At 38.1% G+C, this 72,089-nt stretch overlaps 2 protein-coding genes and 1 long non-coding RNA gene across 11 annotated transcripts; 1 reads left to right on the forward strand and 2 right to left on the reverse strand.

The window, feature by feature from the left end:
* Positions 1-3,670: 3,670 nt before the first annotated feature.
* On the reverse strand, positions 3,671-13,466 carry LOC142176405 (uncharacterized). The gene is made up of 2 exons (XR_012704978.1): positions 4,434-13,466; positions 3,671-4,335 (listed from the first exon to the last, which is right to left on the reverse strand). It is a non-coding gene; the product is annotated as an uncharacterized LOC142176405 (long non-coding RNA).
* Positions 13,467-31,431: 17,965 nt separating this feature from the next.
* Positions 31,432-50,065, forward strand: LOC107774246 (pentatricopeptide repeat-containing protein At5g56310-like). 8 transcript variants are annotated; one of them, XM_075243728.1, is made up of 5 exons: positions 31,432-33,548; positions 47,386-47,521; positions 47,973-48,144; positions 48,429-48,492; positions 49,932-50,065. In XM_075243728.1, the coding sequence occupies exon 1, from the start codon at positions 32,228-32,230 to the stop codon at positions 33,287-33,289; it is 1,062 nt and encodes a 353-aa protein (XP_075099829.1). In that variant the 5' UTR covers positions 31,432-32,227; the 3' UTR covers positions 33,290-33,548; positions 47,386-47,521; positions 47,973-48,144; positions 48,429-48,492; positions 49,932-50,065. The 8 variants fall into 8 exon arrangements, with proteins under 8 accessions (XP_075099829.1, XP_016449226.1, XP_075099828.1 ...); XM_016593740.2 differs by having other exon boundaries at positions 47,386-48,144; XM_075243727.1 differs by lacking the exon at positions 49,932-50,065 and having other exon boundaries at positions 48,429-48,617.
* Positions 36,630-57,814, reverse strand: LOC107774245 (kinesin-like protein KIN-14T). 2 transcript variants are annotated; one of them, XM_016593735.2, is made up of 11 exons: positions 57,156-57,814; positions 56,718-56,801; positions 56,453-56,608; positions 51,027-51,133; positions 50,022-50,206; positions 49,425-49,586; positions 48,833-49,048; positions 48,631-48,668; positions 40,040-40,167; positions 37,372-38,746; positions 36,630-37,179 (listed from the first exon to the last, which is right to left on the reverse strand). In XM_016593735.2, exons 1-11 carry the CDS (start codon positions 57,433-57,435, stop codon positions 37,064-37,066), a joined length of 2,847 nt encoding a protein of 948 aa, XP_016449221.1. In that variant the 5' UTR covers positions 57,436-57,814; the 3' UTR covers positions 36,630-37,063. The 2 variants fall into 2 exon arrangements, with proteins under 2 accessions (XP_016449221.1, XP_016449222.1); XM_016593736.2 differs by lacking the exon at positions 56,718-56,801.
* Between the last annotated feature and the right edge of the window lie 14,275 nt (positions 57,815-72,089).

Here is a 72,089-nt window from a genome sequence, read left to right on the forward strand (position 1 = left end):
CAACTCCAACACCGGTGGCTCCTCAATAGATGGCTTGGTGGGTGGAGTTTTGCGGTTTTCAAGATCAAGATATAACTTTCTCGGTTCATAAGAATACGAGCCCATGCCATGTAATGCGTTCACACACTCCACCTTTCTAGCATCATCATCAACATCCATGTTCAATAGCACGGCCTCAAGTGGGTCCTCAACATTTGCCATTGCGCTTGTGTCATCCACTATCACCGCCGTGACAATGTCAACAAACGAGCACACCTCGGTGCTATTTGGTTGCCTCATTGATTTGCATACGTGGAACACCATTTTTTCATCACCAATACAAAAGGTCAATTCTCCCGCTTCCACATCAACCAAGGCCTTCCCCGTAGCTAAGAAGGGCCTTCCAAGAATGATAGGCACCTCGAAATCCACTTCGCAATCCAAGATCACGAAATCGGCCGACAATATGAACTTATCAACACGAACAAGGACATCATCAATAATTCCCAAAGGCCGCTTCATTGACCGATCTGCCATTTGAAGCCTCATAGAAGTTGGACGAGGTTGTCCGATTCCCAAGGTCTTGAAGACCGAATATGGCATTAAATTGATACTTGCCCCCAAGTCATAAAGGGCTTTTGCAAAGTCGGCACTTCCAATGGTACATGGGATAGTGAATGCACCGGGATCCTCAAGTTTCGGAGCCATAGAATGCACAATTGCGCTCACTTGATGGGTCATCTTGATTGTCTCACACTCCATTGATCTTTTTTGTAACTAAATCTTTCATGAACTTTGCGTATCCCGGCATTTGCTCGAGTGCCTCCACCAAAGGCACGTTGATAGTCAAACTCTTCATCATTTCAATGAATTTCTTAAATTGGTTGTCACCCTTTTGCTTGGCCAACCGTTGAGGATAGGGCGGAGGAGGTCTAGGCAATGGTGCCTTGGCTTTTGGCACCACTGGTTCGGGCATATCAATGATGTGTTCCCTAGACGGGTTCATGGCCTCTTGAGTCTCATCCTCACCCTCATCAATTTCAATTCTCACATCATCACTTGCACTTTGTTCAACAACATCCTCAACTACCAACGGGATCTCATCATTTCGTAAATCATCTTCATCTACCGCAACTTGGTTTCCTCTTGAGGCATGGACATCACCGCCCCTTCCACTTCGTGTTGTCACTGCCATCACATGATTATTGTGCCCACCCTTGGGGTTTACTACCGTATCAGTTGGTAGAGCACCCTTTGGGCGAGTATTTAAAGACTGAGAGATTTGGCCTAATTGCACTTCCAAGTTCCGGATAGATGTGTTATGCGAAGCTAATTAGGCCTCGGAATCTTGGTTCTTTTTCATCATTTGCTCGAACATGCTTTCAATTCTCCCCATCTCGCTTCCGGACGAACTCGGACCTTGAGAAGGAAAGGGAGGCGGGTTATTGGGTTGTTGATACATTGGGGGCCTTTGAAAGCCTTGCCCCTATTACCTTGTCCACCATTGTTGTTCCAACCACCTTGACCACCATTGTTGTTGTTCCCGTTCCAATTACCTTGATTCCCCGAATTATTGTTCCCCCAATTGCCTCCTTGATTGTTGTTGTAATTCCAATTGCCACCTTGTTGATTGCCCCAATTACCTTGGGGTATACATTGTTGATTCCGTTGATTACCTCTATTCCCTTGATAGTTTTTGACATATTGGACTTCCTCACTTTGGTCATCAAAACCTTCATTTGAATATCCACTACCATCATTGTTGTTGTCAAATTATTCACAATTACCTTGAGGTCGTTGTCCTCTTTGCCTTCTTTTCAACATAGAAACACCTTCCATTGCGTTGACTTGGCGTGGGTTTTGGACTTGTTGCAATTGTGCCTTTGCCAATTGATTCATAGTTGTTGTAAGCTCGGCTATGCTTGGCCATATAGTGCAATTTCTTGTGCAAATGGATGACCGTGGGGTCACCTTGGGGCATGTTTGCTCGACTTTGCCATGCCGAAGAGGTGTCGGCCATTTCATCAAGTACATCACATGCCTCTTGGTAAGAAAGTTTCATAAAGTTCCCTTCGGCAATTGGTTCACAATGCATTGATTTTTGGTGTTGATGCCCCGATAAAAGGTTTGTTGAATCATAGCTTCGGTCATGTCGTTATTAGGGCACTCTTTCACCATTGTTCTATATCTTTCCCAAATCTCATGCAAAGATTCCGTTAGCTCTTGCTTGAAAGCTAGAATTTCATCCCGAAGAGCTGCCATATGACTTGGAGAGAAAAACTTGGCAATAAATTTGTCCGCCAATTCATCCCATGTTGTAATAGAATGATTGGGGAGCCTTTCTAACCAATCCAATGCTTTACCCCGAAGAGAAAACGGGAAAAGCCTCAATCTCAACGCATCCTCAGACACGTTTGTCTGCTTGCTACCCCAACATGTATCCACGAACCCCTTCAAGTGCTTGTAGGCATTTTGATTGGAGGCACCCGTGAAATAACCTCTTTGCTCGAGCAAGGTCAGCATAACATTTGTGATTTGAAAGTTCCCCACCCGGATTCGGGGAGGAACAATAGCACTGGCGTATCCTTGATTTGGTAGAACTATGCGAACCACTCTCGGCGGTGCCGGAGGAGGGTCTGGAATGTTGTTGTTCTCATTTGCATTTATATTGACATGTCAGCCTCTCCGTGGGAGTTGAGGTAAGACCTCATCTTGTTCTAGATCCTCTACCTCCTCCCCCGATATCACATTGCCGAGAGGATCATTTGCATTAAGAGTCATTGTACCTGATTGATCGACACAAACAAAGTCAGTAAATAAGAAGGAAAGAGAAGCAAAACACAATAATAGCTACACAAATAGTCAACACCGTAAAGCTCCCCAGCAACGGCGCCAAAAAGTGATCGCAGCGGACTCAACCTAAGGAAGAGTGGGCGCTAATACTTTTACCCAATAGCGGTATCGGGGTCAATTTTCCACAGGGAGCTTCAATTTGGAGTTGAGTGTTTGTATGGTCTAGGACTATGTTTTAGCTCCTAATTGATCTTCTAACATTTTTGGTTTTCTTTTGATTATCAACTACAATATAGCAACTACAAATTTAAAGCTAAGTTAGGCTAAGATATTGATTCTAAGTTGTATGCAATATAGAGAAAGGCACTAGGGTCGTGGCATGCATCTAGGTGGTCAACTAACGGGTAGAGATTCCTAATGCAAGAATGATGAATATGGGACTTATGATATAACCGTTGCACTTTTGTACCTACTCTCACACCTCTCGGTAGAGAGAGTGATTTTGCTCAATTGACACTCTCGAGACCAATTGGGTATGCCAATTTGCCCAAGCAACTTATGGTTCAAGTTGGGTAATTACTCTCTCAAGGTTTAACCCGTTAATTGGGACTACCATTCTCATGGGTCCATCCCAATTCCTTGTTGGAATTAATCTTGGGGTCATAGACTCTCTTTCTCAAGAAGAGTCACGACTCACTAAACTAGACTTAGTGTTTGCAACCACCAAATCTTAATGAAAATATAAGATTAATCCAAATAACAAATACCCAACATCATTCATGCACTAAACAATCACACCCATTAATTACCCACACTAGGGTTGAGCTAGCCATAATAGAAACAGAAATTGAAGAAATAGTAGATGAAATTGACATAATAATTAAATACAATGTTAATCTACTCAATTCCACGTTAATACTAGAAGAAATTGCCCAAAATAGGCTAAAACCATGAAATCTCGAGTTCAGCTACTATCTGATACGAAACCAAAACTCCAAAAAAACTGATCCTAAAAAGTAAAATGTTCTATTTATACTACACAGGAAAAACCGGACAAAAATACACCTGAGGGTCTGGCGCGGACCGCGCACAAATGACGCGCGGCCGCATAGGGTTTTGGGTCTTCATATCTTGCTTCTGGCACTGGGGACGCGGACCACACAAATGTGACGCGCGGCCGCGTGAACTTCATCACGCGGACCGCACTGATTAGGTGTGCGGCCGCATGGGCTTTTGCCTTGAATGATTGGGTCTCTGACACTCTTAGGCGCGGACCGTGTAAAAAGGGGCGCGGACCACGTGAAAAGGGGGGGAACCGCGCATCTTGACTTAAAAATGGCATGGCCTCTGAACTTTCCTGCGCGGCCGCGTGGCAAAACAGTGTGGACCGCGCAGGTTGACCTTGAAAATGCCCAGCCTCTGAACTCTCTTGTGCGGCCGCGTGACAAAACAGTGCGGACCGCACAGGTCATTTTGTTCCCCCTTTCAGTTGTCTTTTGACACTTGGCAAATTTCACTCCTTTTTGAGCCGATATTTGGTATTTGTCATCTTGTCGTTCAAACCTGCAATCAAGCGCAACTTGTAAGCATTTTGGGACAAATTTATAGCAGTTAATGCACAAAGCTTAGGTAAGAATGGATATAAAACATGTAAAAATCACAGTTATCAACGGAGTATGCCGAGGTGGAGAGCCGGTCGAGGTGTCGTTCTGTCGAGGTTCCGGTCTGCGGTCCTGTTATTACATCAAAAATCAAAAAAATGAAAAAGACTAACTAAGCCTGTCAACTATGAGTTACAAGATTCCTATCTATAAGTCTTCTGAAACTTGATCTGGAGTCTTGAATGGTTCATCATGCAAACTTTAGATTTGAACCTCGACGTTTGTTAGCTGCAGGTGCTAGCTCGTTCTTCTTTAGCTTTTTGGATCAAGATCAAACATACAGTGTTTGTGACCTCAGTCATGTCTTGAGCAATCCGCCTCTTGTTTCAGCTTCTACACTTTGGATTCACTCCCTTTTTCCCCTTTTTTTCTTTTCTTATTATTTTTTTTTGTTTTTTTTTTAATTCTGGACTGAGATTACTTCCATTGATCATCTCATCTATTGACTCGCCTTCTGGCCACGAGCTTCTGCTACTTCTAACTTGAACTGTTTTCCTTTGAGACTTGAACTGCTTTCCCTTGAAACTCAAATTATTTTCTCTTGTTCTGCAGGTAGGTGCCTGATTGCTGAAACTTGAATTGTCTTCCTTTGAAACTTACACTACTTTTTCTCGAAACTTGAACTATTTTCCTTCGAAACTGCTTTTCCTTGAAACTTGAGTTGTCTTCCTTCGAAACTGCTTTCCTTTGAAACTTGAGTTGTCTTCCCTTGTTCTCCAGGTGGGCGCCTGATTACAACAAAACAAACAAAACAAAAGAAATTTTCCTGTCCCAGTTTGATATTGGGAACATCTGTGAGTATTAACAAAACTATAAATCACCTGCACTGCTGATGAAGGATGCAATGATGAGAGTAAAATTAATGACTCGACTAAGATGTGCGTCTTCTAAACGTGATTGAGCTTGCGGAAAACTATAAACTAAGCTTGACTAAAGTAAAAACTGACCCTATTCTCCAGGCGGGGCCCCCTGATTTCAGGAAAATTAAACATTGATAATCTTAAGAAAACTAAAAAAATAACCCCCTTTTTTTCAAATTCAGACTTCTTTTTTTTTAATTATTATCCTAGGAGAAAATTCATCGGACTAGGTTTTCTATCTAATGAGAAAGATTTATCAGACTAAGATTTCTATCCTAGGAGAAAGTTCATCAAACTAGGTCTTCTATCTTATGAGAAAGATTCATCAGACTAAGATTTTGATCCTAGGAGAAAATTCATCAGACTAGGACTCTTTTCTTATCTTAGGAGAAAGATTCATCAGACTAAGATTTTGATCCTAGGAGAAATTTCATCAGACTAGGTCTTCTATCTTAAAAGAAAGATTCATCATACTAAGATTTTGATCATAGGAGAAAGTTCATCAGACTAGGTCTTCTATCTTAGGAGAAAAATTCATCAGACTAAGATTTTGATCCTAGGAGAAAAGTCATCAGACTAGGTCTTCTAATTTGTTATCTTAGAAGAAAGATTCGTCAGACTAAGATTTATATCCTAGGAGAAAATTCATCAGACTAGGTTTTCTATCTTAGGAGAAAGATTCATCAAACTAAGATTTATATTTGGAGGAAAATCCATCAGACTAGGACTTTTTATCCTAGGAGGAAAAATGTGAAGATCAATGGCAAGATTTTATGCACAATAGCAGGACAAATAAAGGCAAAGATTTGAGAAACTTCCCTTTGTCGGCTCTTCTTGTCTTTTCTTTTTCTTCTCTTTTTTGTTGTTATTTTTCATTTTTTTTCTTTTTGAATCACTTTCCTTGCACCGCTTTGTTCCTATTTCATACAAAGAAAAATTTGTCAGTTATGAAAATGGTGGTCGATTTGTGGCCTTGAGTCTTGGGCAGCCTGGCTTCTGCTCAATCAGCTTGAGTCGGTCTCAAAAGACTTTTTGTTCTGCACCAACTCTGATTGTTTCACACCAATACCATTTGTATTTGCAGCTCAAACAGCCTTATCCCAATTGGAGATCTTTGTTTATGTGACCTTTTCCGATATCTTGAATGATTTCCTGCTTTTGAGCAATTTGTCTGTCGGAGAGAATCACCAGTTATCTTTGCTTGTGCCAAGTAGGCTGACAAGAGTCTTTAGGGGGAGCCTTTGCATGAATCCTTAAGGCATGTTGACAGTAACAACTGAGTGTGCTGGCCAAATTCACTTTGTGCAACTAAAAAGCTGGTAGCAGTTTTGAAATCTTTTCTTGCTTGTTTTGACAAGGACTGACTCAGAGTGGAGGACACAATGGTGCAAAGAAACAAGTATTAACAAGAAATGCCCCTGTCAGAAGGACAGAAAGAAGAATTTTATTTTCTTTTTTTTCAATAACTAGCATTAATGATCATGACATGCATTTTGGACTTAACAGTCGATCTATCAGACTGACCAAATCCTCCCTTTCACCATTCTTATGATCTTTGAAGTCGGGCCTATCCGTGTCAATCCTTTACATCAGCTTCACGACTCACTTTCGACTAATGGTGCCCCGAGGAATTTTCACCAACAAGTCTCACTCATTTATTCATCTCTACTTACCGTCGTCTTACTGTGCCCGTGAGGGTTTTCACTAATAAGACTCTCTCATTTTTCCTTTTCTTTTTCTTTCCCTCTTTTTGTGAGCAACTTGACGATGTTCTACGTCGTGTGACAATTGTTGCTCATTGCATGCGTCTCTTGGCATTCTTGAAGGCATATTGGGAGGTTTTTATTTGGAAGGTTTTTGGATAGGGTTGGAAAGAAAGGTCGGCATGAAGGCTCAAAATAAACTCAAAATGAGGGGTTGTAGACTTACAACTCTTGGAATCGACTCTTTCAAAAATGAAATAAAATCTTTGCCCCAGTTTTAGATGCTGGGGATTTTTTTGGGTTTTTTCTTCTTTTTTTTGAATTCTTATTTGGTTGGACCGAACCGTGAGACTGCCTACGTATCCCTATTTTTTAAGGAATCAGGTCGAACGTAGTTCAAACATCTGACCTAACTAATTTTTTTCATTTTTCTTTCTGTTGTTTTTCTTTTCTTTCTTTCTTTTTCTTTTGTTTTCAAAACGAGTTGCCCCAGCTCCTATTTTTTAGGGCATGGACCTTTGACAATTTTTTTTTTTTTTTGAACTTTTTAAGAATTGCCCCAGTTTGTACTCTTGGGACATGGATTTTTTTTTTCTTTTTGTTCTTTGTTTTTTTTACTCTTGATTCCAAAAGAAGGTGGTCAAAGAAAATAACACAGGTTCAAAAGGGGTAACAAAGGATATAAAGTGTTTGGGTAGCAGAAAAAGGGCCTCCCAACCTCGAAAAAAAAAATTTCGCGATCACAGCATTGACGAACATGTCTGTCTTCTAGGTGTGCCGTGGTCACAAGACATTTTTCATCCCTTGGTGACAAACTTTCCAACAAACTTCAATTGATTAAACATCCTCAAGCCCGATCTTCACAATAATTTGAAAGTGAATTTTACTCGACCTTAGTTCCAAAGTACTCCATCTCTTTATTCATCCTCAAATGTATTTTTTATGATTTTTTTAGTTATCCAATTCCAGATTAAATCAGTTCCTAAGATCTGGCCAAAATTTCCGCATGCATGTCATGTCATTAGAACTAGCGACAAAAAAAATAGGAACAGAATGACACAAAAGGACAAACTGTATTTTATTGAGTAAAGGATGAAAGAGTTTTACAACTAAACAAGCAACCCAAAATACGAGTTACAACCTTAAAATAACCCGAATAATGAAAGTAGCAACAGAACAGACAGACAAGACTCACACAAACAGAATGAAGGGATAGAAGAGTTTGACTCAATAAAACAAATAAAATCTGGATCACAACCCTGAAATAACCCAGATAATAGAAAAAACATCAAAATAAGCTACCAATATTCCTTCCTAGTGAGGAGGGAATGATTTTTCAATTGTTAGGCTTGACATTTAGCCACAAATTTGCTCATCAGAATCAACAGAGCCTTCTCCAATTTCACCATCATTAACTTCAGTTAGCAAGTTCCCGAGAGGATTCTCATACTTCATGTCACCAGGCATCATCCTCACAAAGTGTGCATCGTGATGGGCAGGTAAAGGATTCTGCGCAATATTCTGGGTGTCACTGTCTTAGATCACAATCAGGTTTTCCTAGATCATCCTTTCTATTTCTCTTTCAAATCCCGACAACTTTCAACATTGTGCCCCTGAGCATTGGAATGGTATTCACACATTTGAGAAGGGTCAAAGCTTCTTGCACGTGGGTCCACGTGATTTGGAGGAATAGGTGCAATAATGTCATAATGCTTTAATTTCTCAAACAAGCTTGCATAGGACTCTCCTATTGGTGTAAAATTATCTTTCAGCCTTTGTTCCCCTCTATACCTCTGGCTTGGATGTGGGTTATAGGGCATTTGAAAATTTTGTGGAGGCTGGTGGAGATTTTGCGATGCTGGTGCTCGCCTTCTAGGGTGTCTTGGTGGCCGAGCGACATACTGATGTGCATCAACAGAGTATTGAGGGTTCTGAAGTGGATAATAGTATTCAGGGGAATCATGGGAAACTTGATGAGGTTGCTCAAACCTTCGAGATGCTCTCCTAGGACCTCTTCTCGACCCTGATGTCATCATGATTTCTTCGTGCTTCTCATTCGTGTCACTAAAATTATTAGATTCAATCGGGACAGCCTGAGTTGCGGCTTTGAGAATTGCTTGACTTATAATTTTTCCTGTCTTAAGACCATTCTCGATCATTTCCCCCATTTTGATTGCTTCCGAGAAGGATTTACCCACTGCGGACATCATGTTTTGAAAATAATCTGGTTCTTGAGCCTGAAGGAAGACAACGATTAACTCGTGCTCATCTATGGGTGGCTTAACTCTGGCCGCTTGCTCTATCTATTTAATGGCATATTTCCTGAAACTTTCAGTTGGTTTCTTCTTCAAGTTTGAAAGGGAATTGCGGTTTGGGGCAATGTCAATGTTGTATTGGAACTGTTTGACAAAGGCTTGTGTCATGTCATCCCAGACATACCAGCGAGACATGTCTTGATCCATAAACCATTCGGAGGCTACTCCTGTAAGACTTTCCCCAAAATAAGCCATCAACAATTCTTCATTTCTTCCCGCACCTCTCAGTTGATTGCAATACCTTTTCAGGTGGGCTATGTGATCTCCATGTCCATCATACTTTTCAAATTTGGGAGTCTTGAAACCAGGCGGCAAGTGGACATCAGGGAATATACATAGATCTTTGAAGACAACACTCTTTTGACCTGCCAACCCTTGCATATTTTTCAACCGTTGTTCTAAGATTTTCACTCTTTGGGTCATTTCTTCCTCTACCATCTTTCGGGCAGGCTTCTCAATGTTTGTAGGAAGATCAAACGAGTACGAGTGGTACTCAGGAGAGTGGTACTGCTCTTGCTGTGTAGCAAATTGTGACTCATGACGAGGCTGTCCTGGACCACTGGCCCATGCTTGACACATTTTGGTCATTTGCTGTTTCAGTATTCTATTTTTCTCAAACACAGTAAACTATTGTTGAACCCTCTAACCCTGAGTCTCTTGAGCACTTGTAATAGCTTCGATGTCAATTATCATTTTTCCTTGGATCTTGTGTTTCCAGCTTACCACAAACCAACCACCTCAACTTTCTTCACAATTCAAAACAAAACATGTTAGAATGGACTAAGTCGGTCCTTATTATTATCAATATTTTTTCATTTCTTTATTTTTTTTCATTTCTTTTTAATGGTGATCGAACCTGATGTGGGTTGCCTACGTATCATGTGGGAACATGAATCAGATCTTGCGTAGTTCGAGAAGATCATGAATAAAGTAAATAAACTAACCTTTTTTTTGAATATTTTATTTTATTTTTTTGAAAGAAAGACTTATAAAGAAGAAATGGAATATTTTTGGATTTTGATTTTTCTTCAACATTTTTGCAAAGAAAGACTTCTAAAGAAGAAAGAAAATATTTTTGGAATTTTATTTTGAATTTATGAAAGAAATGATTATAAAAAAAAGAAAATATTTTTGAATTTTCTTTTCAATTTTGAAAGAAGAATGAAAATATTTTTGGATTTTTGGAAGAAATTAAAAGAAAATATTTTTGTATATATATATATATATTTTTTTAAAAACAATTAGGGCCTAAAAGAAAGGCTTTCTAAAGAAGCAAGTAATGCAAAATATTTTTGGATTTTTGAAAATTGGGTCTAAAAAGACTTTTCTAGAGAGGAAGTAAAGGAAAATATTTTTGGATTTTTTTAAAAATTATGGGCTGGAACCGATGAGGTTTGCCTACATATCTCATATCCGGTGAGAATCAGACCCGCATAGTTCGCCAAATTTTGACGGAACAGAAAAAACATGACTTATTTTGAAATGACTTTTTTTTCAAAAATTTGGCAGAGTTTCAGGATGTTGCAAATACTTACCTCTCACTCTAGATTTTTTCTTTTTTTTCGATTTTGATTTTTTTTTTCTCTTTTTTTTTCATTTTCTTTCCTTATTCTAGAAGCCAGTCAACATGCAAGCCGAAACAGAAAGATACATAAGTAGCACGTAAGATGCATCAGGATGGTTTTTTAATTCGGGTACACTTATCCTAGGCGGACCCAACCCCTGTGTTGAGTCCCTAAAGTCAAATGCACGTGATGCAAACGAGCGTTCCTACTAGGATCCGGCAAGAGGCTATGTTATTCTAGGTTTAAGACTTGGGTGTATTATTCACCTGGCTTACCCGAGCGGATAGCTTGAGCCGAGGGGGGCAGCGTACCGGGAATACAGAAGCTTCACCGGCTTTGCAACTTGTCCAAACCTCGTTCTAAAATTGGGATATGACTCTAACAGAAAAGAAGTCACACGATATGCACACTTCCCAAATGATTTAGAAGACTCAGAGAGAAGAGGGTTTCGTAACAATTTATATACAGCCCAAATAATATCAAAGCGGTAACAGGCGGCATTTAGCACATTAGGCTCAAACATGTAAAAATCATATAACAAATAAAAGTCAATCATAACAGCTATTCTAATCTCGAATTCTGAACCCTGAACCAGAGATTCTAGGTTCGATCCCCAGCAGAGTCGACAGAGCTGTCACACCTCCTTTTTACATACATCCCCATAAGGGTATAAGGGAGTTTTTCCAATTAAAGGACAATCGGAACAAGATTTATATTATTAAAAGATTTAGAGTCGCCACCTGAGATAATTACGGTGTCCCAAGTCACCGGTTCAAATCCCGAATCGAGGAAAGATTGACTCTGTATTACAGTCCACGAACCAGAAATCCGGGTAAGAAATTCTATTAACCCGGGAGAAGGTATTAGGCATTCCCGAGTTTCGTGGTTCTAGCACGGTCGCTCAACTATTATAATTAGCCTATTATCTGATTTTAAAACATTTTGAACCTACGTGTATTTTAACTTAAAATCGTTTTTATTTATTTTAAAGAAAATTTAACGTCGTCTAAAACATGTCTTTGGACCGCGTCACATGAAATGCACCCGCAATCCGAAACACATTTTATTCAACGCTATCACGATTTGGATTTGAGTCACATGAAATGCACACCCGAGTTTAGAAAATTAATATTATTAAAATAATGCGCCTAAAGCAACTATACGTTTTTAACTTTGCGAGGGCCATGGAAATTTGCTAAATGGCGCGCCTCAATTTCTAAGGATAAAACAAAATTAATTACACGAGTGCCATGCAATTGCCATTTTTGTTTGGCACGACGCACCTCGAATTATTCCAAAGCATTGCACATATCTATGTCACAAAATGAAACCTTACTTATTTTTTTTTCAAATCATTTAAGAATTCTTAAAATAATAAGAGAACTTAACAACTAAAATCATCAATTTTTAAATCAAATTAACCCAAGAACATGCCAAATATTAAGCCAAAGAATTAGAACTCTTCCAAACCCTTTTAAGTAAAAAAATAAACAAAAACCAAATGAGCATTAAGCATTCTAACAATGTTTATGAATTGGCCGTTTCCAAGCAAAGGATTAATAAATCGATACTTTCAAACTTCAGTTGCGATCATCTTTTTACTCCTTTTCTAAAGTCAGATTCCACATTTTGTAAAGAAAAAAACTAAAAGTCTTTCCCTGTCAAAATCTCACATATAACAATCTCTTGCAAATTGTTTCTAAAAATCAGAATAACATCTTTCCGGCAACAAAACCAAACTGAACTTTCACAATACCCAATAAGCTTTTAAATAACATGTACGTGTGTATATTAGAAATATTTTTACGCTCAGGCTGCATATTCAAGTTTCAAACAAAGCCAATTCTCAGCCATCACATATTTGAATTCGAATGACCAAACAAAAATTAATTTAGTCCACGTAAATCCAAAATTATGCGGATTCCATAACAGAGGACAAAAATTTACTAATTTAGATTGCAATATAACCTGCAATTAAAGCATGATACTCACTTAACACACATTAGCCTCGCAGCGGCAATACAAAATGTCGAAATAATAGAGTAGCGATTTCACAAGATAACAAACTTCCGAAAACATACTCGTCGACAAACGGAGAAAATTAATGAAAGCTCAAATAAATTCCCCTATCTTAAAATGGTTCTTCCAATGCTTACATTCATCATAAATTACAATAACAAAGATAGAAAAGGGAAGGAATGAACCTGGGAAAGAGTGAATCTCTCAATGTTAGGAAATCGGCAGCTCACAGATTAGACTCTGAAATTCTATCAAGAACAGCAATAGTGGACTCAAACCGCGAATAAACCTCGACCGGCAACCTCAATTCAACAGCATTTCAAAACAAATCCATGTTTCAAACAAAAAATTGAAATCCAGAGAAGAAGAGGGATTCAAACTTATTTTTGTTTTTTTTTCATTTTTTTTAGTATATTACCTACTCTTGTGCGCGTTGGTTTTTGAGAGATGGGTCATAGCCTATTCTTGTTCCTTTTTTGTATATATGTGTGTCTAGTGAAGAGGGTTTTTGATAGTAGGGAAAGAAGAAAGGATTTGGTGAAGGCAGCCCTCTCTTTTTATGCTCTGCGGCTGATTTTTTTTTTTTGCCCTAGAGTCTAGGTCTATTTTATTTGTATTTTTAGCTTATTGCTCTTAGGTCCTTCAAGTATTTTTATTTATTATTTGTCCCAAAGAAGAGTCTAGAAGGGTCCCTAGAGTTAGCTTAATGAGTATTGGATATTAGACTTAATGGGCTAATCCGAATTGAGCCAAGAATTGAGTTCTAAAACTCTTAAAATTGTGATCCAACACCTTAATTAACTTTTTTAAAAATAAGATAAAAAATACTACACAATGCAAAATTTAATCCTAATTAATTAAACTAAACTATATTAAAACATTAAACTATTATATATATTTTTTGTATTTTCAAAATTATATAAAGATAAAAATAAAGTACTATTTTTTGTAATTTTTTTTAAATTTATGAAAGATACATAAACTAAAATATTTTTTGTAATTTTCATTTTTCTTGTAATAAAATAAAGTAAAAGAGTCAAAATTAGTTGAAATAACGATATTAGGCCTAAACTAAATATTTACATGCTAAAATATAAAAAATCTTGGGGAGGGTAAAAAATCACATGTCTACAGTTCTTTCTAATAAGATGGTGTTTAGTTATACATACTAGTACTATTCCATGGTACTAGCATCCCTTTTGCCGGGGCGCTACGTTTTTTGAATTGATGTATGTGGTTCCATAGCAGACACTGCCGCTCGCAGGTAGCGAAGCATCCTCCTCTCAGAAATCTTGGTGGGTCCCTTTTCTTCCGGGGGTTATGCTGTACATATTTTGTTATAAATTACCACTTTTGAAGTATAGTCGGGGCCTTGTTGCCAACATTATCATAACTATCTTTTGTATCCTTAGAGGCTCCGTAGATGTTTTGTGTAGGTTTTGTACGGGTATTGGATGGGTCACTAGACTATGTTCTAATTCTAAACTCTTGTTTCCTCTAAACTGTAATTGTATGAAATTTTGGAAAATTAATTATGGTTTGAGGATTCTAATATAAAATGAACTAGCAATGTTTCATGTACGATTTTTCCTACTGTCTAATTTAAATGAAAGCATGGTTTCTTGATCATAGTGAATTGGGTAGAAGGTGTCTAAAAGACTTGCTCAGTTGGGTTCACTCGATTGAGCGCCGGTCGCGCTTCCCGAGGTTGGGGTGTGATAAACTTGGTATCAAAACCTAAGGTTTTAAAGCGTCCTAGGATGTCTCAGAGCCGTGTCTAGTAGAGACCTTCTTATCGGTGTATTGTCGACCACATTTATAAGTAGGGGGCTACTTGGACATTTAGGAATAATACCCTTCATTATTGGTCTATATCGTGCGTTAGAGCGGGATGCGAGGTTGCTTTCCTCTAACTCGTGCATTGTTCTATCTTTCAGTAAATGGCACCTAAGAGAAAAGCGAGAATTGGCCATGATGCCAATGCCACCTCAGAAGTGGATGATGCTTCCCTACTTGATACTGCGGGTGAGGGTAGTTTCCCTGTTATCACCCTGCCTGATTCTTCTATTCCAGAGCAGACTACCCCAGTTCCTACACCTACGGAGGGTACCACCATCCCTTCCGCTGATATTCCTATCCCGTCTCCAGCCCCAACTTCCGGTTTCCGTATTTCTGATGGGGATCTTAGGGGAGCTATCCAGATGCTGACTCAGCTAGTGGCCTCTCAGGCCTAGATGTCAAATGTTGCACCTAGTTCATCTAGCCAGCAAGGGGATTCCACCAGTTCCAGGGAGAACAGATTTCTTCAACTAGACCCTCCAGTGTTTACGGGTGCAAATCCAGAAGAAGACCCCCAGGATTTTATTGATGAGATGCACAAGACCCTCAGGGTTATGCGTGCAACTGAGAAAGAGGGAGTAGAGCTGGCTGCCTACCATCTGAAAGGGATGGTCTATTCATGGTTTGAGTTGTGGGAAGATTCCCGTGAGGACGGGAGCCTTCCGGCAAGGTGGAGCGAGTTTGCCGACGCCTTCGTAGATCATTTCCTACCTGTTGAGACAAGGGCAGCCCGTGCAGAAGAATTTGAGAATCTAAAGCAAGGTAGTAGGAGTGTGTGGGAGTACCACATGGAGTTTTCCCGCCTGTCCAATTATGCTATTCACATGTTGCCCACAATGGAGGCCAGGGTATGCCGGTTTATTCAGGGCCTTAATCTTTTGACTATTAATGAGGCTTCTACAGCTACCTTGAATTCTAACATGAATTATGGGAATATGGTGGCATTTTCTCAGGCTACATAACGCCGTAAACTGAAGAACAAGATGGAGAGAGAGGGTAACAACAAGGCCTGGTCTACGGGCAACATGGGAGAGTCACAAGGTGGGGGAAAATCAGCTTTTGGGGGAGGATCATCAGGGTCGTCCCAGTTTCTTGCACAATCTTCAGCTAGTGCACCGCCATCAGGGCCCAACCAGCAGCAGTAATGAAGTCGTTTCAGGCCCAGTCAAGGTAGCAGGGGGGCTCACCAACAAGGTCGGTCAGGAGGAAGGTCCCAGCAGCAGCAGAGGTCCCTGTGCCCCAGGTGCGGGAAGATGGACTCAGGGATTTGTTACACGGAGTTACCCATATGCTATGGATGTGGGATGAGGATTGTCGTGTATCCCACCAGGGTGCGGGTAGGGGCACAGCACAGCCGTCCAGTCCAGCAGCTGCTACATCTTTAGCACCTCTCCAACTCGAGTTGCTCCAGCACCCATGGGGCGTGGTGCAGCTAGGGGTGGTGCGCAGAGTTTGGGAGGACCCAGTCAGTTCTATGCTATGAGTGGTCTCCAGACTGCAGAGGCTTCCCCAGATGTTGTTATAGGTATTCTGACTGTCCAATCTCATGATGTGTATGCACTTATTGACCCCGGTTCCACCTTGTCCTATGTTACCCCTTTTGTTGCTTTAGAATTTGGGATAGAACCAGAACAACTTCATCAGTCATTCTTGGTGTCTACTTCGGTTGGTGAGTCTATTTCGGCTGCTCGAGTTTATAGAGGTTGTGTTGTATGGTAGAGATACCATGGCTGATCTTATTGAATTGGGGATGGTCGATTTTGATGTAATAATGGGAATGGATTGGCTTTATTCATGTTTTGGCAAACTTGATTGTCAGACTAGAACTATGAGGCTTGAATTTCCTAATGAGTCCATTGTTGAATGGAATGGAGATAATGTAGTGCAAAAAAGGTCGATTTATTTCTTACCTTAAGGCCGCAAAAATGATCAAGAAGGGGTGTATCTATCATTTAGTTCAGGTTACGAACACCGATGCCGAGGCACCTAACCTTGAGTCTGTGCCAGTTGTGAATGAATTTCCAGATGAGCTCCCTGGGATCCCACCAAACAGGGAGATTGATTTTGGGATCGACGTGATGCCAGGCACGCAGCCTATATCAATTCCACCTTACATAATGGCACCGACAGAATTGAAGGAACTAAAGGAACAATTGAAGGATTTGTTAGAAAAGGGTTTTATTCGGCCGAGTGTGTCATCGTGGGGCACACCAGTTTTGTTTGTAAGGAAGAAAGATGGGCCGCTACGGATGTGTATTGACTACCGGCAACTCAACACAGTCACCATAAAAAATAAATACCCTCTACCAAGGATAGATGATTTGTTTGAACAATTGCAAGGTGCTAAGTGTTTCTCAAAAATTGACTTACGGTCCGGGTATCATCAATTGAAGATAAGAGAGCAGGATATTCCAAAAACCGCTTTCAAGACCTGGTATGGGCACTTTGAATTTCTGTTGATGTCCTTCGGGCTAACAAATGCCCCGATAGCTTTCATAGATCTTATGAATCGAGTCTTCAAGCCTTTTCTAGACTCCTTTGTGATAGTGTTCATTGACGATATTTTTGTGTATTCCCGAAGTCGGGAGTACCATGCTGGCCATCTCAGGGCAGTTCTGTAGACTCTTCAGCAGCACCAACTGTATGCAAAATTTTCGAAATGTGAATTTTGGCCTGAATCTGTCACGTTCTTGGGTCATGTCATCTCCAAAGAAGGAATTATGGTTGATTCTCAAAAGATTGCAGTAGTAAAGAATTGGCCTAGACCTACCACTCCAACAGAGATTCATAGTTTCTTGGGTTTGGCTGGGTACTACAGAAAATTTGTGGAGGGATTTTCTACTCTTGCCTCTCCATTGACTAAATTGATGCAGAAAGCAGTTAAGTTCCAGTGTTCCGATGCTTGTGAAAGGAGCTTCCAGGAATCGAAATCAAGATTGACTATAGCACCGATATTGACCCTGCTAGAGGGTATAGAGGGATTTGTGGTGTACTACGATGCTTCAAGGATCGAGCTTGGGTATGTGTTAGTGCAACACGGCAAGGTTATAGCTTCCGCTTCTAGATAACTTAAGAATCATGAAAAGAACTATCCAACCCACTACTTAGAGTTTGCGGCAGTGGTGTTTGCACTAAAGATTTGGCAACATTATTTGTATGGGGTCCATGTGGATGTATTTACGAACCACAAGAGACTTTAATATATTTTCAAACAAAAAGAGTTGAATCTGAGACAGAGAAGATGGCTAGAGTTACTCAAGGACTATGATATCGATATTCTCTATCACCCGGGAAAGGCCAATATTGTGGCAGATGCTCTTAACCAGAAATCTATGGGAAGTTTGGCTCATTTGAAGGCATATCAAAGGTCGTTGGCCCGGGAGGTTCACCAGTTGGCTAGTTTAGGAGTTCGCCTTATGGACTCTAATGAAGGAGGAGTAACTGTGCAGAATAAGGTTGAATCATCGCTCGTGGCGGATGTGAAAGAGAAGCAATTCAATGATCCATTGTTGGAACAACTGAAGGGGGATTCATAAACACAAGACCACAACTTTTTTCTTTTGGCATGGAAGATGGTACCTTGCAGTATCAAGGGCGCCTATGTGTTCCAGATGTCGACGGTCTTCGAGAAAGGATCATGGCCGAAGCTCACACTTCCAGGTATTCCATACACCCAGGTTCTACAAAAAATGTATCATGATCTCAAGGAAGTTTATTGATGGAACAACATGAAAAGGGATTTGGCGGACTTTGTGGCAAAATGTTCAAACTGTCAGCAAGTGAAGGCCGAACATCAAAGGCCCGGTGGATTGGCTCAAAGCATTAGAAATTCCAATGTGGAAATGGGAAATGATCAATATGGATTTTGTGGTAGGGTTACCGCACACTCCACGCAAGTTCGATTAAATTTGGGTGATCGTGGATCGACTCACGAAATCCGCGCACTTCTTACCAGTTAAATCTACTGGCACAACAGAACAATATGCTTAGTTGTATATCAAAGAAATAGTCAGGCTGCATGGCACTCCAGTTTCAATCATTTCAGATCGAGGGGCTCAGTTCACGGCAAACTTTTGGAAGAAATTTCAGCAAGGTTTGGGTACGCAGGCAAATCTTAGTACAACTTTCCACCCTCAGACCGACGGGCAAACGGAGCGGACTATTCAGACGTTTGAGGACATGTTGCGTTCTTGTGTTCTTGATTTCAAAAGTAGTTGGGATGATCATTTTCCACTCATAGAGTTTGCTTGTAACAACACCTTCCATGCTAGTATCCAGATGGCACCATTTGAAGCATTGTATGGTAGGAGATGTAGGTCTCCCATTGTGTGGTTTGAAGTTGGAGAAGCTGAATTGATAAGGCCGAACCTTGTGCATCAGGCTATGGAGAAAGTCAAGATTATTAAGGAGAGGTTGAAAACTGCTCAGAGTCACCAAAAGTCTTATTTGGACATTCGTTGCAGAGATTTAGAGTTCAAAGAAGATGATTGGATATTTTTTAAGGTTTCCCCTATGAAGGGTATCATGCGGTTTGAAGAAAGGAAAATTGAGTCCAAGGTATATCGGATCATATAGAATCATTCAGAGGATCAGACAGGTGGCATACAAGCTTGAGCTACCACCCGAGATATCATTGGTACACCCAGCCTTCCATGTGTCTATGTTGAAGAAGGTAGTGGGAGGTCCGTCCACTATTTGTTGGTTGAGACTATTGAAGTTAATGAAGAATTGTCATATGAGGAAATTCCAGTTGCCATTCTTGACAGGCAAGTCCGGAAGTTGAGAAATAAAGAAATTGCCTCCGTAAAAGTGTTATGGCGAAACCAATAGGTTGAAGAAGCCACTTGGGAACCGATGAAGAAATGAAAAAGAAGTACCCACATCTGTTTGCATAGCCATGTAATAGCTTCTATGAATTTGGTCCCTATGAACTTTGTTTCACTTGATTAGTCTATGAAAACTATTTCGTTTTGATTATATATTGCATGTGGGTAGTGGTTAGCGTGGTTATGAGTTATATCATGTTAATAGATTGTCTATATGCAGTTCGGATATGTTTATGGGGCTCTTTGACAGGTGGATAGGCCTAGATACAAAGGAAACTCTAGCAAAATTTCTGGAAATTTAGAGCGTTAGCCAAATTTGGGGGCTGTTGGTATGTGGTGTGAAACTGAAATTGCATAAGTTGCTGATAAGTGAACCTTGTTCCTCATTCGAGGATGAATGATCTTAAGTGGGGGAGGATGTAAGGCTCTGTGAAATTTTTACTCAAAAACCCAAAATCTCATAGTGTCAAGTTAAGAATATGTGTCAGAAATTAATAAAATTCTTTGGAACTTTTGGACTAATCTGTGCATTAAAAAGTTAAGAAAAATGTTTTTCAGAAGAACGCATTTCTGCATCCCATTATTCGACCACATAACAACAATGTGGGACGCATATCTGCCACAGAATGAGTCAGAATGTTGGCCAATTTTGAGGTCAAATGTGCGGCCAATTATGCGATTTGCATAATCGATATGCGGGCCGCATAGTCATCGCATAACCTCCTTGTGATTTGTTTGAAGGGCAGTTCTGCGGTGCATTATATAATCGTAGAACAGGTATGCGGATCGCATATTGGTCGCATACCCAGGCAGTATATTCAAATCTTGAGGGCCACTTTTGCGGGCCGCATGTCAGTTATGCGATCGCATATGCGACCGTAGACTGAGTCGGGGATCCTATTTTCTAAGTTTTAAAATTCGACCCCATTTCGTTAAAAACACCTCATTAGACCATTTTGTGCTATTTTCTACTACATCTAAGGTGAGAGAAAGTGTTCTCGAGGGAGAGAGTGATCCTCACCAAGTCCCCACTCAATCCTTTCCCATACCTTTGAAGATTATCAAGTAAATATGCTAGGCCTTCACCCCAAGAGGTAAGAACTTGGTCCCTTATCTTTGATTTCGAAATTTCTACTAGAATAAGTAATTAACAAGTGGGTTCATGGGCATAAGAATGGATTTTCTTGTATGCATGTATGATAAAAAAGGGTAAGGGGAGACTATGAGCTAAAAATGTAACAATGGGGCATAGGATGATAGAATATCTCACAAAAAGGTCTAAAAATCATAGCACACACTTAGTGCTTGATAATGTGCCCTAATGAGCTAGAATCTTGATTATCCCTCTAATTCTTGATTCAACTTGTAATTCTCATAAAATATATCGAAGTTGCTAGGAGTTTCAGAATTATTCTTATTGCAAGAATTTAAGGAAAGCTCTATTGAGGTATGTATGGATAAAACCCCCTCTTCTTAGAAATTGAGCTCCCATGGTGTCCATACAAATATTGTAAGTCCGGGATTTGATTGATGTAGTATTTGTTATTTCAAAGAAATTGGTGTTGCAAGAATATATGTGAAAGGTGTGTCTCAATGTGTTCAATATGATATTCTTGGTAAATTGAGGATATGTGAAGAATGTGAACTATATGCTAAATTGCCTAGATTTCAAGTCAAGTTTAAATTGTGATTATTATGTCGAACAATGTGAATTCCTCTCTATGCTTACAACTTGAATTGCTCTTGTATCTGCCCATTATCTTAAATTGCAAGTTTGATATTGAAAGTGAAAGTGATGTGGAATGTGAGTTATGGAATGTGGCCTAGTGTCAAGAATGATATGATAATTGTAGCCCCAAGTGCTGAGAACTGATATATGTGAGATAAAGATTAAAATGAGATGATTGATGGAAAAGGAAAAATGTCTTGGTAAGACGGCCTAGCCGATCAGGCCGTGATCGGACGCCATGTCCCATGCATGGTGGTATTGTGTTGATATTGAAACCACAAGTGAGAACAAAATTGTGATTGAGGTACATGTCTCAAATGAGGAAACCTAGCCGATCGGGTCGTGGTCAAACTCCGCGCAAGAAAGCGGTGGTATTGTGAATGATGATGCAACTGTATGAAATGTCCCAATCTAAAGCTATGAAAATTATGTGAAGGCTACGTGATTCCTTTTACTTGATGATGTGGTGACTGTTTAAAGCTCGTGTTAGTCCTTATTATTTTTTTGTTCTTGTACGGTTGTTCTTTCTAATAAGATGGTGTTTAATTATACATACTAGTACTATTCCATGGTACTAACGTCTCTTTTGCCGGGGGCGCTACATCTTTTGAGTGGATGTAGGTGGTTCCATAGCAGACAGTGCCGATCGTAGGTAGCGGAGCATCCTCCTCTCAGAAATCTTGGTGAGCCCCTTTTTCCAGGGGTTATGATGTACATCTTTTGTTATAAATTATCACTTTTGAGGTATAGCCGGGGCCTTGTTGCCGGCATTATCATAGATGTCTTTTGTATCCTTAGAGGCTTCGTAGATGTTTTGTGTGGGTTTTGTATGGGTATTGGATGGGTCACTAGACTATGTTGTAATTCTAAACTCTTGTTTCCTCTAAACTGTAACTGTATGAAATTTTGGAAACTTAACTATGGTTTGAGGATTGTAATATAAAATGAATTAGCAATGTTTCATGTACGATCTTTCCTACTGTCTAATTTAAATGAAAGCACAGTTTCTTGATCATAGTGAGTTGGATAGAAGATGTCTAAAAGACTTGCTCAGTTGGGTTCACTTGATTGAGCGCCGCTTACGCTTCCCGAAGTTGGGGCGTGACATATAGATCACAACTCACCTCATGCTCTCGTAATTCGAGCTCTAGTGGCAGTATAGTGTCTCAACTCTTATAATCACCTATCATAGAATAACGGGTAAGTATATAGTCATATAACATGGCTAAAGAAAACATATACTCAAATCATTCAAGGACCTTCGGCCTGAAAGAAATGAGGATACTTGGATCTCATTTCTTTCTTAGTTTCCCACGTCATTTTCTCAACATTCTTTCTCCTCTATAAGAATTTTATGGAAGCTACTTCTTTGGTCCTCAACTTTCGGATCTGTTGATATAGAATAGCAGTTGGGACTAAGACAAGTCCTCCAAAATTTGAACATCATCAATGGGCATGACCCAATAAGGGTCTCCGATACACTTTCACAACATAGATACGTGGAAGACTGGATGAATAGACTCTAACTCTGAAGGTAATTCTAACTCATAGGCCACTTGGCCTATCATTCAAAAGATTCTGTGTGGCCAATGTATCTTGGGTTAAGTTTAACTTTCATGCCGAATCTTATAACACCTTTTATAGGTGATACCTTCAAGAAAACCCAATTGTCAAATTAGAACTCCAAGTCTCGTCGTCGTATATCTTAATATGATTTATGACAACTATGAGTTGTCAATAATCACTCCTTAATAAGCTTTACTTTCTCTATATTTTGATGAACTAGATCACGTCCAAGCAACTTTGATTTTCCCAATTCAAACCAACATATAGAAGATCTACACTTATGTCTTATAGAGCCTCATAAGGTGCCATTCTAATGCTCAAATGATAGTTTTTATTATATACAAACTCAATGAGAGGCAAGTAGCCGTCCCGACTTCCTCTAAGATCTAGCACGTAGGCTCGTAATATATCCTTGAGTGTCTGAATTGTATGCTCTGCCTGGCCGTCTGTTTGTGAGTGAAAAGTTGTACTAAGATTTACCTATTTTCCCAAACCTTTCTGGAAGGACCTCCAAAAGTTCTCTATAAACTGGGCTCCTATGTCTAATATAATAGATACTAGGACACAATGAAGTCGTACTATTTCATTAATACATAACTTTGCGTAATCCTCGGCCGTATAAGTCGTTCTGACCAGTGAGAAATGAAATGACTTTGTGAGCCTGTCAACAATCACCCATATAGAATCAAACTTGGGATAGGAGCGTGGCAAACCTATGACAAAATTCATGTTAATCATCTCCCACTTATACATCAAAATCTCTATGTTCTGGACTATCCCTATGGGCTCTTAGCACTCTATATTCACCTACTGATAGTTGGGACACTATGCAACAAACTTGGATATACTCTTTTCAGATCATTCCACAAGTAGACATCTTTGATGTCGAGGTATATCTTCTTCGACCCTGAATAAATAAAGTACCGAGAATAGTGTACTTATGCCACTATATGACCCAGTAGTCCCGCTATATCTGGAACTCACAATAAACCTTGGTATCTTAAGATTTCATCTTCCCTGATCTCAAATGGTGTTTTTTCATTCTACTGGGCTTTTTCTCTATACTACAATAGCATGGGATTTTCATACTACCACTCTTTTACCTTTGCTACTAAAGATGATGTCCGTGTTCTGAATGACAACTCCACCATCATTTGAGTCTAATTACCGGACTCTCAAGCTCGCTAACTGCTGCAGTTCTCTGGCTAATTCTCTCTTCTCGGCCCCCAAATATGCTAACTTCCCATAAATCTGTGACTAAGGGCATCAACTACAACATTAGCCTTACCTGGATGGTATAAGATATCAATATCATAGTATTTTAGCAATTCAAGCCATCGCCTCTGCCGCAAGTTCAAACTTTTCTATATAAGATATACTAGAGGCTCTTATGATCTGTAAAGATGTCAACGTGGATATCATAAGAAAATGCCACTAAATCTTAAGCGCGTGCACAACTACTTCTAACTCTAGATCATAGGTCAGATAATTTTTCTCGTGCTTCCTCAACTATCTTGAAGCATAAGCGATTACTTTTTCATGTTGCATTAAAACACATCCTAACCCGACACCTGAGGCATCACAATAAACTACATAGCCCTCTGAACCTTCAGAAAGTGTCAGAACTGGTGCTGACATCAATCTATTCTTCAACTCTTGGAAACTATGCTCGCAAGCATATGTCCATTGAAAATTAGCTGCTTTTTGAGTCAGCTTTATCAAGAGTGCTGAAAGAGTAGAGAAACCCATTATGAATTTCCTATAATAGCCTGCTAACCCCAAGAAACTATGGACCTCTGTCGGTGTTGTAGGTCTACTCTTCATAGCCTCTTTCTTTTGTGTATCAACTCTTATGCCCTCATCAGAGGCGATTTGACCTAAGAATGCTATTGAATTCACCCAAAATTCACATTTAGAGAACTTCGTGTAAAGCTTATGATCCTGAAGTGTCTGAAACACCACTGATAAGTGATTTTCATGTTCTACTTCTGAACGTGAATAGACTAGAATGTCATCAATGAATACTATTATGAACATATCTAAGAATGGCCTAAATACACTTTTCTTCAAGTCTATAAATACTGATGTTGTATTCGTTAACCCGAAGGACATAACCAGAAACTCAAAATGAACGCATCTGGTCCTGAAGGCCATCTTTAGAATATCTTTCTCTTGAACTCTAACCTGATGGTACCCAAATCTCAAATCAATCTTCGAAAAGCATTTAGAACCCTGCAACTGATCAAATAATCATCAATTCACGGGAGAGGAAACTTGTTCTTTATAGTGACTTTATTCAGCTGCCGATAGTCGATACACATTCTGAGCGAGTCGTCTTTCTTTCGCACACACAACATTGGCGCGCCCCAAGGTGATGTACTAGGTAGGATGAACCCCTTCTCTATTAAATCTCTTAGCCGCTCTTTAAATTCATTTAACTCGGTAGAATCCATTCTATAAGGAGGGATGGATATCAACTAAGTGTTTGGAAGCACATCCCTACTTAGGAGGAATACGTGGAATCTCCTCTAGAAATATACTTGAATATTCATTCACAACTGGAATACACTGAAGGATTGGTGATTCCGCATATGCATCTCTTACCCGAACCAACTTGTAGAGATCATCTTTCATGCCTTGAGATAGGAAATAAATCTACTAAAGAATAAGCATCATGGGAATAAATGGTCAAAGTACCTATCATGACATCTTGTGAAGACTCTAGGTCCTATCGACCTGCCAAAGAATATATGTTGTTCTGGTTATTGCCTGAGCTTGAAGCTCCACCTCTACCTCGACCTCTACTAGCTGAAAATAGTGACCTATGCCATGAGGGACACACTGAAGTTGATGACCCTGGTGTTTAGCTAGTCGGTTGGGCCATACCACCTTGTTTTTTAGTTAGACGTCTCTCATCATGTGACCCTTACAAATAACAAGCGATCAAACCCAACCTACATCTCATATAATGCCCCTACCGCAAGTATCACATCATGGTGGTGCTGATCTTGTTTGCCCTAAACTCCTTTGCTATTGGAACCCTGATGCTCTAAGCTCTCACTTGATCTTGACGAACTATAACGATCAAATCTATAACCCTGGAATTGAGGTGGTGGAGGCATAGGTGGCCGTCTCGAAAATCGTTACCTGAAACTGCCCTATGACTTTCTTGATAAGTTATGGCCCTCACTCTACTCTCTCTATCATCTCATTAACCCACTGCCAATGTTTTTTCTCCTCTAGATTCTGAGCAAAAGCCTGGATTTGAGAAATGCCCATATCACCATGCAGTGATGTTGTAGTACAAGCCCTGATCAACCGTATATCTAGACCATCCACAAACTAGTGTACTCTGGACCACATTGTATCTACAATTGATGGGTTATATCTCGCCAAAGAATTGAATCAAAGACTGTACTCTTTAACATTCATGTTGCCATATTGAAGGGTCAAAAAATGGTCGACCCTGGCCTCCCCAATCTCTAAGAAGATACCAGTCTAAGAAAGACTTTGAGAAGTCCTTCCATACTGCTGAAGGTGCCTCATCTCCTCTAGATCGCTCCCATGATTCGTACCAGAGTACGACTATATCATTTAAAGGCTGCCAACTCTAGTGCTTCTGTCTCAGAAGGATCAAATCGATAAATTCTCTGACCCTCAAACTTTTTGGCCTCTCAGAGGGCCCAACACATGCCCGTGCTCTCAACTTTCGCGTTGTCATCACTATCTCTATCAATAAGTGTATAACACTTATCATGTCTTGATCAGATGGAATAAGATGAAGCACCAGAGCTGTTGTACTCTCGAGATCTTCTCAGGTGGGAAGGAGTCGAAGATGGCTGGGAGGGTGTCTCACCTTGTGCCTCAGACTGGGCCGCATTATCGAGTAGTACTATACTGGCACCCTCTCTTGCCTCTGCATTAGCCATTTGGCTAGTTGTAGCTTTCCTGGTTACAAACATCTCTGTACATATATCGAAAGCATACGTTAAACTCGAATTTTCATAGCTTGGCTATAACACAATCTCGAGTAAGAAAGAAATGTAACCATTCCATAAATCTTGTAGCTTCCTTTTTATGAATGTGGTGCACAACACAACATAAATAAGACTCAACTGGATACGATTTGTAGACTCCCTAGGATAATACTATGATACCAAGTTTGTTACACCTTAAATTCGGGGAGGCGAGATCGGCACCCGGTGTCTTACTTAACCGAGCGTACCAAGTGAAACTTATATTATGTGAATATATATGACTGCTTAGGAAGACAAGGCCAACTAAATACGATTCTGTATTTTAGGCCGACAAGGCCATAACTTATGAAAATCTGAGGAATGAACAACTAATCTCAACTGAACGGGAAGCAACCTAAAATAAATATGTACATATATGAGCTGACAAGACCACTATGAGTAATGTCAACCTATACAATCAAAAGAGAATATATACATGGGTCGACAAGGCCACCATGCTGACATTTATAGATGCAGGACATGCCTACAAGCTTCTACAAAATACAATTGTATTATGGTTGGGACAAGGCCTCGACCTACCCATAATGTCTGAATATACAACAATAACTCTACACCTAGTAACTTTGGATTATGCCGAGCTTACCAATCAAGCTGTATATAGGCTCGCCTACTGCTAAGGCTTATCTCATCTGACTATCAGGACATGCAAGCATGAAATGCAGCACCCCCCGCAAAAGGAGCGTCAGTATGACATAATGTACCGAGCATGTAAGGCAACTGAATAACTGAAACAGAAACTAAATTGATATACATGATATATTGAATGTAATCTAAGGAGTCAATGATAATTTGAAAACATAATTACCTATGTTTGATTGATATCATATAAGTAATGCCAAAATGAACTATCTGACCTCATATAGGGCTCAGTGTGTAGATGTATTTCCCCGTTGGCAACTGTATATCCCCATATGCAAATGTATAGCCTCAAAGGCATCTATCTAGCTCCGAAGGCATGACGCGCATCTGTCTAGCTCCGTAAGCGTATAGTAATACAGTAAATGACACATATATGCTCTCTATTCATCAACTAGACATGGAACAATGTTAAACTAAATAGGAATTCCCAACAAGGATTAGCTATGTCATGAGAAAGATGGAATAACACAATATGGGATCTTTAAGAATGACTTTTCTTGGGTATACTATGTTTGGAACTTACTTAACTATGGATTCATGCCATCTAAAAAAGAGAAATAGCATTTACATACCTTTCGTCAATTTCTCAACAACTCAATAGCGTAACTTGAGCAACACCTCAATCTACAATCAATGATAATGGCGCTATCGTCAAGCTACAAATGATACAACTATCATATATCGAACAACAAGTTTATTATATAACAAATTGGGCAGAATCTCCCATATTTCTTTTACAATCATCATGTTCCCAATAACAACAACAATCACAACAACCAAAAACTACACATTTAGCTCTTCAACCAACACAAACGATATGCTGAGTGACAAGCTCGGGTTACAACTAGTTAAGCTACACCTTAAACCCTTCTTTCTTTCAAGGTACATAGCAACAACAAATAAATTATGCTCAAGTCTTAAATTCATCATTTCTACCCATAAGACAACATATAAGCAACTCCAAAATAGTTCAGCATATACAGCAAGCTATGTACTTCGATAGCCGATTCCGCAAGTTCTTACTTCAACAACTTAAACAAGACGTAGATATGCTCAAATACATGTAGGAGAAGGATATTCTTACCTTACACAACAAGAAAAACCCCTAAATTGAGTTTACTTCAACTTGAAGGAATCTAAAAATCAACTACAACAAGAAAAGAACAAGCTTATATGAGTACTACGATCTTTTTAAAGGAAAAATTACCTCAAAACCTTAGTGGTATTTGCTTGAATGATAGGGAGATGCTTTGGGAGCATTTAGGGAGCTTAAGGTTTTGTTTTGGATGAAAAATAAGGTGGGGAAAGGGATTCCCCGCTTTATAACATCAAAAATAATCTCTACCGCCAATGTTGGTCCCAATGGGCTGCCTGTGCAGTCCGGCTAAAATGTGTATATTTCCCTATGCCGAAGTCGTATTTGACAAACGATTTAATAAATTAGAAACTAGACTCGTAGACCTTCAATTTGGTAGATTGACCACTCTATAACTCCAAGTGTATTGGGAGAAAATTTTAGTGACACCACACCTAAATTTCAGTAAACTTATGGAAATAATTTGCTATAACTTTTGCCGACTTTTATTTTACCACTTACTTGAATTTAACACTTAATATACGACTATTAAACTATTCAAATACTTCATAACACAAATTTCTTAGCATGTTAAGCACTCCTAGTATTACTCCAAAAGTACATTTTATAACATTGACCTGTACCTCCAATGTACAGTTCGTAAGTCACTCCATAAGTTAGAAATTTCGCAGAAATTTACTCGCTTCGATTCATTTTACCTTTGAACCTTTTGACTCTTAATAAACATATTCATAATTACTAATAAACTTAGGAATAGCCTAGCTATCCAAGCTTACGACGACTAACTCACGATGTAGCTTAACGTATGAAAAATATGGGGTGTAATATGTTTCTAATATTTTTGAAATGTTTGGATCATCTAGGAGATATTTGAAACATTCTTTGATAGATGTTTGAAGCATAAACATCCTGAAAGATGTTTCAAACATCCCGAAACATCTCTAGGGTTGTTTATAGAATTCTCACTTCATCAAATCCCACCATTGTTTTTTTTCCGCTCATTCAAATAACTAGAAAATAATTAAGAAAACAACATCTATGAAGATGTTGCAAGCATCCCAAGAGATGTTTCAAACATCTCTCGGGATGAATGTAAAATATCACTTCTTCAAATTCCAACTATTTTTTTCTCTTTTTTTCTCATTGTCAAACTACAAGAAAAAAGAGGAAAAAGTAGAAAGGAAGAGGAAGACGAATAAAATAAAAGGAAGAGAGGGAAGGAAGAAGACGAAGAATCAACAACAATAGTCGAACGAGAAGGAGAGAAGGAAAAAGAATAATAGGAGGAGGAGGGGATGAGGAAGAAGAAAATGAAAAATTTGAATGAAGTTCTTGTTTAACCTAAATTTGGATTGTAAAGTTTAAACAATTGAATTTATATAAAAGGCCTCATGCAATTGATTCAGTTCACCCGAGTTGATCTTTATTAATACCAGATAGACAAAAGAATCTAATAATCGCATATATGAACAATATAGACAAAAGAAATATGAAAGCAATTAAACAAAAAGGAAAAGTTTCTTATTGATGATTCTTGGTAGATTAGTGTCTTGTCATAGCTGAATGAGAATAATAATTTTTTGGTACAACAAGGGTAATACAATGTTCAATCAGGTCCTATACAAATGAGGGATGAGGGTTAGTTATATTCTTATCATTGCATAACCATTTTCCTAATTTTCCGCCTAGCCGTTACTGACATTATCTGCATTTAACGTGAATCTTACTTGTTACATTTATATAAGGCATAACTGGTTGGTGCAATCATAAACGAATCTTGCATATCTCGGAGTCTAGTATCGTCAGGTGAATATTTATCTGGATTCTTGAAGTTTTTCAGTATGTCAACTCCATGCTTTTCTTCATTCAGAGCATGTTGCGTCATTCCTGATATGATATCCATGTCTCAGGTCTTCATCTCTATGGACCAGTGGCAGATCCATGAATTTAGTGTCGCAGGTGCTCACTCAAAAAAAGATCTAAAAGAAGAGAAAGAAAGAGTTTAATTGTGTTGTAGGAGAAAAGGGTGCTTGTCTGTTTTAGGGAAGTAAAAAAATCGACAAAGGAAACAGAATGCCATTTTGGAAAGAGGTGCTTGGAAGTGCGAAAGAGAGTCGAAAGAAAATGGGAAAAAAAGTTAAATGAAAAGCTCATAAAGAAAAATGAAAAGGAAAACACAACCATATGCTGGGAAATAAGAACTTTTGAGAGGTCTCAATCCCCGGCGTTATGGTCGAGCATCCGTTAACTACTTCCAAGACCAACTGAGCCATTTGACTTTTCCGTTGATGGGTGCTCACCTTTCTTTTTATATTATTTTTCGGAGTAACCTATAGGTATAGATAACTTCCAAATCGAGAGTAATGGGTGCTCGAGCACCCATAAGACACAATGTAGATCCGCCCCTTCTAGGACTAAAGATAATCAGAGATCCAACTTAGAAATACTAGCTAGCCACGTTTGTAGTTTTATTTTACCAAACAGTAGTGGGTATTTGACAATTTTAGAAATTTTAATATCTATCATAAGTTTTTAATATTATAATCTAACCCCAAGTCAACTAATTAAGTGCAATTATCATTGACTTAGATCAATGTCCCCTCATTCGAAGTGTCTTTTCGCACGTAATAGTGACGGGAGAGTGATTTTATGGTGTGCCTCACATAACTGATATTAATTGTGTGAGACTTGTATAAAATTTTGGAACCATAAAGTTGTGATATAAAAAAAAGATCTCATACAATCAGTATTAATTGGGTAAGACACAAAATAAAGTTTTTCGTGTCGGGATACCTCCATTCATGCACTTAAACAAGTCACAATTTCCCTTTTTAGGGGACATTTTTTTCCCTCACATCAATAAAGAGTGTGCTTGTGGCTTTAATTATTTGAACTTTGGCACAAAATTGCAAGAAATGGAGTGAAGGCGCTAAACCAAACAAGCCAATGCTGTGCTCATTTTCCCGAGCATCCTCTAAAATTCTTCACCCTCTGCTAAAACCCAACTCCAATAACTTCCATTGCAACTACCACAACTTCCCTCTCCAAAAATCCCCATTCGACATAGAAGACTCATTTTTAGCTTTGCTCAAAAAATGTTCGCACAAAAATCACATTTATCAAACCCATGGATTCATGCTACATCGTGCTTTAGATCAAGACAACTTCCTTTTAAGCCAATTCCTACATACATGTTCCTCCCTGGGCTTTGTCAATTATGCTTGTTCAGTTTTCACTTCGAACCCCAACCCAAACATTTATCTTTACAACACTATGATCAGTGTTTTCTCTAAACAACAATATTTATTAAAAGATGCAATTTTCCTTTATAAACAAGCTCGAGCCATTGGCTTATATCATGATACTTACTCTATCCCTTTTGTGTTGAATGCTGTAACTTGTCTTAGCACCGGCAGTCAAATTCACTGTGAGGCTATTATAACCGGATTGAATAATGACATACACGTGGCAAGCGCGGTTGTACGGATGTATTCTTCTTTTGGGTGCGTCTCGGATGCTCGTAAGGTGTTTGATGAAATGTGAAACAGAGATGTGGGATTGTGGAATGCCATTATAACGGCTTATGTTAGGGCTCGAGATATGGATACTGCGAAGTACTTGTTTGATAATATACCGGAGAAGAATGTTATTTCTTGGACTACCATAATTGCGGGGTATGCTCAGGTGAATCAATTTTCTCAAGCTATTGGTGTTTTCCGTGAAATGATGAGTGCAGAAGTTGGTGTCAAGCCTGATGAGGTAACAATGCTAGCTGTGCTTTCTGCTTGTGCCCACTTGGGTGAGCTTGAGTTGGGCGAATGGATCCATAGTTATATTATAAAACACAGGTTATGCAGAACTGTGCCTCTTAACAATGCCCTTATTGATATGTATGCAAAATCGGGGAATGTGAAGAAGGGAGTAAAATTGTTTGAGAGCATGGAAACAAGGAGTGTTGTTTCTTGGTCAACAATGATTTCTGCATTGGCTGTCAATGGGTATGGACGAGAAGCGCTTAACATGTTTTCTCGAATGGAAATGGTTGGAATTAGGCCGAACAGTATCACCTTAATAGCAGTACTATCTGCATGTAGCCATGCAGGTCTTGTGGAGGAGGGCAGATTGTATTTTAAGATAATGGAAGAAAAATATGGTATTAGTCCTGACATCAGACACTATGGTTGCATGGTCGATCTTTTAGGGCGTGCAGATTACCTCGACGAGGCTGTAAACCTGATTAAAACGATGCCCTTTGAAGCAAATGCAGTGATTTGGGGATCACTTCTTGCTGCAGCCAAGAAGCAAAGTCATGTTGAACTTGGGGAGCAAGCACTGCAGCATCTAACTGAAGTGGAACCACGTAACAGTGGGAATTATTCCCTTGTGTCCAATACATATGCTGCTCTTGGTAGGTGGAGTGAAGCTAGGGTAGCAAGAAAGATCATGAGGGACACAGGTGTCAAAAAGTTGCCAGGCGGTAGCTTCATCAAGGTGAAAAACAGAGTTTATTACTTCTATTCAGGAGACAGATCACATTCTCAATGCGAGAGGATATACAGAATTCTATCGCAGTTGAATAAGGTATCAAAGACGGTATTGAATGAGGATTGGGGATATGAAGAGCTGCTTGATGCTGATAACCTTTACGAGGATCACTTGTAAGCTAAGTTGCTTGGACTCTTCACTTTTGGTGCTGCACCCATTTCGACACGGTGTGGGTGTGGGTGTGAGATCCGTATTCGGATCTGATAAGCCGATTTTGGATAATTTGACCAAAATCGACGGAGAAATTCAGGAAAGATACCATGATTTTTTAAATCAAAACAAAAGCTAGGGTGAAATTGAAGAAATTGGAATACCTTGTAAATCTCCTCCTCGGATTCTCCTCTTGATCAATGTTTTCTGCTTCTCGGAATACCTTGTAAGTTTTTCACATAATATCTCATAATTTAGACATACTTTTATAACTCTATTTTTAGATATTTGAATTATTTTTAGCCGAATCCCGTTACCCATATCCGTATCCCCGAATCTTAAAATTTAGACCGTGAAAGATTATGGAGGATATTCATCAATTTGAGGAGAATATTGTGGGTTATGCCAAGAAGAATACCTGAAGTTTTAACATGTTGGAACAGAGAAGGCAACCTATCCAGTCATAACGATAGATAGAAGTTTGTCCCAGCTTGCATCTTGTGGACAATCCAAGAAAAAAGAAATCAAAGATGCTTTGAAGATAGATACAGTAACATTCAAAAGATGAAAATGAAATGTTTAGTTCTTTCTTATTTTTGGTGTAAAGGAGAATATTTAGAAGATCATGAATCTATTTTTGATGTTTTAGAATCCTTATGAGAAGACAAAGGATTAGGAGTGTCTTTTCTTTTTAGGCCTCCTTGTAATTATAGGTGACTTCACAGCTTTTGTATAGTCTTTTATTTATATATAATATGTTACCTTTTCAAAAAAGAAAAATAATGGTCCGATCTCTAGATACCCACTCGTATCGGACAACCATACCCGAGTCCGAGCAACTTAGCTTATATAAGACAAGGGGTAGAATTTTGTATTAACTAGACAGACTGTTTCAAGGACCATTGGCTTCAGAAGATCAACTTATGTGTAGCAGCTTTAAGTGCACCTAAATGCTAAGTTGCTCGGACATGGGTGCGGGTGTCCGACACGGGTGCAGATCTAGAGGTCGGATCCTTCGAGATGTAAATTTTAAGATTCGGGGAGATAAGAAATGAAGATATTCAGGACAAGGTGAGAGCGGCCCACATGGAGGACAAAATGTGGGAAGCGAGACTAAGATGGTTTGGGCGTGTGTAGAAGAGAAGCACAGATACCCCAGTAAGGAGGTGTGAGAGGTTAGCTTTGGTGGGTCAAAGGAGAGGTAGAAGTAGGCCAAAGATATATTGGGGAGAGGTGATTAGGCAGGACATGACGTTGCTTTAGCTTGCAGAGGACATGACCCTCGATAGGAGGGTGAGGAGGTCTAGAATTAGGGTAGAAGCTTACTACGTAGTCGAGCATTTTTCTTTTCCATACCAGTTGCTACATAGTGTTAGTCTTGTATTTTCTTATTCTTAAATTTCTGTTATCACTTTTTGTTTCGTTCACTTCAGTTTTCTGGTTGGTCTGCTGGTGTTACTACTTGTTGTTACTCATTTCTTCTTATCTTTCCTGAGCCGAAGGTCAAACTGCCTGTCTACCTTCTCAAGGTAGGGGTAAGGTCTGCGCACACACTACCTCCCCAGATCCCACATGTGGATTACACTTGGTTTGGTGTTGTTGCTGTTGTTGTTGTATGCAGATGTGATTAATACCAATATATTTTCCTGTTCGGTTCCAACCCCCACTTTGAATCTTGTGTTGGTGACTGGTACCCGATTGACCAAGAGATGATATATCATGCTTAAAGGATAACAAATTAGCTTTTTTTTTTTTTTTTTTTGAATTATGTTTCAGCTAGTTGTTGAATTTTTTTGTTTAGTGTGGCAGTAAGTCCTGCTAGATGCCTTTTATGAGCTCTTAAAGTGAATTTTCCCTCTAAATCCTGTGAAGCTGTTGTCCATGGGAGCTCCCTTTTCTGTTTCCATACTATTACTGCTGTGGAATTTATACTTTATGATTTAAATGATCTATAAACGATCTTGCATTTTCTTTCTGGAAAACTGGAAAAGGTTCAAATTTGCTGCTAAATATCGACTTACAGTTAACTTTGCTCTCCATTAGAAGTTGGCAACAAAAATACCCTCGCTGTTACCCTATCGTTTTGTATTTGCCCCTTTTCTCCCGCATAGCAAAGCCCTCATTGATTCACCATTGTCCATGTCAGGCGTCAGCTGATTCATGGATAATACACGTAATTTAAGAGCCAGTTCAGTGGATACATGGAAAAATAGGAAATGAAAAGTAACTTGTAGCACTTTTTGAGAGTGAATAATGGATTTTCTCCCATCTCTGCTTTTGCTTACAATCCTCCATTGAAGAATCTCCCATAAATAAAGCTTTCTTTTGGGAAATACTCTAGTACAGCTCAAAGAACCCCAAGAATATCAAACTAAATCATTTTGCTCCTATCCCTCTTTACCACCTTTAATTGGTACTCTGCAGATTTAGTAACCCATCCATCTGAAATGACCCACATACCATGCTGAGGAGCAGACGATAAAGATTAGAGAGCCCGAGACAAGTGATACCTTCACTGGAGAATGGGTTCAAAATGTCGATGCTCCATATGCCAACACGACCTGTTTGCGGTCCACGAGCACCAAAATTGTGCGAAGCACACAAGACCTGATTGACTACTTGAAGTGGAGGTGGAAGCTTAATGGTTGTAAGCTGCCCATTTTCAACTTTTTCAGTTTTTGGATATGGTCAGGAACAAGTAATTGGCACTTCTCGATGAATCAGTTAGAAGAAACCAGATGCAGTCCTTGATATGTCTCTTCAGTTCTTGTTAATTTTGCTTATAGTTTTTCGTTTTCTTTTGGATGCACACAACCTGCTGATATATGTTAATTACTGCTTCTGCAATGTTATAGTGTACCTAAGTTTCATACTTATTAAAAAATAATTTACCTTAGTTTCGTGAAGCTCTAGTTTGGATTAGCTAGTTGGATGCACTTAGCTTGTTTCTGAATGCATAATTAAGGGTTAATAGAAGATTTTGTCTACCTCAGGCTACGCTTATTCAAGTTTAAGGTGAAATTTCATGTAAGACAGCATTGATGGGTCAACATGTATTTTTCCATGTCCTCGCACGTGGCAATAATACAGCTCCAGCATAGATCAAACTGGACAGCTAAAGCTATGTTACAGAATAGGGGTGTATTGGGTAACGGCAAGGGGTTTTTGTTGCCAACTTCTAATAGATGATATAATTTAAAAAAAGTCAATAGTTGAGGGGAAAACTTGGACTTTTCCTTTTCTTTAGTGTATTTGATACTTAAGAGTACTAACACAAACTAGTAAGGTGCATCTTGGACAACATCTAGGTGTTCCAAAGAGTTGAATTTACTATTAAACATCTTGGGATCAAATATTTGGTACATGTACATATTGACCTTTCACCCTGATTTGGAGAATCATGAGAATTGAGATGGCACTTAAAAGAACCACCACACATACAGACATGTTATTTCTTGTTCCCTTCCATATTGAATTCCTGCATTATCAACAGTTTGAGTTGGGGAATGAGATTCTAACCTCACAGTTGCCTCGCCGCCAGCCCGCCAATGGGCATCTCTTTTTTCCCCCTTACTTTTTTATAACCGAGAAATCTCTGAGTGCCAGTGTTGCACTACTGTAGCCTCAAAGTTGCCTAGCAGCCGATGGGCATCTCTCTGGCTCTTCATTAACTACATCACAGAGTTTTTGAACGGCGAACTCACACGTGCATCAGGTCTTGGCATGTGATAAGCAGGTTGATTAGAGAGCCAGAGCATAGAAGAAGTCATGCCCAAGACCTAGGCTTGCAAAACCCAATGCGACAAGAATGCTGCTAAATAAGATTTGTACTTTTGGTTTCAAAAGGTTAACGAACCCTGTTGCAGATGCAATTTAAGAAAATCATAAGACAAAAAGAAAAACAAAGAAGAAAATCATAAGACTGAACATAAACTTAGTTTACGCTGAAGATAAAAACACAAGAAGGCAATGGTCTCCTCCTCTTGTTTATTGCAAAAAGACTCATACTAACTGGATGAACAAGTAAAGATGGGATCTCAAAGTCTTACCTCTGGTTCTGGTGTTGTTAAGTAATTTGGGATCAAGGTAATAATCTATTTGATTTGCTTTGCAAATGGACAAAGCACTAGGAGATCTGAGCCCATAGTGGCAGGGCTTTATTCCTCCTGTAAAGCATCCTGAGACATGCATCTTCTCGAAGTTACTTTCTTCTTCCATTTTAAGAATTTGTTCATAGTTTGGTTTCTTCTTTGAACTAGAGGGACTCTCTATCAGGCCTATGCTAAGGCTGTTGACTGTAGATGCTGACATATTATATCTTTCTTGATATGCAATGTCTGGCATAGTCAGTTTAAGATCATTAAAATTGTCAGGTGCACTAAAATTGCTGCATTCACTGACCTCAGTTGTTGAATCAAATACTTGACCTTGTGTTCCATTCATGGTTATTTCATCAATATTGCAGGCTGGAGGTGCAGGATATGACTTCTCATAATTCATAAAGTGCTTCGAAATTGCATGAGACTCATTAGCTTCTGCTTCTAACTCGGAGCTCAAATCCATATGATTCTCCATATCAGCTGATTTTGCATCTTGATGGTTCACGATTCTTTTTCTCAAACCCTTACCTGGGACCTGTTCATCATGTAAATCCTGTGCCACCCTGCCTCTGGCCCTTGCTTTCTTCTCTGGAATTGGTATCGCAAGAATTCTTTTGTTCTTATGAGTGCACCTATTTGTATTTGATGCATACTTGTGAAGTTGAAGCCAATTATCAACCTTTGAGTGGTTTTGGGTCGATACTCTTTCCGTTGTATTTGCATGGTTCTCCCTGCTGGGTCTCAGATTAAACTTTTTATGCTTTGAATCTCTTTCTGGTAAATCTTGTTTTGTAAAAACTGCCACCTTTATGTCACTATCAGATGTGTCATGGCTGAATTCTGTCTCATTATCTGCACTGAATTTCGTATTTGGACCGACAAGGCAGCTAATTCTGGAAATACTGCTCTCTGAATAACATTCTGATGTTCCTTCTATGGGAAAAGCCACAGACTTGGCACAGTGGGAGGATCTTTTTCCTTTTCTAGGAGGAAGCAATGCTCTACTTTTTAAGGCTTGGATTTCTACTCCAGCATTTCCTGATTTACTTCGGCTACAAACAGTAGGCCTCATAAATCTGGGAAAGTCTGCTAAATGGTTAGCTGTGACTCTATCTTTTAGAAATCTCATGTTAGAGCCTAGCCCCTCAATGCATACATCTGAGAGATCCGCTAGTTCAGTTGAAGAGGCTGATATCACTATAAGCTTTCCTAGTTTCTCGTTCAGCTTTTTGATTTGTTGTGTTACATCATTGCGGTTGTTCTCAATTTGCTTCATCTTCTGCAGCAGATTATTTATTGCAAGTTCCTTTTCTTCCTTCACTTCCTGTAATTCCAAATGTCACATTTGCTTATAAATATGGAGAAGCACTGATGGGAGAGCAGGAGGTAAAAAGCCAAATTCTTATCTTTTGGACAAACAGGCCTAACTTATGCCTTTGTCATGGCATGTCATGTATAAAGATTATACTAGGTATACCAGGAAATTCCTCTTGCGCTCATGTCATGAGCGTATATATTCTTCTAGTTTCCTTCTTGAAGCATTAAACATTATTGTAGTAATACATAAAAAAAACATCAAAATATCTTTAACTGAGATTATATAATCACTAACTTTGCTGAGAAGTTGTTAAATGGTTTCTAGTTTTGTTCTGAATTCTGATTAGCTTCTTTTACTCCATATCATTCACCATTGTTTCCCTGTTTCTCCACAACTTAACTCGCAAGGAATATTTACAGGCCTAGTGCCTTTTCCTCTTATGTTTATGCAACACTTTCGAATAATGCAGGTCCATCCGATCTAAAAGCTCAAGCTATTAGTGACTTTGCAACTTTACTTTCTTATAATGCCAAGTGAAAGTGCTTATAGTTCAACTATAACTTGGTGTTGCTCATCTCGACCAACATTACCCCCTAACATCTGTACCTAGCAACCTGTTCCATTTCTGTCAAATTTTTCATTACACCTTACCTAAAAGTTCCATTGATCTTAGGATAGAAGAGAACTTAGCCCAGATAAAAGGGGGTATATTGGACACATATTATGAGCAAATAAGCATCTCCCCTCTCCAGCAGTTTAAGTATTAGTTAAGTGATTTCATCCTATCTGTCCAAGCGTTGATGGACAAAGTTACCTGGTACCTATGTTGGTGGGAGATAGCAGGTACTCGGTTGAATTAATCGAGGTGCACACAATCTGTCTAGGACACCACGGTTATAAAAGAAAAGTATAAGACCAAGTGGAGCCAAATGTACTGACAGTAAGCATATGGATCATGAAGATTTTGGTCTATGCTCTTCCGTGTTGGAACTTTAAATCATTAAACAATCTTATTTATATTGATGCCATTAATGATGGGTCATCAATGGCCTAGATTTCGCATTCCTAATAAGGCTGTTTGTGTGTGTGATATTTCAGCAAGTATATTTTGTGTTGAAGCAGATGTTCACCATTTCAACATTTCCATTGTTTTTTGTCAGTCAGGACGTTATTTTGAACTAGTCATAAACAATCAATTACATGACAGGAGATGAAAAGAGATATGTTGTATGTAATAATAATGTGAAGAAGTTGCGTTGATTCCAATATTAGGCTCAGTTGATTGTTTCAGTGACTTACTGATGATTCTTCATTTCTTAGTTGAATCCTTTTAACTCGTGTTGCAAAATTTAATGTACACAATGTCTCGCACAAATCTTCATCTTGGGGACTGACATGAACAAGCATTAGTGTTTTCGAATCATCACCTGGATATTAAGAAAACACATTACTTTGGCATAATTGATGTGATATATATCATAAAAAAGAGTGAAGACGTGAAATCTGCAGTTGTCTAGATTTTGCATGCTTGGTAATTAAATGGAAATTGTCCATGAGAATGTGACGAACAAGTAAAGAGGAATTTGGATTTCTCTCTCTACTTTCAAGCTCTCAGGCACTCCCCGAGGAGCCTGGGAACAATGAATCTTAGGTTTCCATGAACACCATTAGAAAGCCCTCAAAATTCCGACCACTCCACTGAAATTTTTCCGACGAAGAAGCTGCCCCGCCCCGCCACGCGCGGCACTTTCCGGCGACCCAGTTGCCACGCGCCGGTCGCGTGAGCCCTTTCAAAAAATTTTTTTTGGACAGCTTCCTCTACTGATAATTCCGACCAGATCTGTACAATTTTTTCATATTTCCGACGATTTTTATTTTTTCCGGGGAGCGGGGAACCTTTGTTTAGTCCAGATTTCAGTTTCAGTTTCTTTTACCTCAACAGCTCAACTGTAATAACCATCAAACACTCCTTATAATTTCCATAACCTGAGCAGCTGGGTTGTACAATATGGGAGACAACCGAATTTATTTCAATGCAAGATTCAAATCTTTTGACATCACCAGATGGAATTCCAACAAAGATGTATGGTTCGAATGGGTGGAGAGAAGCCGCAGCATGATGAGACGTTCATCCATGGGCAGAAAGGCAATGGAATGGATTTGTTTTGTACTTAAAGAAGCGTCGACAGATCAAATGAATTTAATAAAGCGATGGAAGTACAAGGAACATATGACAAAACATTTCTGTACCAGGAAATTCAACGTTCATGGAAGATATATGAGCATTCTGACACTGAAGGGAGAAGGGAGGTCTGTTATTATAATTCCAGAGTTAGCTTTGAATGCAGGTTGGAAAGACATAGCAACTAAGATAGAAAGATTCATACATCAGACCCCCAAAATGAATCCCACAGTCCCACCTAGAATCACTGTGGACAACTATCCTTATGTCAAAGCAATCAAGGAGAGTAAATGACAATCCAATACCTTTCGAGAGGCAAAGGTCAGCATAAACAATAGAGATATCTCTGTTGTGGAACCGACAGGTAGCGAGGATTCTGGTTTACTAAAAAGATGCATTGTCGGCTTTTTGGGAAAGAAATCAATGAGAGACCCACTTTAGCAGACATAAGGCGATGGGCTAGTGCTTCATGGAACAAAGCATATGGAGTAAACATGTATGAAATGACAGGCAACATGTTTCTTTTTGAATTTCCAAACAGATTCATAGCAGAGCAGATTTTGCAAGGAGACTGGAGATGGAAAAAGTTCAAGCTTCATCTGGAATGGTGAAATCATACTGTTGGATGCATTCCAAACTCACAAATTGCGGAAACATGCTGGATTAGAGCCATGAGGATTCCTTTACATCTATGGTCACAAAAGATCTTCAAAGAAATAGGAGATCTCTGTGGGGGATGAATAGCTACTGAAGAAGAAACTGATCTCAAAAATCATCTTAAGTGGGCAAGAATTAAAATTGTTGGTGATGGCAGAAAGATTCCCAATGAGGTTGGGATTGAAAGAGACGGTATCAAATTTTTCATCCCAATCTGGGTTGAAAGACAGGCAAGATTTGAGCTGAAGATGCAAGAAAACGAACAATGCTTTGAAGCAGAGAGATATTTGAACAATCAAGTGGGATGCACCATATTGCAAAACACTGATAAAGGAAAGGCAAGTGTGCAACTTACACATGGTTTGAGTTCGATAAATCGGAGCAGTAAAGTGACAAACAACGAGTTGAAATCCTATGACTCCGATTTGGCTGCACAAGTCATTTTTAATGATCTCTCGTGTGAGTTTTCTGATGATATTAGGCTGAAGCCTTCAGGGGATCCAATCTCCAATGCAAACCTTGAAAGTATGCCAAGGCAACACTTAACAGTTGCAGTCAGCCAGAAGGTGGAGCAGAGATAGCAAGACTGGAATAGAAGGCAGGGGAGCAGATCATAAACACAAATATGGGGGAAGATCAAGCTGGAAGTGCTTTGGAACAACTAAAACACTTTAGCTCTATCCAAGATTGGGAAATCGAGGAGGTGACTCCTATAGCAGTTCAGCAACACAACCCATTAATGGATAAAGACATGGATGCAACACTATGGGTCCATCAAAATATGATCAAATTGGGTAAAATGTTTGGAGTAGATTTTCAAGGACATGAAGAAGAAACATTGGAGTTGTTAATGCAAATTGACATTTGCAGACAAGTTAGAAGGGTGGAGACAGAGTTGGAGGTGAAGAAACAAAGGTTCAAAGGTTCAAAGGAATTAAAAGGATTAACTTCGTTTGATGTCAAATTCAAGAGTGACAGGTAAAAGAGTAGGGGAAGAGATTTATCAATCATTTCAATATGAAGATCAAAGTAATTTCCTGGAATGTAAGGGGATTAAACGACAAGAAGAAAAGGGAGATCATAAAAAGTCAAGTGCAGAACTGGAGGGCAGACATTATATGCATGCAAGAGACAAAAGTGGAGGGGGATATCAAGGAAATAGTCAATCAAATATGGGGTGGTAGATGGGTGAGGTATGCAAGTTTAGAAGCTAGCAGCACGAGGAGGGGATTTTGTTATTATGGGATTGCAGAGTATGGAAAGGGGAGGTGTTACAGACTGGTGCATACACTTTGACTTGCAAGTTCGAGGCTCTTTTACAGAATTTTCAATGTCACATAACAGGAGTGTATGCCCCAAATTGTAGAATAGAAAGGAAAATAGTATGGAGAGAAATTGGTGCAGTGAGGGGATTGATGGAAAGTCCTTGGGCGGTTTGTGGTGATTTTAACGTTACAAGGTACCCTTCTGAAAAACGGGAATGTTCAAGGAGGTCCAGAGCGATGGTGGAATTCTCGGATTTTATAGAAGATATGGAGTTGATAGATCTTCGACTTGAAGGAGGCTACTATACTTGGTTCAAAGGGGACAATCATACAACCGCTTCAAGAATTGATAGATTTCTCATTTCAGAAGAATGAGATGAAAGCTTCAGAAACATCAAGCAAACTATCCAACAAAGGCTGATTTCTGACCATTCACCTGTGGCTCTATACTGTGGTGCTTGGGAACAAGCTAAATCATACTTTAAGTTTGAAAATTGGTGGCTGAATGTGGATGGTTTTGATGACAGAATTAGAGACTTGGTGGACATCTTTTGAATTCTTTGGAAGACCAGATTACATTTTAGCTTGCAAGTTAAAAGCTCTCAAGGGCAAGCTAAAAGAATGGGGCAGAAGTTGTAAAGGTAATTTGGGATTGCAAAAATCAAAATTGCTGAGTCAACTCGCAGGTTTTGAGGCAACACAACAACTAAGAGCGTTGACAGAGTAGGAATCAATGAGGAAAGCAGCTACTCTAATGGAGATTGAGGAACAACTCAAGAATGAAGAAAGTGCATGGAGACAGAAATCAAGAGCTCTTAGTAAGGTAAGGTTCAACCCGGTTAGTGTTGCCTTGGTTCTATGCCTTTGGAAAAATATCCACACGGCTATGAGATTATATACCCTCATGAGACTTTGTCGGCAGCTACACCATGAATCCGTTACACGAGGCTGCCATCATAAGGCAATGTGCGGCGCAGAGGAGTGATTATATAGCCAAGGCATATGGGTAACAATACCGGTGCTATTGTCCCCCTTATTTGTATTTTTCCTAATTGTTGTATTTTCCTTTTCTTTTTATTAATAAAATCTAGCCCTAGGCGCTTGCCTAGCGGATTGACTAAAAAAAAAAGAGCTCTGTGGCTCAAAGAAGGGGACAGGAATACAAAATTTTTCCATCGTACTGCCAATGCACACAAGAGAAACAACAACATTGATCAACTATCGATTCGACATGAAGTAGTCGAGGATCCAGACAGAATAGAGAACGAGATCATTGAATTCTACAAGGGGTTATACACAGAACCTGAAGAGTGGAGACCAACGGTCAATTTCGAAAATAGCCCAAGAATTTCTGAATCAGAGAGGGAATCTTTACAGAGTATCTTTGAGGAACAAGACGTTTTGAGCTGTCTGAAGATTTGTGCAAGTGACAAGGCCCCAGGTCCGGATGGATACACAATGGGTTTTTTCATAAAGTGTTGGGACATTTTGAAGGAAGACATCATGGAGGCCTTCAACAACTTCCATTCTCAGGAGATGTTTGAGAAAAGCTTCAATGCAACATATATAGCTTTGATTCCAAAGAAGACAGGTGCGAAAGAATTGAGAGATTTCAGACCGATCAGTCTGATAGGGAGCTTCTACAAACTGCTCTCAAAAGTCTTGACTGAAAGACTTAAGAGGGTGGTAGGGAAAATTGTCGATGCTCAACAAATGACTTTCATCAAAGGAAGACAAATAATAGATGCAGTGTTGATTGCCAACGAAGCTGTGGATTCAAGAATAAAAAAGAAAGAACCTGGAATCTTATGCAAATTAGATATTGAGAAGGCCTATGATCATGTAAATTGGAACTTCCTACTCAGAATGTTAGAACTAATGGGTTTTGGGCAGAAATGGAATAGATGGATGAAATTTTGCATATCTACTGTAACATTCTCCATTCTCATAAATGGATCTCCTAAAGGTTTTTTCCATTCACACAGAGGTCTAAGACAAGGTGATCCTTTATCTCCCTTTCTAATCATTATAGCCATGGAAGGATTGAACAACATGATCAAAACGGCTAAAGTCAGTGGATGGGTTAAAGGTTTTGAGGTAAACAGGAGTGGGACAAACAATCTAGAGATCACACATCTCCAATATGCTGATGATACTCTAGTCTTCTGTGACGCTGAAAAGGAACAACTTAGATTCCTAAGGATCATTTTGGTCTTATTTGAGGGAGTCTCAGGATTACACATCAACTGGAGAAAGAGCAATATTTTCCCCATTAATGAAGTTAATAACATGGAGCAACTGACACAGATATTGGGAGGAGAAGTTGGGTCCCTACCAACTGTTTACCTTGGGATGCCTCTTGGTGCAAGATCCAAACCAAAAGAGATCTGGAATTCAGTCATAGAAAAGTGTGAGAAGAAGTTGTCAAAATGGAAATCGCAATACCTATCATTGGGGGCAGGCTAGTTCTAATCAACTCAGTATTAGACTCACTTCCTACTTATATGATGTCTTTGTTCCCAATTCCAGCCGGCATTTTACAGAGATTGGACAAACTACGAAGATCATTCCTTTGGCAAGGTAATAAGGAGAAAAAGGTCTTCCATTTAGTTAAATGGAAGACACTCACAATGGCTAAAAAACAAGGTGGTTTAGGAATAAGGAATTTGAAGAATCAAAGCAAGGCGCTTAGAATGAAATGGTTATGGAAGTACTCTCAAGAACCCCAATCTTTATGGGGCAAAGTGATCAAAGCTAAGTATGGTGAGGAAAATAACTGGGTGTCAAAAAAAGTCAGAACATCATATGGAGTAAGTGTGTGGAAATCCATCAAAAAACTTTGGCCTATAATGAAGAACCACTCCTCCATAAGAGTGAACAACTGAAGGAACACATCATTCTGGAATGATAATTGGTTAGGACACGGAAGCTTAAAGGAAAGATACCCCGATATGTTTGGTTTAGCACAAAACCAGCATAGGACAGTAGCTGATATGAGGAGTCATCAAGGATGGGAAATCGCTCTCAAGACAGTTGAATGACTGAGAGATAACAAGATTAGCTGACCTTTACAAAAAGCTGGAAACATTTAAAGGATTACAGGAAAGGTTTGATTCACTTTGCTGGCAGAGGCACAACAGAGGGGTTTACCGGGTGAAGGATGCATATAAGATTCTGAATCATAATAATCAACAGGTAGACCCATGGCCTTGGAAACATATATGGAAAACAAAAATTCCATACAAGGTAGCATGCTTCACTTGGCTACTAGCAAAGGAGGCGGTATTAACCCAGGATTATCTCATAAAAAGGGGAATTTCTCTATGTTCAAGATGTTTTCTATGTGGGGAAAATGCTGAAACTGTCACCCATTTATTTCTACATTGCAAGATTACAGACCAACTATGGAAAATCTTTATTAGTCTTAGGGTTATTTCATGGTCAATGCCATACAGGCTTAAAGATGTTCTTTATAGCTGGGAAGAAGCTGGAGCTGAAGCAACTAGTAGAGATAGATGGAGGATTGTACCGGCTTGTATATGGTGGACAGTTTGGAGGGAAAGGAACGCTAGATGTTTTGAAGATAGAAGCAATCCAGTGCAGAAGATCAAACTCAATTGTATTCTTCTTTTTTGTTTTTCGTGTAGACAGATTTACACAGAAGATACATTGACAATCGTAGACATACTAGGATCTTGCTAGGTCTCAAATCAGAACATCTACTAATCCTCTTCATGTAAATTTGGTTTTCAGTGCAACCTATGTACTGTTGTTTTTAATATATACAATAGTTACCAATTCAAAAAAAAGAATGTGACGAACAAGCATAACTTCTAAATGCTGGTACGGAAAGTATTTGTTGACAGTTCCAATAAGTATGAAAAATATTCAACAGGAAAAATTTTCTAAAATCTTATTCAGTTCAACTTACTAGAATAGCCAGGAACTTCAAAGAAATTGGAGTGTTTTGTTTCCACATGTTATACATCTCCCAATGGTGCTTTAACACTGATTGGTGCTGGTCCAGAGGTCTCCCTTATTTGGTTCATGTTATTGGTTGCTGCTTCTGATATGAAATAGAAGACTAACAAGAAAATATATAATATGTATGTACAAGCATCTCAATCCCTTCATCCTCTAATATTGAAAGTTGAGTATCCTGATAAAAGACTTTCCCTTAAGTTTCCTTACTCCCTTTCCATCTTACAAGCTGTACTTACAGCTTGATTTGACTGAGAAAAAGGTGTGGTTTACAGATTTTTTGATTTATTTGTTTATGTAGGTGAGGAGTGGTGTCACATTCCAAGCCTTTGCTTAACCCTATTGTTTTAATCCACATTGTGAAATTCTTTAAGCTAACTAAATGTCTAAAACAGCTGGCAAAATCGCATATCACTGAAAATATCAGTTATCACTTCTTCTTTATTTCATTTCTAATTCATCTCTCTCTCTCTCTCTGTTTCTGGAATCTGCTTTTCCTTGTAGTGTTTACCTCATCTATTCAGAATGAAAGCCTCCACTTACCCTTTTGTCTTTTGCAGGTTAAGACAATAAAATTTATTACTGGACACTCAAATGGTTTAGCTATGCAGATTTCGAATAGATGTGTCTGACTCACCACTTATGAGAATGATGTCCACAAGAAAGGCCAGTAGATTGATTAAACACTCCCATAAAGTAAGTCTTCCTCATGCTTCCTATGTGACTGTATACTAGTAAGAAGCCAATTGTGAACATCTGCATACTCTTCAATGTGCTTTACTTCAGAGGAGACTACATGATGTCGTTCTTGTTTTAGTCCATGAATGCAGGAAATTTTTGGGGTCGAATTAAAGTAGGTCTCCTGTTTCAGTTTGACACTCATTAAACAGCTTAATAATGCAAATCTAGTTACATCCCGCTCCTTGAATAACATAATCTAACCCACTTCATTTGAATTCTTAGCGTTCCTTCACTTTAGTGTACCACCTACTCTATCAAAGTTCACAGACTGTAGGTAAGCTGTGGACAATATACGAATGCTTTACCACAGCATAATGGTTATTTTTATTTATATATCTGTTTATTTTGGTCTGGAACAGTTATCTATCCATGTTCCATTTCTTATTCATCTAATTATCGTTAACAGGAAGGAGAAAGTGCTTAGGCAGAGGGCCCCCTGACTTATATGCATTGTCTGGGAGCAGTTCAAGGCTAAACATATGGGTTTGGACCTATTAATGTGATGAGCCCTCAATCGATCAATAGTTGTTCCTCCTTCATCACCCAAATCTCCTATTTATGCATGAACATTAGCAAAGGTATATCACTGGAATTTTAGCATTTAACCTTACCACAACAGAACAGTTTTACCCTCACTTGTTTAAACAGCCTAACCGACAAACCATGCAGCCTTTATAGTAGCAACCAGTAAAAATTTGCATCAGGACTTGCCGGAGAGGCCATTGGCACCTGCTTATTACTTATTAACCTCTCCCTCTGTTTACCATTAGAGTGTTTTTTGGGTTATTTCATCCTAAGTTGCTACTATAAGCATAACCAGATATGCAGCGCAGTAATTCTTGTTCTGTTTTTGCTGATGAAGAACTCAAACGAGAATTTTATATTCAGCCTTCAAGATCCGCTACTTGAAGAAACCAATGTGTAAGGTAGTGTACATCCATTTCAGTTTCATCTATAATGCCAATTTGCAGATCACATGATAATGAACATGCAGAATAACTTAGGGCTCTTAGCATAAGTCAAGCAGTCTGTCAAATGAACATTCAGTTAAGACACATACTTACCTAGGGAATCTTTAAGAACTTGTGTCAGCTTGCTATTCCTGTAAACAGTGAACACTCGGATCAGGATTAGTTTTGAGTTAATGATGAAACTTCTATGATTAAGCGCCACCTTCAGCAATTACTGAATCTATCAGCTTGGATTCTCATTCAATTGATTCCTTGAGTCAGGAATAGGTATCTAATACCATGTTTGTTGACTTACCTGTAAGGAATGTGGCGCCTTTTACTTTGGAGAGCGTGGATGACATCTCCGAGGGAAGAAAGTGAAAGATTAATTGCTTTTCCTTCTTCAAATCTTCTCCCCAGTGCTTTTGTTTTTAGGACACGTTCACTTCCTCCAAGGTCGATCATCCACAGTTTGTTTGTTAACCTTCTCCGTTCGCTGGCACTTAAACTGGAAACTGATATGCGAATCATGCTGTATGGAGCGGACAGAGAATCTATTTAGATTTTTTTGTAATTGATGTAATTTGTTCATTGATGGCATCAAGAAGATGCAGTAGTACAAAAGATAATACAACAAAAAAATTGAGTCAGCTCTAATACAACAAAAGGCTAATCTAAGACCAAGGTGCTGACAATGTTCAAGAAGTTAAGAATCTATTTAGAGTTTAGAAACCTTTGCGATTTGCAATCTAGATTTTTTAGAGTTATCTTCCAACACCTGGAGCAAATTCAAGATAGCCACATAGACATATCTTTATCAGGTTCATTTTATCAGTCATTTAGCTGGCCTTAAAACGAATTAAATACCTTTCTACTTAACATTTTTGTATCAAAATGAATTGATTTACCAGTGAGATCTGCTTGATGTTCGGTTGGAATTTGTTGAAGCAGTGGATCTGAAACCACATCCTAACTTGTACAGTCTCATGGCTTGGTTGAAGTCATTTACTTGGATGGTCACAAGGTTTTCAATCTCGATTTCTCCATTGGGATGTGTTTGAATTGAGAGACTGCATGTAGAAAAGTTGCTTTAAATGAGAAAGCTCTAACCTCTCCTCGAAAGTAGGAAGTGGATGAAAATTTAAGTATTGATCATCAATTAACCTGATCGTTCATAGTAAATGTGTATCTGATCATCTGAGGTTTCGATATATGAACATGGTCTGGAACATTTTCTTAGTGAGCATTTATGAAAACCTGCCATTCTGAATGGCTTAACTTCATGTTTTAATAGTATCAGATTAGGTAACTGAAACATTTTCTAAGATGTCTATGCATGTGGATTCATTCAAGTTATCAATAAATAAGCATAAGATCATTCTGGAGTTCTTATTGTATCATTACTTGCTGAACAGGACCAGGCCATCAAAATAGATAGTTCAATCAGAAAAGCATGCAAGCTGTGCAACCTTACAGCAGATTACCAGGTTAGTTCTGTGACTTACCATGGTGGTAAAGGGAACATTGACTTTGTTGTCTGACTATGAGGAATGAGGAGATCTTTTAGATATCCCATGTATATTTCCAGCATACTGAAGCTGAAGAGGAATGCATGGTTACTGTCTGCTGCATGCTTAAAGAGTGCCTCAATCGCACGGGGCACAACCCCTGGAAGCTCCTCCGTGCCTTCCTGGCAGGTATAGTTACCAAAATCATCATACTTAGAAAATGCAACAGTATGCTTTCTGAAATTTTATACTGGACTCTCGAGATATCACTTGTTAATTTTCCTCTCCGTTTCTCATTTAACTTTGTGCTAGAAGTTGAGTAAAATCCTAAGGGGTTTTCCGTGTATGGTTTGGTTATACAGAGATTATAATGCATGGATTGTTTATGTGTGGAAAATAATTTAGACATTCTTATCTGATGAATAACAGTCCAGGGATTGCTATATGTTGAATACTAGTACATAGCTTGTGACATAGGGATTGCCTAGTTTATAAGGGTATTTTTGTTTTCAGATACTTTTATCCATGTATTCTAATTCTACCTTCTATCTATATATAAATTAATATATAGATTCCCGTATAAGTTATATCATAGTTTCTAATACGACATATGGTTTCCGAGATTAAGCTCCACATAGCTTTGCAGAGTTCACTACCGAAACCAAACGCTCTATTAGTCATACAGAGATTGTATCAGTTATGTAGGAGTATATACAGAGAAACAAACGCAGTAGAAGTAATACATAATTTTATGTGGAGATTACTTTTCTTATACTTCATACTTATATAATTTTATGTGGAGATTAACTTTTCTTATACTTCTAAATGGCCTCGGTGTTTAATAATTCTAGCAGATAAACTGCACTCCGAATAATGAGCATGCAATAATTTTTGTATATCATGAGTGCCATTTTATGGCAGAATGCTTTTTCATATCGGCTGAAATGATCTGCTTTGCATGCTAAATCAGAAGTCAATCAAAGCATAGGTAGTTGAACATACCATCGTGAATGTTTTCCCTGTTCCCGTCTGCCCATAAGCAAATATGCATGCGTTATAGCCATCCAGAGCAGACTTAATTATTGGTTCAATTTCTGAAAAGACCTCACCTGCCGTAGCAAAGAAACAATCAGGTTTGTATTTCTCCAGTTAGTCGTTGAACCAGAAAAGTTATCGACGTAATATATAAAAATTTAAGAATCAATTCCTTTTTTTTTTTAAATCTGATTGTGTTAAATTCCATATCTTCAAAGTTTCGTTATTCTTAAAATCAAGAAATGTAGTCTGTTCCTGGATTAATGCATGAAAACGAAAACAATATTTGCTCATTCTTTTAAAAATAGAAATGAGTAATAGCTTACTAAGTTAGCTTTTTGAATCCAATAGGAATATAAGAAAAAAGTTTTTTTTTTCAAAGATCATCCTTTATACCGAGATTAACATTAATCAGTCGATCTTTGTCATCAAAATTGGGTGTATCCTTCCTAGCTAGGGAGTTAAATTCTCCGTCAGTCGCTAAGGTACTTGACTATTTTTGTTAATTCTCTTGCCTCCTATTTGTTGTGGGAGAGAATTCTTGAATCCACATCTTGACTCTACCCAGGACTTATATTATCCGAATACATCATTATCTTATGAATAAGGTCGCGTTTCTGCCTAATACTGGATTCTAACCAATGAGGGCTAAAGTAACATAAGGTTGTGGCTTCTTCTTGAGAATGTGCGTGAACTGTGATTGAGGGTATAACACTTCCTCCAAAATATGCCTATCAGTAGGAAATGGATTTTTGGTGGCTGAAACTATCTCTGTTTCATCTCCCTATCAGAAAAATTGCACTTGATTGAGGGTTGATGGCACACAATGGTTAAAATGTAATGGGCGGGCTTACCATCCACTATGAAGAGCAATATGCTTGTGGCTTTGGATCCTAAAATAATGCTGTCCGCGGGACTCCCTTTGTTGGTGAAGCCTCCCAAACCAAGTCGACCATATTGCAAATGGTAAAGATGTGATCAAAGTTGTTCCCTTAGTTTCTTAAGAGTGTTCATAGAGGTGAGAGTTAGGATTGCTTCTTTGGCCAGATGACATGGCTAAGTGAATTCTCGTTGAAATGTGCTTTGGCATATAACGGTTTCAAGTGTCCGATCATTTTAAAGATTACTTCTCAAAATTGATGGATTTTGGTCCTTTATGCCCTCGACCAGGTGTACCTATTCTACTCATTGGTACATGCATCTACTAAAAATCATCAAATTTAACCATAATTTCATGAGGAGTATCTCACAAGTTCGATAGAGGCCCCATACCCCATCCTACCCCTGCTATTCTTGATAGTGATAATAGTTTATTATAATTTATTGAAAGTCAATTTTTGCATAATGTTGGAGTTGGTGAACAATTAAACCATGAATATATGAATGCTCTTTATGGTAATGGTAATCCAACTATTGATGAAAATGATGATGAAGAAATAGATTTTGATGAAACACAACCGGATGATGATACACCTACTAGTCCTGCTCCTGAAGTTAACCCAACTGATGATAATCTAAATGATGCCCCGTTTGACCCTCATGTTACTACTCATGTTTTTTTAGACAACATTCTAAACGGACAGAAACATCTGTTGTTTGGCCACTTTTTACTCAATTAAGAGAAAAAAATAAGGCTAGGTATAAAACTTGTGGCAAAGAGTTAGCTTTTAAATATGTTGGAGGTCGGGGGATTGGGGGGGGGGGCGAGAAGTTTGAGGAGATACATAATGCTACACACTCAAGATAAAGTTAAATATCTTCGTAAGAAAGCTTTGGCCGAGGGGACAAGTGTACCTAGTCAGGCTGACCTTAGTACCGGGTCAAATCAATTTCAACCGGGAATTAACACTGTTACCAGTGATATTTTATATTATGATCCCAAAAAAAAAATCGGAAAGAATTGGCAAAAATGGTTAATGTTATAGTTTTCCTTCTAACCCTCACTTTGTCCATTATATTAGAAAATTTTAGAATCCTACTTATAAAAGTTTTCCTCGCACAACCGTAAAGAGAGATATTTATAAATATAAACATGAATATGAACAATATTTGCGCTATTTATTTACTCATATAAATTGCCGTGTTGCTATTACAACTGATATTGGTAGAAGTGGTAACGACTGTGATTATGTTACTGTTACCAGTCATTGGATTGATGAGGATTGGATAATGCAAAAGCGCATTATTTCTTATAGAATAATTAATTTATGTGCTTACCCTATAGTTTTCCTTCTAACCCTCACTTTGTCCATTATATTAGAAAATTTTAGAATCCTACTTATAAAGATTTTCCTCGCACAACCGTAAAGAGAGATATTTATAAATATAAACATGAATATGAACAATATTTGCGCTATTTATTTACTCATATAAATTGTCGTGTTGCTATTATAACTGATATTGGTAGAAGTGGTAATGACTGTGATTACCTTACTGTTACCAGTCATTGGATTGATGAGGAAGGGATAATGCAAAAGCACATTATTGCTTATAGAATAATTAATTAACATCACACATGACAGTTTATTGATGGCACAGTTACAGATATTTGTAGATATTTTTGCATTATTAATAAAATCATGTCAATTTCAATGGATAATGCTACTAGCAACACAAATGATGTAGCTTTGCTCACCACTACACTAAGTCTTGCATTTAGTAACATTTTTCATGTTAGATGTACTTGTCATATTTACCATTTAATTGTGGGTGATAGTATGAGAATTTTAAATATTGAAATTGAAAAGGTTAAAATGACTCTTAACTGACTTTTTTATTCAAACCGTAGAAGTAGACTTAGAGAATATTTTAAAAGATGCGATAAATTTGGCCTAAGAGAAAGAAAGGTTCCTAAAGCTTGTCCAACTAGATGGAATTACATGTATGAAAGTTTAGTTGTTGTATATGAATATAGAAACCCCATAAACTCAACGTTTAATGCTCATGTAAGTGATGATGATGAGCACCTTACAAATGCAGATTGGGCTAATGTTAAAATATTTGTAGATTTTTTCGAAAAATTTCATTACAAAACAATTTTCTGGGCAATATTATCCTACTATTTCTAACTGTTTAGTTTATATTGCAAAATTTGCAAATTTGTTTGCTCGTTTTTTAGAGGGTGGGGAAATTTATGAACTTGCTATTGATTCTATGAGAAAAAAAGTTTAAAAAATACTTTTTTCCCTATTCCCCCTATTTATGGTGTTGCTGCCTTGTCAAATCCTAGTATGAAATTAGGAGGTTCTCAATTTTGGTATGAAGCTGTTTATAATGGTTTAACACTTGAAGAAGAGGAGTTGTCTAAACTTCCGGAAGCAATAGCCTCAATTAAAATAAATGCACAAACTATTTATAATGCTTATCAAGTTGCATTAGATCAGGCTAGACCAAATGGTTCAACTCCTTCTTCTTCCGATTCTCAATCATCTAAAAGAACTGAGGGAGTAAGATCACTTAGTGTTTGGGCCGGGTCCAGGGATCCTCAAGGTTCTACTACTACTGATTTTTCACAACTAAATGACCTTGAGTTTATTTGTCACAGGGAATTAATGAAGTGAATCCCGACGGCTCCTTTAATATTTTGGAATGGTGAAAGGACAAAGAAAAACACTTTCCGATTCTTTCAAGGATGGCCCGAGACATTTTAACTATTCAAGCTTCAACAGTGGCATCGGAGAGCACTTTCAGTCAAGCAAGACTTCAACTTGGTGATTATAGAGCGTCTATGAGGGAGAGCTTGGAAAAATCAGTACTTTTCAGAGATTGGATCCGTTTGGAAAGAAGAAATTTTGGACTTGCTGAATCACAACCAGAGGTAGACGAAGCTTACGAAGAAATGCTAGCTGAACTCGCGGAGGATTCTGCTTCGCCCCGAAGCGGTGATGACCAAGCTTCTTTTCCGCCATCACCAACGGCAATTCCTCTAGACCTTAATGGATTTATGAAGTTTGTAAGAGATACCATGTAGATTTTTTAGAAAAATTAGTATGTATTATGTAACTTGTATTTTGGCACATCTTGATTAGTTTCTTTTTCTTCTCAATGGTGGTATTAGCACCTTGTTGTGCTCATTCCATAAGGGGGGGAAGACTAAGAAAGATATTGCCAAGACTAAGAAATATATTACCATATTTTTTTAATGCTATAATAAAATTATAACGCATTGCTTTGAATATATCTTTACAATATTTTTGTCTTTATATTTGAATTAAAAATTTAGGTCACAATTCTATAATATAATTTACAAGGAATTGCCTTAGATATTTTTATTACCATTTTTTTTCTAACTTCTATAAAATTTTTAAAAAAAAGAAAGTATCCGTTGGGCCCACTTGAGCCTACTTAGGTCCGGGACCAGCCCACTTAACCCAGGACCATTAGTTCGTGGGCCCAGTCCCGGACTGGTTCCTACAAAAAGTCCGCTAAGCCCGGGCCCTCGAAGCCCGTTTAAGTTGGGACTGGGCTCACTTAAGACCGGCCCACGAAGCCCACTTAGGCCCGGGCCCGGCTCACATGCCAGCCTTACTCTAATCCTTTCGGTGTTTGATTTTCTTATTCTTGGTAATATAGAAATTTCAAGAAATTTAATGACAAAGTCATGGAGTTCATGGTTCAATAATTAAGAAACCAAGGAAAAATTATGGAGTTTCACCCGTAAAAGTTCTAAACTTCAACATAGTATATTGGAGTTCTAAACTTTTAAGTGAAACTCCAGTACACAGTAATCAGTAGGGAATTTTCGAATTCCAACATAACGTGCTAAAGTTTCACTTAAAAAATCTTCGAAATCCAGTAGTCGTTCTTGGAGTTCTTCCATATCTTAGGAGTCCAAATTCGTGTGAAAGAAGTGAATAAATAGTAATTAACTTTTTAAATATCGATTAAACTCAATAGCAGGGGTTAAAAGCGGTTATTTTCCTATTTCTCCCTTGTTGGTGTTGGTGTTAGGTTACTAATTTAAATTTAAGATCATTTGGGATAAATTTAGATAGTTGGATGGAAATTAAAATGGCAGATCAAAGAACACTGTACTGTTTATTTGCAACACAGTGTTGACTACTTTAAGGTGGAGGTATTATAGTCTAACTTTATTTTATTAAAGATAAACAGGGTCAGTTCCGCACAACTATAACCAGGGACAAATGTTAATTACAACGTGAAAGTATCACTTTCGTGCAAATCTCCCCAAGCCCTTTGGTCAACTACCCAACCTAAAAAATGAAAGAGGTCACAGTTTAGTTCCAAGTATCAAAATTTTAAATTTATTGGTTTGCTTATCACTATAGATTAGACAGACTTCCTTACTTTCTATTTAAGTATGTAATTAGACTAAATAATTACATTAATAATAAATAAATAAATAAATAAATAAGAAGATAGACAGAGAGTACCTTGTGAGGAAGAAGGATGGAAAACCTTGTCAAAACTATATATTTTGGACTTATGGTCTGCCAAATTTATGAGCACCTCATTTGATCCCAAAGCTGCAACTGGCTGTTTAGTGGCAATGCTAATGGGTCTTATCCGACAAAATACACGAATATTCCCTGTGTAATAATGTTTCATAATAAAGATTTAATTAATATATTTGACAATATAATTTTTTTAATAAAATTGCTGTACGAAGCATTAATGGAGGGAAAGATTGAGCTATGCCTTTCAAGTCCAGGAGCTCATTGAGAACTTGCCTCCTCTGGATGTTCAGTTTCTTAATACAAGCATCTAAGACTGCAAGTTCATCTGAGATGTTGTATATGCACAATATTAAAATAATTCATCAGAGAATGATTTAGATTTTAAAGAGAACAACTTTTGTTATAGAATTATAATTGTAACCATACATGACTTTGTTGAGACATACTTATAATTAAGTGTACTCTTCCTAACAATTTTAAAATTTTAAATAAGATGATCTCACATTATTTATAACGGTGTCATGTAAATCAAGAGGATTATGAATTTAAGGTATGTGTTTGAATTATTAAAAAAAAAAACAGACTCATACGTTTTCAAACACAGTATAATTAACTAAAAGTATGCTCTCTAGCTCTGACCAATATGAAATAATCACACACCTCTATATGTAGAACTTACCCTTAATCTTTGAAATGGTAGCGTTTGGGTCATCATTATTGCTACTATTTTCGCATGTCCTATTACCACCTACCAGTACTTCCTGTTTCTCTGCTTTTCTTTCTTCTTCTTCTTCTTGATCATCTTCCACACAATCAGATGGCTGTGGCTGCAGGGTCTTGATTATGCCACGAACTGAATCCACCCAATTACAAGTTAGGTGCGTCTTCATTCCCATCAGAGAATGAATTGATTCACTAAGAGAATCAAAGGATCTCTCAGAATGCTCCATGCTTTTCATATTTCCGGGGGGATCACGACTAATAGAAGTGCGCGCTGTGGAAGAAATTAGGCACTAAACTGAGATTTAGTAGTCTTATCACTTAGGACAGTCACATTTCAATAATCAATTTATTGGAAGACTTGTTGAAGAGCTTAGTGCGACCGAGCAAAGGGATAAATTCTTTCAATGGTTGAGTTTGCTTATCAGCCTCCTCATTACTCTATACATCAACAAAATAATAATTCTAAAGACTGCTCCTAAAGCCATCTCCATGTGCGAGCATTAAGAGATTCTACATTTATTTCAGGTGTCAATAATATTCATGCTTGGATTTTGGCTTCTTGACAAAAAAACAAACTTAAATGTACGAGTAGACTAGGAGACAGAACTTGACAAGACACATTACTGCTTTCATAATGTGACAGAGAAAGAGAGAAGCTAGTTATGTTGGTTGAGACTATAAGGACGGGAGTCGGGCCCCCCTTTTCTTTTTGGGTTAACAAAAATTCATTTATTGAGAGAAAGCTAGTGTGGACCCATTCATTAGGCCATAGGTTCCCCTCATTTCCTAAATACGTAAAGACAACCTCTTTAATTGGTACCTGTCATTCTATTATTATTAGAACTTTTTGCCAAAAATAATTATTTTCAATTCTTATCCACTTTATCAAATCAAGAGAGAATTAATTAGTATTACAATTTTGCCCTTATCATTCCAGCATGTCGGAGTGTTAGTAGTCTAATTAAGATTTTCAAAGCATAGTCGATAAGATTACTCATTAAACATTTGCTCAACCTTGTGGACAACAGTTTAAAAATGCTTGTTAGAGTGTAATTCTATTAAAGAGCTTCTGTAATGACCGGATACGTCATTCTGAGTTTTGGCCTTTATTTTCGTGTTCCAAGACTTCGAGTAGCTCCGTTTACCATTTCTCGATTTGTACGCGCAGTCCGTGTCTTATTTCGAAAAATTATGTGTGAAAATTTGAAGAAAATATGAATTTTAGCCTTAAAATGATTTGAGTTGACTACTGTCAATATTTTGTTTAAACGGACCCGAATCAGTTTTTTTGACGGTTCTGGTGAGTCCGTATCGTGATTTTGGACTTGGGAGTATGCCCGTAATTGAATTCAAAAATCCCTAACTTGTTTTGACGTGATTTGTTGAAAACTAGTAATTTGAAGGTTTAATATTGCTACCAGGTTCGGATTTCGGTTTCGGCACTTGGTATAGGTTAATTTTACTATTTAAGACTTGTCTGCAAAATTTGGTGCAAAACGGAGTTGATTTGATAGGATTCAGATGCTCAGTTGTGAATTTGAAAGTTCTTGAGTTTCTTTAAAATTTTCATGCATTTTGATGTCCTATTCGTAGTTCTAGGTATTATTTTGGTATTTTGATCGCGCGAGCGAGTTCGTATGATGTTATTACACTTGTGTGCATGTTTGGTTTGGCGTCCGAGGGGCTCGAGTGAGTTTCAGATAGGCTACGAGTCATTTTGGACTTAGAATTTCCAAGTTTCAGTAATTCTGCTAGTGTTTGGTGCTATTCACTTTGCGATCGCGAAGGAGAACTTGGGGCTGAGGTGGTTTTCTTCTACGCGAATGCGGAGAAGTGATCGCGAACATGAAGCATCAGAGGGATTACCCTTCGCGAACGCGACCCTTCACTAGCGAACGTGATGGGTTAAGAGAGACTCTGGGGGAGGCAGGGTTTGCTCGTGAATGCGAAGGCCATTGGGGACAAGCTATCGCGAACACATGCAATCTCTCGCGGATGCGAAGTCCAGTAGGTCGTAATGCTTCGCGATCGCGTTAGGTGTCTCACAAACGCGATGAACACCTGACGCCCAGTCTTTAAAACTTCTAAAAATCGGGAATTGTCCTATTTTTCACTATTTTCAAGTTTGAGCTCGGCCTAGAGGCTATTTTGAAGAGGTTTTTCATCTCAACTTCAAGGTTAATAAATTTTAACTTGTTTTCTTACATTTTCACATGCACCCTTTGATTTTAACCTTTAATCTATGTTTTTAATGGTAGAAATTAGGGATTTAGGTAGAAATTGGTTATTTTAAGAAGTTGAGATTTAGACCTTCATATTGAGGTCGGATTTCGAAATTAATCACATAAGAAGGCTCAGGGATGAATGTGTAATTAGGTTTTGGTCCGAATCTAGGGGTTTGACCAAGCGGGCCTGGGGTTGACTTTTGTTGATTTCTTTTAAAAGTATTAAAGATTGAATCTTTTTCAGTCGTGAGTAGTTTCTAAAGCTTATTTTTGAATTATTGAACTATATTTGGTTAGATTTGATTGGTTTAGAGGCTAATTCTAGAGGAAAAGTCGCGGTTGAGCATTGATTTGGTTCCGGAGTAAGGTAAATATCGTGGTTAACCTTGACTAGAGAGATTAGGACTTGTTGATCTATTTGCTATGTGTTTTATGTGTGGTGACAATGTATATGTGAGGTAACAAGTACCTATGCATTGTCACTGGGTTAAAGCATGCAGGTGAAAATTATTTCTTTGTATTATATTGTTCCGTTAATTATGATATCCATACTTAGGTTTGATTATTACTTCTTTGATTATTCGTTTCGTATTTATCGCTTACTTCCAAGTTGTTGAATATTTTTGGAGGTTGAAGTTTGATATCATGGCACCATATTTGAAGTTAAATTTATTCTCTACATTGTTTATTATTCGAATTTATATTATCATTATTACATTGTGAGGAAGAGAGTAAAAGCACGAAGGGTGATGCCGTGCCATTTCATTTACATTTATCATTGTTACATGGTGAGAAAGAGAGTAAAAACACGACGAGTGATGCCATGCCATTTCATTCATATTATTATTACATGGTGAGGACGGGAGAAAAAGCACAAAAGGTGATGACATGCCATTATATTCATATTATTACATGGTGAGGACGAGAGTAAAAGTACGAAGGGTGATGCCGTGCCATTTTCATATCATTGGTTTGACTGATTTTTTCCTAATTTTGGTGATTTACTTGTTTACTTCGTGATTTCATAGCTGTCGTATTTATTATATCTTCCCGTTTAGCATGTCCCTTCCCAGTTAGTACACTATCATTCTCTGTTGCTATTGTTGCTTTATATATACTTGTACAAGTTTATTTATGTAAGTGTCTTGTCATAGCCTCGTCATTATCTCGTCGAGGTTAGGTTCGACATTTATGGAGTACATTGGATCGGTTGTACTCATACGCCACTTTTACACTTCTCGTGCAGATATTGGTATTGGCCCTAGCAGTGCTCAGTAGCTTTCTTTTCAAATTCAATCGCAGTCGAAGACTTGAGATATAGCTGCAAACGCCGCCCGAAGTCAATCTTCTATCGGATCGGAGTGCATGTCATACTGTGCTAAAAGATGCTGCAATCGTATCGTACCCAATCTTCTATCGGAGTGCAAAAAGAGAAATTTTTGGAATTTTAATAAATATGTTGGAATCCCAAGTCTAAAAATATAAGGGTATAATGTTAAAAGATATTGTATCATAGATTAATTAGGTAGGTACCACAGCACTCACCAACCAACAAATCTAAGGCCTTGTCAATCTTGAAAGTGTGAGCCCTACAATTTCCCATCTAAGATAAGAAATGAAGTAAAAACTGTGCATTTGGTTTCCTGTCTTGGTTAGATAAATTTCATGTTTGCAATGCACGTCAGCACAGCCAATGAATGGGCCATAAGAAAATCTCATCCCATCCTACGAAAATAACCCTAATAACAAGAACGTATTTTATTGAATTGCTTTGCTGAAATATAGAAGAATTCATGGTCCATACTATTCACAGTTTTCCTAGGTTGTTTCCTTGTGCCACGGGATCCATAGAGAAGCAATTCTAGTATATAACTATGAATAACCGCTAATTAATTAAGTGATCTGTATATCCCACCAATTACTGCTTATTTGTGCTTACATTTACAATAATCCATAAAATGGTCCCTAATTTCCTATGTGGATTTCAACTTTGCATTGGATGCAAACTCATCCGTTATATATCCTCTATCTAATGAGGTGCTACGGGTATTAGGGGAGGGGGCGGGAGGAAAAAGTTTGCCCCACTAACCAAAGATTGAAAAGGGTAAATGTTAATTGCAACCTTTAGCTATATCTTCAATCTTTTAATCTTATGTATCTTTATGCAATAAGGATTAGCTAAATTTTCTATTTTTCTTCTGAATGAGGTTTCTTGGAAATAGGCCTGTACAACGAGTCGCTTCGGAGACCGACTCGACTCTGCTTAAATCAGTTCGGTTACAATTAAAGCTCGGCTCCACATGGCTCAATTCTAGTTAGAATTTGGCTTTACTAGGCTTGACTCAGTTAAAGCTCGGCCTAAGCTGCGGCCTGAATGAGCCGGCTTAGCTCAGCTCGGTTAGCTCGCTTTAGTCATGTCATCATGACTTTGAAACTAAAATTCATCCATTAAACTTAATTTCTAGGTAAATTAGTATGTCAAATTTGTAATTAAGATTTGCTACTAATAAATTCGTAATTTTTTACTTTAATTAATTTGATGTAATTAAAATTATAATACACATCGTTACGTAAGACTACCTTACGGATGATAAAAAATGTAATAAACATTTCAGAACTGAAACCTCAAAAATTAAAAAAATTTAATACCGTAAAGATTTCTTAATTTTATTGCTACTTTATTTTGAAAGTACAAGGGAGGGGAGGGGGTGTGAATTGCTTTATTTTTAAAATTAATTGTTATAAGTTGACTAGTTTTTCAATTAGTCGACTAGATGTAATAGCGAGATATCAAAAGGTGCAGAATTAAAATGCATAAGTAAAGTGCAGGAATTAAAGACATCGGAGTTTTTATACTGGGTTCGGATTCAATGTGAATCCTAGTCCAGTCCCCTTGGGTTGCAAGGGATTTTTATTTTAGTGATTGAGTTTCTTAAGTACAAAGTGAGTGGTGTAGTTTACACCAACAGTTCAGTTTCTTGTCACTCGTCTTTTCTTGATACAATGCCTCACCAGTATGTTTCTCTCTTTCTTCTCTAACTTGTTATACAACAGATCTAATATAGCTACAATGTTTGTTTGCAGTAGAACAAAGAGAGGGTAATTGGTTTGATCAAAGTATGAATCTCTAAGTCCTAAGGTTGCGTATAAATACTTTGCAGGAGACCGTTACTAAAGAGATTTGTCAACCCAAGAGATTTGATCCTTGGAAAGAGATTGATTCTTTCCAAGAATAAGGTTAATTCCCGTTACTCTTCCTTGATATGTGGACTTTGACAGCTTTCCATCTTCAAGCCTTGATAGCGCCGGATTTTCTCCTTAAATCTGGGTCATTCCATCTTCAATCCTTCGTTTCCTTTTTAATTCTTCAAGCAATCTCTGATTGATTCATGGATTCTTAGTGCTTCTTTTCCTTTTAGATGCTTCAATCAATCTTTGATTGATTTCTCCCTTCAGCTTCAATTATTTCTCTTTATGCACTTCGATCCCTTGAGTCCCTACACCAAAAGCAATTATATTATTTAACATCATTAAATCTAAAAACTAACAATCTCCCCCTTTTTGACGATGATAAAAAAATATATGTAAACATCAGTTAACTTCCTTGTATTTTACTCCCCCTCAATGAGTGCATTGACTTCCCCTCAATAAGTGCCATTGGGATTTGGGAATAATTCCTTTAGTCGACTTATCCTGTAGTATCTATAGTCGACTCCCCATGCAATTTTCATGCCCCGAACTTGGGGGGCGAGACCAGCACCCGGTGCCTTACACATCCTTGGATACCAACTTGCGACTAAGGAATTCTGAGCATATAATGTCATACTTTGGCCATGGGCCACATTGTAAGACAATTGCGAATACTGACTAAATCTCAATATAAAGCTAGGCCGACAAGACCGTCATAACTACTACGACTGACAAACCAACAAAATGTACATAAAGTGCCTACAAGCCCAACATACTGCATTAACTGACAGGATATGTCTACAAGCCTCTACTGATGGATATACTATGATCGGAACAAGGGCCCCGACCTACTCATAACATATATACATATATACCAAGATGTACGTAAAGCTCTAGACCCGGCAACTCCGAAAGGTATGGAGCTTACCGATCAAGCTGAATTCGGGCAACATCTAATGAGGAAGTCTACCCGTCTGTCTGTCTGAACCTGCACGCATCAAATGCAGCGCCCCCAAAAAAGGGACGTCAGTACGAAATAATGTACTGAGTATGTAAGGCAATATACTGAAAGCTGATACTAAACTGATAATATAATAACTGAAAGCAACTGGGAGTCAAAGATAATCTGAAGATATGCTTACCTACTGATACTGACTCAACTATCTCAATATAGTAAGTAAAATAGCTTCCCGGCCTTATAAGGCGCAATATATATATATATATATAAATCTGGCCCTATAAGTCTCGGTATATATATATATATCTGCTCTGCCATAGTAGGCTCACTCATAAGCGCTCGGCCATACTAGGTGCTGTATCTCGGCCGTAGTAGGCTCGCTCATAGGCGCTCGGCCATAGTAGGCTAGGTATATAACTTACCATCTGATCAGAGGTTGCCCAATAGGGGCTTGCTCATCGATAATAACTCGATGATAATGAAAATACTGTAATACTGTATATATAGACTCTCTTCTCTCTTGACTGGAAAAAGAAAATACTTAAATGAATATGAAGTCCCGATAAAGAGAATATTGTAACTTACAAAACTAGGAAAATTACATAATTTCCGAGATATGAATTTTTTTATGCCTCGTTATCAAACTCATGTAATTACGAGATCATGCCAAATGAAGGAAGAGCTTAGCCTTAACATACCTGGAGTAGGAAAAATCCGTATGATATTCTTGGAAAAGGTTGTACCGTAATCTCTTAGAACCGCCAAAATCCCGTCGCTACTTTGCTAAATAGTTCGTATAAATTTGTTTTTATTGAAGAATTCATGTTACATTATCTCATTTTGTAAAAGGATCAAATGAATCTTGTTTCTAAAATTTTCATCCGTAAGTGTCTCTTTAAGGACCTATAAAAGTCTTTTACAATTAAGCTTTGTAGGCCCCATTCGCATAATGACTAAGCCATCCAAAATCCACCTAACCTTGCCATTTTGCAACATAATACATGAGTCACTACTTATAGTGATGGGCTGCCACGTGAATGATTATAAGATTTATCCAAAAGTCACCCACTTAATTCCTTAATCAATTCATTAATCCCCACTAGTCCAATAATTAACCAATTATCCACATAATTAAGAATTATCTTAAATTACATAAAATGCTACTTTTAATACACTTTATACACCTTACTATCATGGCCATGTGGTACCTCGTATGTCACTAGTCCATAAATACGAGGTATTATAGCTTAGACCGTAGTTTACCCCAACATGTCAAATTTCAACGAAATTCATTTTTTTTGATTTCTCTCACCTCCATGAATTTACTTATCACTTGTTTGAAATAGTACAATACTTATAATCTCACAATAATCTTATTCCCAAACTTACGTTGATTAACTTACAACGAAACTTTATCGTACGAAAATATGGGATGTAACATCATTCCCCCCTTTGGAACATTCGCCCTTGAATGTTGACTGATGTACTTATCATTTTCATAACTTATGTCATCTTAATACTTTAGTACTTTTCTTGCCATTTAGGCAACTGTTCTGTGAATAATTCTAAGGGCCAGGGCATTCTCCCCTTTCAACTTCTTTCTCATACCGCGACTTGTAGCCGGGATCCTTCTAATCTTGTAACTGTTGCTACCTTCTATCATGCAGCCTGTATGACTCTAACTTTGTATGTGTGCCTATGTGACTCTTCTCTTCTCTTTCCTCTAGTTTTTAGCCAATCTCTAGGACTCACTTTGTAAACATATACAGAGCTTGACAAGAGGTCCCTCTGGGCATCTATAGTTGTATTGAAGTTCTTCGCTCGGTACTTTGTTGAACTTACGAATATTTCTATATCTATTTTCATAGACCCGGTTATTTATCATCAAGACTTTACTGCATCTAAGTAGGTCATAATATACCATAACTCTTACCTCGATTTATCGTTACTGAGATCTGTTACCAAACTCCAGCTTACGTTCGTTGCTCATCCCATATGTATACATCTATGTTCTTTAATTCTTCCTTATTACTGTTCATCTTAGGAATAACGGCCTAATCTCATCTCATACTTTGTGACTTTTGTCCATCTATTATTGATTCACCTTAATGTTGATCTATTATCTACCACTGCTAACTTGATCTCTTATGTAACACTGCCACTAGGGCTCACGTCTTATTGGGGACATCTGGAGTAATTAGATTGATCCACCTAAGGGCGATACTATACTTCCATAACCGTATTTTATAGCATCTCAATATGACTCACCTTACATGGGTATTTTAATCCCATACAATTTATGAAATTCTCTTCGATTCATTACTCAATTGAAAACCCAAACGTGATCCTTTATCTATCGCAATCACGCCCTTATCTCACTACCAGGGCAGCATTCCATTTCTTCTAAATGCTACTAGTCTTAGACTTCTTTGAGTTTATTTAGGCCGTCAATCTTATTGTTTTCATGGGCTTAATCTTAAGGACTTATCCACTTTCGTCACTTCTCACTCGGCCTTTCTTATCCTTACTCCTGTCTTCCTAAAACCTTGTCGCTTTACCATACTTTAGTTTGCGACTTACACATATCTATTTATATTACTTGCAACCTTCCTTCAACTTGCTTGCCCCATAGATTTCCTTGTTATTCTGGAATATTAAGCGAGAGATCACATTGTTTATAACTATTCTTTATTCTCTTGACTAGGCCTCTTGATACCTAGAAATCATAGGCTGGAAAATATGCCACTGACAATGTCGCTATCATTCTTGGATACTGAGTCTCAGCGTTTCTGGCCTTCTATCTGAAGTATGGAATATTCACAACCTTCTGCATTTGAGTATCTCGTACGTTGTTTACTTTTTCCTTACTTACCTTAAAATCTTGCATAACATCTCCTATCTCTTTTATGACCCCCCTTTTCCACATAGGTATGATTCACATCCACTACTCGAAGCTCTATTATAATACTTGCACCTCAGCTGCATACACAATCCGGTGGGAGCTTCATATTGACTTCTCATGAGGCTGGTATTCTTCTAACTGGCTTTATCTTAGAGACGTTATAGAATATGGCTACTGTACTATCTCTCTTATACCTCTGATATTAAGGGTGATTCTACTATGTTCTCAATCATGATTCCTATGACTTCTGGGTCCAATAATCAGATTCCTGATTTACTTCGTTGATGTAACTCTTTAGTTTCCTCCTTCTTCTGATCAGCCTTTATGTAGGCTTAAGTTATCTCTCGATCTGCGGTTCATGGTATTAGTTATTCTGTTTAGCCTTTCATGGGCACTGAGGAATATTCATGATATAATCCTTTAATAATCAATCCTTCATCGATGACCTAGGCTCAATTCTTTCTTTTAACGTATACCGGAATCTTCTACGACTGTATATGTTGTATGTATAAAATTCTAAATTCTTAAGTGCGTTGATAATGTAACTAACCCTGGATCATTAATTGAATAATTCTTTTTGTTCCATCTCAGCTTTCTTCAAACGTAAGCAATTACTTTTCCTGGTCTTTCTGCCCCTTTTTTGCGTGCATACTTAGCTTATCTTAGTGCCCACGCATATTGAAATTCCATACAACTCATATGACCTTGAATATCACTGCTGATTTTACTTTTCCTTCATTAGCCACGGTAGGTGCCACTTTCTTATGGAGTGCATACAATGTTGTTGTGAGATTGTTTTTACATGACTATTTCTTCTTTAAGTTACTATGCTTAGGTTGGAGCCTTCTGCCTTATTTCCTCAACTAGTCTTCCATTGTAGTACTTAGGGAGGACTGATTCTTGCAAGGCTGCAAGCTTATTACCTTGTTTACCCGACAGAATTTTTGATGTCCTTCCTCGCCTATAATTATCCATAGTTACTTACCTCCATGCCTTTGTGCTTGTAGGATTGATTTTGAACTTGATATTTTTACTGTCTTCTCAGCGACATTCTCTTTTATTTCTGTAATACTCATACGGTACCTTTTTAACTCCCCCCATATGAATATATCTCAAGTATTATAATGTCATAACTGCAAGGATGAATTCCCCATGTTGGCGTTCATTCTGTTTATCTTGCACAATCTATTTATTTGTCTGTATCCTATTATCTAGCCATAACTAGGTTCTTCCTGAATCAACTACTAACTATTCGTTGGCCCACTCTCATATCAATATTCAGTGTAATTTTTCTTGGGTTATTTCCTTTGTCTTAACTTACCTCTCGCACTAGTTCCTTATTTATCAATAACCTCCCAAGTAGGAACCCTTACTTCCTTTCATTGACGTCGTGTTTGCATAATGTTTTGGAATCATAGCATATCTGTAGGATTTGAATAAGTGCAATCTCATCCCTTTCTCATTTTTATCGCATTCTTCCTTTATCATTCCACAGTTACTAGATCCACTTAATTATGACTTAATACCACACCATTCCATATTCTTCCCTTTAGGGGAGTACTAAGAGTTGGAGCTACAATGACCTGCCTATAGATGTTTTTCCTCTTCATCTTTGGCGTCCTTTCACATCATCAATTATACTTACTCGCCTTGCAGTAATTCTTCTATACCAAGGATAAAAAAATTCCTTACGCGCGATGGTGACACTTAGTGTAACTAGCATATACAGTTCCTTAAGCTTACGTTTTCTCACATTGCTTGCTTTAGAAAAGCGTCTTCCTGAGTGACCATTCTCTGAATTCATCATGGATCTTCTTCTGTTGTCCATTTTATTATCGTTGGAACACAATCTAAAATTCTCATGATGCTGACTATTATCAAATCACTCAGTCCCGAATTCATTTTTAGTTTATCTTATTCACTAGTCCATACTGATTTCTGTTACTCTAGGGTCTAACTTTCCTTCTGTTAATCACGTTAGAGTTGCGAACTTATTTCTCGAAATGAGGATGTAAATGTATGGCCTATACTCTTTTGTTGTCTTAAGGCCCATCACCTCTCGTCTCTTTCTTCATTTGACTATAGATTCTGTAACACTCTACCATTGTCATCTATGTATCACACCTCACTCATAATTCTTCCTTATCTCTCTTCTCATTACTTTGCTAATATTCCTGCCTATCCCTTTCTTGTGAAACTTCAACAAGACATTATTTTGCTTTTAGCTCTCCTTGTGTCATTCATCGGCTCTTCGGGTTGCTCAATGTCCTTCCTCTACTAGGGACGAGAGTCACACTAAGGTAATATTTATCGCTTCCAGGCTTTTAGTGCCTATCTTTGGAATTTTTTTGATCATGCTAGTATTCACATCTAATTGTAATATTCTAGAGTACATCACCTGGGTGTCTCACCAGAAGATCTATTAGCACACTGGTAATATTCTTCGGAAATGTTAATTAACATAAACAATCCATTCACCATTTTGGTTTACTCTAACCCCAGCTGGATTCTGATGTTCCGTCCTTTTCTTAAACTATACCTGTTAGCCCTCATGAGGAATAATTGAGATGGGTGCGGCCAATTTTACATACCTCTGAAGGTAACTCAAAATGCTTATATCTCTCTTCCTGAATTGTAGATAATGTTCATCTCTACTAATTAGGTACTCCGTACCCTTCTTGACCTTGCTTTTTTTTTTTTTGTCGAAACTTGTATCTTCTGATCCTTTCATTGTTTTTTACCATAAGAGTGGATATATATTTTTGCCTTAGGGATCCTTATCAAGAAACTTATACCTTTCAGTACACACATGATCTATTGAAGACCTCACATTTACTAATCATAAGCATGATACAAAGTCGAGTTCTCTGACTCAACACTTCCATAGCCATATCTCTACCACACGATCTAGAGTAAGAAGAAAGAGTGACAATCCTAAATGCCCTGTAGCCTCCTGCTTATAAGTGTGGTGCACGACACACCCATAAATAAGACTCTACTAGACACGGCTTGTAGACTCCCTAGGACAGAACTACTCTGATACCACTTTTGTCACGTCCCGAACTTGGGGGGCGAGACCAGCACCCGGTGCCTTACCATCCTTGCGTACCAACTTGCAACTAAGTGATTCTGAGCATATAATGTCATACTTTAGCCATGGGCCACATTGCAAGGCAATTACGAATACTGACTAAATCTCAATATAAAGCTGGGCCGACAAGACCGTCATAACTACTATAGCTGACAAACCAACAAAATGTACATAAAAGGCCTACAAGCCCAACATACTGAATTAACTGACATGATATGTCTACAAGCCTCTATTGATGGATATACTATGATCGGAACAGGGCCCCGACCTACTCATAACATATATACATATATACCAAGATGTACGTAAAGCTCTAGACTCGGCAACTCCGAAAAGTATGGAGCTTACCGATCAAGCTAAACTCGCGCAACATCTAATGAGGAGGTCTACCCGTCTGTCTGTCTGAACCTGTACGCATCAAATGCAGCGCCCCCAGAAAAGGGACGTCAGTACGAAATAAAGTACCGAGTATGTAAGGCAATATACTAAAAGCTGACACTAAACTGATAATATAATAACTTAAAGCAATTGAGAGTCAAAGATAATCTGAAGATATGCTTACCTGCTGATATTGACTCAATTCTCTCAATATAGTAAGTAAAATAGTTGTCTGGCATTATAAGGCTCGGTATATATATATATATATATATATATATATATATAACTGCTCTGCCATAGTAGGCTCACTCATTGGCGCTCGGCCATACTAGGATCTGTATCTCGGCCATGCTAGAATCGCTCATAGGCACTCGACCATAGTAGGCTCGGTATATAACTTACCATCTAATCAGATGTTGCCCAATAGGGGCCTGCCCATCGGTTATAGCTCGATGATAATGAAAATATTGTAATACTATATATATAGACTCTCTGCTCTCTTGACTGGAAAAAGAAAATACTCAAATGATTATGAAGTCCCGATAAAGAGAATATTGTAACTTACAAAACTAGAAAATATACATAATTTCCGAGATATGAATTTTTTTTATGCCTCGTATCAAACTCGTGTAATTACGAGAACATGCCAAATGAAGGAAGAGCTTAGCCTTAACATACCTGGAGTAGGGAAAATCCGTATGATATTCTTGGAAAAGGTTGCATTGTATTCCCTTAAAACCGCCAAAATCCCGTCGCTACTTTGCTAAATAGCTCGTATAAATTTGTTTTTATTGACAAATTCATGTTACATTATCTCATTTTGTAAAAGGGTCAAATGAATCTTGTTTCTAAACTTTCCATCTGTAAGTGTCTCTTTAAGGACATATAAAGGTCTTTTACAATTAAGCTTTATAGGCCCTATTTGCATAATGACTAAGCCATCCAAAATCCACTTAACCTTGCCATTTTGCAACATAATTCATGAGTCACTACTTATAGTGATGGGATGCCACATGAATGATTATAAGACTTATCAAAAAGTCATCCACTTAATTCCTTAATCAATTTATTGATCTCCACTGGTCCAATAATTAACCAATTATCCACATAATTAAGAATTATCTCAAATTACATAAAATGCTAATTACTTTTAATACACTTTATACACCTTTCTATCATGGCCATGTGGTAATTCATATGACACTAATCCATAAATACGGGGTATTATAGCTTAGACCATATTTTACCCCAAAATGTCAAATTTCGACGAAATTCATTTTCTTTGATTCGCTCACCCTCTCACCTCCACGAATTTACTTATCACTTATTTGAAATAATACAATACTTATAATCTCACAATAATCTCATTCCTGAACTTACATCGATTAACTTACGACGAAACTCTATCATACGAAAATGCGGGATGTAACAACAATGAATGTGCCTGCACGAATATATGGATAGCAACCTTCTCCCCCTTTTTGACATCAGCAAAGAGGGGATAAAAATAACAATACACTAAAGCATAATTGTAGTAAGAAATGCATTATATGCATGCAGAGTTATAGTAAAACAAGAAAAGAGAAAAATCATCCAACGACTGGTTATCCAGTCCAAAACAGCACATCAAAAAATTGTTTGAAAGTTCCACACTAACGACGTATAAAATAAGTAAGAGTGTTGCAAATCGCATCCTTCAGTTGTTCAAAGCTACCATTGGCTGAGACAGTCACTCCATCAAACCTATCGTGTACTTCCTTGAATGCCTTGACTGTATTTTCCCTAACTCTGAGAATTGCAACCCTTATCTTGGAAACATCAGACCCTGTCTCTTTAGAGATTGCATGAATGTCCCCGACAGTGGACTGAGTAGCAGCAAGAAGATATCTGATGGTAGTCAGCTGGTTGTCAATGGCAGTCAGTTTCTTAGCAAGGTTAGGATTACTAAGGTTGTGATGGGAAATAGAGGCTTTGGTCTTGGGATGAGGCTGAACATATCCCATACTAGAAAAAACCCTAGAATTGTAAAATTTTGAAACTGAGACGAAGGGATAATTAGAGATAGATATATTATGAGCTTCCAGAATATGAGTGATGGACATGCCATAGGGCAGACTGGTAGGATCATCAACACTTTCAATCATAAA

This window comes from Nicotiana tabacum, chromosome 22, assembly GCF_000715075.1.
Source record: "Nicotiana tabacum cultivar K326 chromosome 22, ASM71507v2, whole genome shotgun sequence".
NCBI lineage: Eukaryota > Viridiplantae > Streptophyta > Magnoliopsida > Solanales > Solanaceae > Nicotiana > Nicotiana tabacum.

Coding starts and splice junctions, on each gene's coding strand:
- LOC107774245 (XM_016593735.2), bottom strand. CDS start 57,435: ATGAAAAGCATGGAGCATTCTGAGAGATCCTTTGATTCTCTTAGTGAA. Junction 40,168..48,630: donor AGTTCTTAAAGATTCCCTAG/GTAAGTATGTGT, acceptor CTTAATATCCAG/GTGATGATTCGAAAACACTA. Junction 38,747..40,039: donor TAAGAAATGAAGAATCATCA/GTAAGTCACTGA, acceptor TTGGAATTACAG/GAAGTGAAGGAAGAAAAGGA.
- LOC107774246 (XM_016593737.2), top strand. CDS start 32,228: ATGGATACTGCGAAGTACTTGTTTGATAATATACCGGAGAAGAATGTT.